Genomic DNA, 72,089 nt, shown 5'->3' with positions numbered 1-72,089 from the left:
AGTACATGCAACGTACATTGTATGTGTGCGTGCCTATTAATACGCATGGTCTGTTAAATCCAGAGCCAGTTGTTCCGCCAGCAGCTTGCACAGACTCCGCTGGAGTCTCGACTTGTGCTGTAAGTGGGCAACGTCGTGCCATTTCCGAGAATGTGCACTGTGAGATCTTATATTAACCGCTTTTTCAATATTTGTAATAACAGGGATCAAACGCGATAGAGAGTCTGCGTTTCTTTTCTCACGAATAACTTACACACGGATAGATACCCGCACAGGCCATGCCGCGATCAGTCTGATAGCTAAATATTTAATCCCGCCCCGGTAGCGGTGTATTTATATGCACACTAACTGATTCGGTCAGCCAGCAGCAAGTATTTTCGAAATGAAACCGATTTTGAACAACTCTGTCCTGCCATTTTGATGATCGTCCTAGATAGGTGATCGAACACAAACATACTACCGCTACACGGCAGGCCCGCCTTTCGAAAAATCGATTGTAGGACACAGATAACTTCTTACTCAGAAGAGAAGGGTCGCAGCATAGGAATAGGTTGATTCTGAACTCTATAAAACGGTTAGTTTAAATTAGGGATGAGAAGGTTGTGCGTAGATCATATCCATACAATCTTCCATGCTTCCAAGATTCGTCTAACTCGCAACTCATCATTCAGGTACGATTCAAAATCTATAATAGGAAGGGCATGCATGGGTTCGTTAATTGGCTATGCATGGAACGGCCACTGAGCAAACGTGCGGTTATCAAAGCAAAAACCGGCTCTAGAAGACAGGTCAGACAGTTAGGCGTCTTGAGTACGAGTGATCGGAGCATTGAAAATCTGATAATTTGTGGCTAAGTAAATTAGCTCATAACAGAATAAAATACGTGCCATAAAGTAATAGCTGCAGACGACAGAAAATATCCGCTTGACCCCTGTGTAGGCGAATTCGTTCGATCCCGCACCCTCAAGTAACAGTTTGTCGAACCCTTTTATCTATTGCGCTCTCTGGTCAATATTGATTCGAAAAAGGTACGGAAGGATACGCGTTCAGGGTAAGGCAACGCTGTGTAAGGTGAGCTAAGGAAACGCGTTCATCTCAGGCAGATATCAGCAACGGTAGAGACGAAGTAGGCCGAGTCGAATGCAGCCCTTAGTCGGTCGCTGCTTTCGACGAATCTAGCGGACAGGAACAGCTAAGCCTTAGCACGAGCTACTAGCTTGCAGGTTTGCCCGCTTGGCAAAACCTACACCCTTAGAACCAACCGACGGCTACAAGAAGGCCAACAGGGTTCTTTAGTAGTATGGGAAGTGTGACTGGGGGCCAGCAGAGGGGTAGGACAGAGAGAGCTGTAAGGGGTCCGTGAGGCCAAGCTTCAGGCTTGCTTGAGTTTGTGCCAACCGCTGGAGGTCTGGCTGTTCTTCTGAGGTGAGGCTTTTGGCCTGCCGTCGTCCTCAGGACGACGAGCTCTCAGGATGAGCGGGCTGCTTGAGTCTGGCTGAAGCTGCCGTCACTACGCCGCTGGCTGCGAAATCAGGAGAGACTGAGGAAAAGAGGGAGAGTGATCGAGCAAGCTAGCGCTTGGGGACGAGACGTGGGGGGAGCAATAAAGCACTTCTCGGAAATACATCCATTGATCCACCGACCACCCCCTCCGTACCAGTCTTCCCTAAAGAGAGCAGCGCGGTCTGGCACTGCAGCAGCCTACGCGTACTACCACTGCCATCACCAACGCTGAGACGCTGCTGCGAACATTCGCTCGACGACGCACTTCGCTGCTGCAAAACACAAGCCCCTCTTGCTCTCGCCCTTCCTCTCTGTTCCTTGGACTCTCTCACGAGCAACTAGCAGCAAGCTAGGCTTGCTGGTCGTCGTCGTCTTTCTAACGTTGCCTGGACTGGCTCAAAAGCCTGCAGCTATGCTGTATGCAGTGTATCCGGGTCTCGTTCCGCCTGAGACCGACGGCTGCTTCGCCGGCCCGCCGCTGTACCAGCATCGGGCTTGTTCACAACTCCATTCATTTCGGCAGGGAGCGTTCTGCCCCCATACGGACTGCTGGCGCAGGACGAAGCGAATTGCTGCACCGTTATCGTAGTCGACAATATCCCAATGAGCAGGGCAGGCAGTCGTGCCAGGGCGCAAACGTCGGCTTCGAAGCTTTCCGTCTCTCGGTTTCCCGATCCTGGGCGCTTCTGTGCTGCTATCTTCCGTCATCGGGCGTCCAGCGTCGCCGGGCTCGCAGATCAACATAGGCCGAACCAATCAACCGACAGACCGTCAGCCGCGCCACTAGTAGTAGTGATGGTGGTAGCAGACCCACATTGAAGGGAACCAGGGGAACTGGGACAGTGGACCCGAGTCACGGCGCCGACTTACTGCCTGGTGAGTCTCCCCTTCATTCGCACAATCCTACCACGTCATCTAGCCACAGTAGTGGTACTACCATCATAGACATGAGCCAAGCCGCCTCCGTTTACCCTCGCGAGTAAGCAGTAAGTACGCGCATGGACTTCTCGGGCTCTGAGACCTCGAAGAGGGAAACGGGCAGAGAAAAGGAGAACGCGAGAGAATCGAGGAGACGGGTAGCAACTCCGGGAATTCGAGGCGACGCAGCCACGCCATCTCAGCCACTGCTACGGCTGCTACAGCGGTCGCCGACGCTTGTTCTCTTCTTTCTCATTTTAGACCTCTTTTTCTTTTTTGCCCTTTTTCTTCAGTTCCACCTCGTGAAAGTAGTGCTTTGCAGCTCGCATGAAAACGGATTTTGGCTGGATATATAGAGCGGGATGTATGTATTGTAATTACGAAGTCGTCTGATTAATATCCAAGCTGAACCAAGTCTGAAAGAGATTTCCCTGCATCCTCTTGTCTGCTGGAAAGCGCTCTATTTTAGCACCATAAGTGCAGGATAACGTGCGACCGTTATTCCCTTCACTTAGGTTGACACGAGCGCAAGCGTTGCTAGGGAGTCAACGTATTTTGATTTCTTTCAAACATTTGTATTTGAAAAGACTAAACACATGGATGTGTGGCTATTTTACGTAAGAGCCGACCGGGGCCTCAATCTTAGACTAAGACTTTAACTAGAAGGTGAAGCGCTAGCTTCACATCTGGCATACATATAAAGACTGATTTAAGCTGGATTTGCCATTAGAAGAAACTATATGACTCTGCTCTAGACTATAAGCGTCGAAAGCTTAACTATCACAATAAAAATAAGCAAAAGAAAATTGTGATTACTCTATGTTTGAATGTGTGCAAAGTTATTTCAGTATTGTTTGTTCTGTTATTGGCAAATGATTGATATTTATATTCTACAATGTACTTGTCCACCCCGCGGTGCGCTATTCGAGAAAACTTTTAAGAGGATTAGGACATTGCCTAACACATTTAGCGACGGTTAGCGCCCCTTCTTTTTGATGAAAACCATAGTCAGAAGATGACAAACTTGGAAAGGTTTAGCAACGCCTCTATTCACAAGATCTGATCTTCGGTGAATAGTTTATATCAAAATATCTTCAGCCACTTAATACATGCTGTGGATTTCTATTTTTCTATTCTAAAATGCAAGCTTCTGTTAGCTTGCGATAAACATACGTGATACACTGTTCTCAAGATAATAAGATTATATTGGTACGAGGTTTAAGATCTTTTCATTCCAGAGAAGAATATAGCGGTATTTTTGAAAGACATTTATTTTTTTGCTCTCGGTCCCGGTACCTGCTCTTGTCACCACTATTTCCAAAAAAAAAAGGTACATTTTGAACCGTTCTAAATGGGATAGCCGTGCAATAATTATATGGCCTGATATACGTACGTAGTAAAAGATAAATGAGTGTGAGACGTGCGAAGAGGATATCGGAAAGTCAGACAGACAGTCACAAAGATATTATGCGATACGGAGATACGGCATTGTGTCTCCGTTCGCAGTCATATAGGTTGACAACACATCTAATAGATTTATGATCCAGTATATCGAATTGTGTACCAAATATAGTCGATCGTGTACATTTAAAGTAATAGCGTTTTTAGCGGAAAGATGATCTCTACCACTTTTAAAAACCAGCGCTCAGAAGGCCTTCCACACGGACGAAGATGGGCACCTTATTCGTTTAGCTTGATAGTTGATTTTGTTTCGGAGTAAATTAGCTTCAGAAATGTTTTTTATGTCGATTCCATGACTCTAGTTTTATTTACAACTGAATGTGTATCACAAATGTTTTTCCCATGTGATTGATGATAGCGTGCGTTGCACAATAATTCCGGCGTTTTTCTATACATTTTCGTAAAGGTATATCAACTAGACATGCCTCAATGGGACAGCATTATATAATAGTGTTGTATAATTTTTTTGAGGAACATAAGGCTACGATGTCCTTCTAAATGCCTTGCAGGTTAGATCAGCTAAACAAACGATAGGTCCTTATATTCTCTAGTTTTACTAGATACTAGAAGGTCGAGCTTTGTAGTGAAAATATGTCGACAACAGTTTATATTTACTGACTGAATGAAAGGGGATAGCATTTGCTCTGCACCTGGATTTCGTCTCTCAGTTTAATTCGGGAGATTATTAAGTAATACTGCTATATCATGTGCTAAATTGGCATTTTTGTACTTTTTGTTTTCTTCTAAGCACCGGTATATTAAAGGCAATAAAGAGGTGACTGGTCGAAAGCTTTCAACTTCACCCCATAACCCGGATGTCCGCATGCTGTGTCTACCCGCTTTGATAGTGTCATCAACTCCACAGCACCCTATATAGATATAGAGTGCTTTGGGTTACAAACGAAAATGAACGTAGCACCTCATTTTTGACTCTAATCTTGCTTTTTAAAATGCTCCTTGTCTGATTACAGCCTTAGTGTTGTATATCTGAAATAAGCAGTCCCGAGGGCAACAAGTGAAACAGGTTCTGCCCAGAATGGGTCTGCGAGGAAAATTGGCAATGAGAAAGATGTTATAGAACTGGAAAAGTTTGCGGCTCTGGCAATTCCTGCGAGGGTGGCTAGTAGAGGTTGCATTACTTTGAAGTCAAGTTGACCCATTTTTGCAGCTCTGGAAAATAACATTAGCGACAACTGACCCTGGATGTTCAGATAGGAAGCTTTTGACTTTATTGGGTCGAAGGTACTCTTATGTCCGTTTGTCCTAATTCCGTTTGTCAAAGTGACAGGATATTATGTCAGGGTGGAAATATTTTTACGAATAATAGTGCTGACAATAATAATGACAAAGCAATATCGGTTTAACCTTTTGTTAGGTAAAGAACAAAGATAACTGGGTTGATAAACTATAAAATGACAACAAGTCTGTACCAGTCAAGCACTACAACTAAACAATGCTCGAATGGTAAAATAATTAGAATTAATCTCATAGCTTTTCCATCCTCCGACAAGCTCTCTTCCGTCCATTAAGGCTTGTGACAGAGCCACGATCAGACCAAACGCGAGGTACACGGAAGCCGAAAATCTAGATACGTGCCTAACTTCGTGAACAAATAGCAGAATAAAGATCAGATAAATACGTAGCGATACAGGTACGTCAGTACATGACATGCGGGCCATTTTGATACTTAATCCTTTTTGTTTTTTACAAAATATAGACGACTATTGTCAGATACCGTTGCTTGAATTTTTTTGTGTTGCGGTGAATATTTACTTAAAAAAGTACTTCGTATGATGTAATTCGTAAGCCGTAATGCGAACAAGAATTTTTATCGTTATTGGAAGAAGTTGTAATTGAAATTGAAGAAATCTCCTAAGCTATACAAAATACTTTCTTTTGAGTAATCATTTATACGTGATAAAATCCAAACGTATGGAACAAGGTCGAATACGGGGTAGCTAATAAGCGAAAAAATCTTGTTTCTTTCTCGTACGTTGATCCAACTTGTGACAATACTTTAAACTCTTCTCTTTCATACAAATTAATAGTTGCTTTGAGCCATGTTATAATGTAAATATATGCTTTAATTTTATTTACGATGACCTCAAGTTTTCCCGTCTGATTATGTCTTTATGAGGGATAGTTTCCAGCACGAAACAAAGTCTACTTACGCCTGGCTTCGAATCTGGATCTCTAAGTTCATGAGGAAAATATGTCACCACTGCATTATATAGATTATCATTTAATTTATTGTGATTCTTTCTGCAGGAACTGAACGAGGTACCTTTGTAGCATTTCTACTAAAAGTGCAATACGGCCATATGGACACACTTTTATCCGAACTTGGATCGCGGTACCTCTTACCTTGGCGAAAGGGTAAGTTAAAATTGACCATAAAAGAACTGGATAGACAGAACATTGCGTTCACTTTTGAATAGAAAATTTTCTATTGATCAATTTTTCTTTTATTCCTCTTACCAACGATCGAATACGTTTAAGCAACAACGGTGTCTCATGTCCTAAATGTGCACCGATCGAGACAGGCCAACAGGAAACTTTGGAGAAAAACAAAACTCTTGTAACAACGCTTTTTCGATAATCATCATCATCATCATGGCATGACCCCTCTTTTGATCTTGACGCATCACAAAAACATAAGCCCCGTCAGATCATGCCCCGAGTTTATAAAATGTTGTTCCCAGTAGCGATCATACTAATAGGTGAAATGTCGAATTATTGTCCTTTGTAGGGGGTAATAAAAAAAAAAATTTCCAAAAGAATTAGCTAAAAAGTAATACTGAGTTTATGCACTGAAAACTTGTCGTCATCCGAGGGGCAAAAGAATAAAAAGTAAAGATTGCGCCGTAATAGGCATATGCGCATAAGGTCCAAAGTAATTAGACGGAACACGACGCGTAAACAATCTGCAACAAAAAGTCAAATTTAAGAAAAACAAAGTAGGCTATATCGGCTACAGTAGAAAACAGGGAAATCACAATGAAAAAACACCGAGCGGAATCTGATAATCGAGAGAGGCGAGTATGCACGATGTGCATATATACAATGCCATTATACACATTGTCTTGCACACAGAATGGAGACACCATCAGAATTAACAGGTGTTAATGAGCAAATCTTTTAACTGAATGAGGAAAATACCAGCTAACTTAGAATCAAAAAGGATCAGCAATCATTCAGAACCAACTTGTTACCCAATTCCGTAGCCGAAATCTGTGTGTAGAAAAGAGAACTTATCACCTTTGTTATAATATATATATATATAGTCTCAATTTTAGTTCCTACTTAAAATGTATGAAACGAACGGCGTGCATGGAAGTTGCATTTCGGAGGGTACTGTGTAAGGTCATACGGTTCAGGGTGCGTAGATTTTGTCGCTATAATATCACGATCGTCCTAAAAGGCCTAACAGGTTTTATGAAAGTAGATTGTTTGTGCACTAAATTAACCATGTCCACCTATCATCATCTCATGGAATTTGACGTTTACACCGCTTTCTGACTTATTTCTCCAAATCTCTAAAAATTCAACTTCTATTCCTAGCCATCGCAATTTATAAGTTATTTCAATGTTTGCCATTTTGTACAAGTCGTGCAAATTAACTGAAGGCAAGAACGATTAGTCAGTCGGTCATAGTCGAATGGATCCTAACGAGAGAGATCCTTTTTGGAAAGCTGGCCTCAAAGTGCGTCGTTGTTTTATTAAATAAGTCACTTTCATTTAAATACACATATCGTATTATATATATATATATCATCGACAAGGCTTGAACCAGCAACCCCTGGCTTCCGCAGCCAGATCTTTATCCACTTGAGCCACTTATCTCGTTTATAATAGTTTGTAGATTCTCCTGTAGAAGCCACGTGAGGAATCGCTGCTGAAAGGAGAGCCTCGCCCATAAACTATTTTCATTTGAAGGGGCAGCGTTAAAGAACGCCTTCAAGAAGCTATGACGGCTCTTCTAGAGAACCGTCCAATCAGGCGATTCGGAAGACAACGAGTAACAAGTCCTCCAAATATTAGGCATGCGGTGCTTCCCTATGTTACTAGCCCATTATTCTGAGCCCTTCTTAAAAATAACTGTCACAATAATTATTTTAAATAAGGTAGACGCCTGATCTCGACATGCGAGCGTTTTAGAGTACTTCGTGGCGATTCCGCTAGAAATTTTGACAGTCTCCTAGAACAGGAGGTCATTATCTCGCGGAACGAAGATATAAAAATTATATTGATCTAATCTTTTCGAATATCTGGCGTGGCAAAAAGATGTCCTGTATCGATACTGTTATATAAGATGTTAAATCACTCAGTAATCACTTGTTAGATAGCGTGAATAATTTTTATCAGAAGTATCTCGTATTGATCATCCCGTATATTTACCATCGTGCGAGTTCCGATACGCACTATCTAATCATTACCACGTTCTCTTTCCCTCTGAAATTTTGCGTTCCTTCCCCTCTTCTAAATACAAAAAGTAGTGACTCATCCTTTCATATATTTATATTTCTATTTTTTATAATTGCTTTGTTTTCATTGGATGGGCGGCAGATCAGTTTCCTATTATACGACTCACGTGAACGCTCTTCGTAGGCAAATAAGCGAACACTTAGAGACCCTAATTTCCACAATGAGCCACCGACAGAGCCAACCTCTGGGGGGTTATCACTTCTCACGACTTTTTCCCGTTTATCATGGCCAACAGCAGAAATCATGGTGAAGTGCGATGCCTTGTTTATGCTGCCAGTCGGCTGAAATGCCGAGCGAATTGTAAAGTGCCCGCGACGGTTGTGTGAAGAAGACACATTTATATGGGACGAGTAGTGATACAATGATAAAGCGTTAAAACCGAGCAAATATTGCGCCCACAGCCGCGATGGCCAGGCCGACGCAGAACACCAATGTGACGTTATTTGTTTACTGTTATATGATGAATATGACTATATTGTGATTAAAGGAATAATGATGATTAGGATGGTGATGAGGATGACGACTGTGGTGACGGCAACAATCAAAATGACGATACAGGTGATGCTTTTGAGCTGTCCTGTATGCGCACTCTGTTTTTCACGTAAGAAACTTAAGCTGTGTTGTTGGATTGAATGGGAGATGAGATAACAGAGAACGCTAAAAGCAACACGGCGTCAATGATGAAGAACAACAACACCACCAGTACTATATGCTGAAATGTGTGTATCGGTGGGCGTTAGTTGACCTGTTAGGTCGTCCTTAGCACGAAAGAAGGATGCCGACGCCGCATGTTGGTATCCTTCTTCTGCCATTAGCACTATTATTACCAAGAGCATTGGTCACAGCAGGCGATGCTTGCTTGCTTGCTTTGTGCAGAGCTTTCCTCTCTCCTTCCATGTTCCTGGCTTTCGTGCAATAGGACATTGACTGAAGATCATCGACGTAACATATAGACAGATCTACAGTATAAAAGGTTACGAATCTATATTCCGTTATTTCTATCCTTACCGCATCAACGGCCGACAGGTAAACATGCACACAGCGTAACATGGCGTTTGGCTGCGGAGTTGATTATGACTGTGTCATCGGTATTTGCGTTCGTAAGATCGTCATTAGCCCCCTAATGGCCCAGCAAAAAGAGGTTGAATTTATGCTACAACACATTGCGTCGTGGCACTGATGATATCACAGTTGCTGCGAATGGTAAACGCTGTAACGAACTTCATACGACAAACGAATGGGGCATTGCCTCTTTTTCGCTTTAAGTAAAAACAAAAAAAGGTGAAATTAAGTTGAAACAACTCAGAGTTACATACTGGCGTGGCTTTATAGTTGGCTACAGCAACAGCAGCAGCAACGGCAGATCGACGCCACGATACAACGTATTGGGTTTGGGCAGCTCGAGGCACTTGTGGATCTTGAAAGTTCCTCGACACGACAGCCCCACAATTTTGGCTCGTCGTGAGACATAATTCTATTAACTGCAGGCAGAAGGATGCTTACTATGAAAACGTCGTTAGAGTAATTATATTATGTGTGCGCTGGAAGTCGCGCAAATGGTGCCCATATAAATTCCGCGTGCTGCACGCTGAAAACAAAGCCGTCAACCTTTACGACTCTCCGAATAATGATAAGAAATATGAGATAGCCCTACCTGACTTACGGCGCATCTGAACGTGGACATATATTTATGCCCAGTCGCAAGCAAAACGATTTCGACAAAGGAATGTTTTCGACGATTATACGTATCTGCATTCTCTCATAGATTTGACCTAATCCAAGGACATTCGATGTTTTCCTCTATACACCACTGACCCTATGTTTAATATGTGAAATTTCCTACAGTCACAGTTCAATATCCATGAAATTTTTGAGGGGAGTTTTCGGAACGAACTAGGATTTAGTTTAGTGGGCTAATTCGTACCTTGAAGGGCCTTAAATTTATTTCCAATTTCAACTAAGCACGAGTGGTCGCAAAGCATTACAATAAATGCACAAAAAATATAAGGTCACACCTGTATGTATCGTGTCGTTTATCAGCACAAGTTTAGTAAAATGCCAAATGTGTTTCATTAGTAGGGGCACATTAAAGTTGAAGTTGTTTAGAACAACATTATTATACCTAATATGGGGCCAATACTTTTCCGTCTCAAGCTATCATTTTTAAATGCAAAAGATGGTCTAACAAAGCTGAAAATCAATGCTATTCTGTAATCATATCAGTGATTTCATATAAACACAAACGAACCTGATATCGAATCCTTGTCTGTTTTTCTAGTTTACAAGCTTATATATACATACATTAACAAGGTATATTACTTTATTATTAAAATATTATTATTTTATATATAATAAAATTATTAAAATAAAGACTTACCTAGTAATGAATGATTTCATGCATTCTAATTATAAGAATTGCTCTATCGTGAACGATTTTGAGATAAACAATCGTATTCATGTTACAAATCAGTATCTCAGGACACCTCTTATCGCCAGGAGCTAGCGTTTTTCCTAATGAAGATACCGCACTTCGATCCGGTGTTCTTTTTCCTCTGCGTCATATTACTTAATCGAGGATATGGTCTGTGTCGATTGTGATCGAGGTCCAGCTAAAGTTTTCACAAAACAAATAATAATACTCTATAAGCGGCAGGTTACTTGATGTCTATACGGGAACGCTTCGTCTAACACCGACCTCGCTCGCCATTAGATAACTCTGCTACTGCATGTGAGCTGAAAGTTACGGGCTACGTTTTTGTAAAACACGAGCGCCTAATATTATTAATACAAGCAAAAAATGTGCTCCAATTTCCCACAAATGTCACCCGGTTTACATTGCTACCATTGTTGGAAGCTATTAAACAAAAACCTGCGTTCCATGGCAGTGTAAAGTGTCGCGAGCGCGTTCTTCATAGACGGGCCTGAAATTTCAGCTAGGTATCTTTTTTCCGCCTCAACCTAAATGGAAGGTTGAGGCTCAGCGGCCTCGCTTCCCTCGATCTACAGCTTTAGCTCGGTGCATGCTGCGTTGTGGGAATTCGCTCTAAGCGCATTACAACGTAAAGCTTTATTTATTTTATCCTCTTTATTCCCGTCCACTTCGGTTACTGTGCCATCAGCATGCCATCGTCGGAGCAAATTGTACACACGGACGTCCGTCGTCTATCCGTCAGTTGTTTATTGTCATCACCGTAGACAGCGTTGCTGAAGCCGCCGACTTCGCCGTGTACTCTAAACCTCGATTGTCGGATAGCTCTTATCGCGCAATCTTACATGCTTCTGATAATAGAAGTATTGATAGTACTACTGCTGTCTCTGCATTTCTTATTGCTTTTGTTGCACTCCTGGCGTTCGTTCATTCGTTCCTTTGCGTCAATTGCGCCGTTTGTCGTCATACGCTACCACCTCGAATGAACCGCCAGCCAGCCAGCAAGCGGAGAGCGTCAGAACGGCAGTGAACGGCAGCAGGAGTCTGATGCGATGGAGCGGATGGTTACATCATTTCGTTTACAGCCAGTTATCTTACATATGAAAAATACGCTAGTCTGTATGCAGATATGTTCGACGGTTGGGGCCACGCTCATAATCAGGCTGGCGGTCTGCGAAACGGCGTAGAGTGCCCGATATCACTTCACCGCCTTCGTCGTCAGCGAAGTATGGCGCAACCGAAACTACACAGGTGGCGTAAGTGTCGTGCACAATTCAACGTGTTTTTGTCTACTTAGAAGCAGCTTGTAAACGGAACGTGAAGGAAGGTAGAAGGAAGACAAAACAAAAATGGGCCGCTGGTAGGACATTTTCAACTGCTTCCGTACCCATCAGATGCCACCAACGCCAGCCGTTGTCAAATAACACTCGTTGATTTCCCCTTGGAATTCGAATGTCCTGAGGTAGCTATTCCTGCCATGACGACTGTTCAGAGTGTGGCCGTCACTGCTTGCAGCGATGAACGGACTTGAAACCGGCGGTAATGAGCAGAGCCAGTACAAAACCCCATGACGCGGAACGAACGTCGTACGCCTTTGTTGTACGTTAAGCACACTCCAAACGATTCCACCGCAGAATACGTATTCTGTGCTGGGTCAGAACGTGCGACGTATTTCGTACAGCATAGCTATGGGCCTACCCGGCCGACGGGCGAGGAGGCTGGCTGGCTGGCTGGCTGGTTGGCCCACTCGAAACCAACCGCTGTTTTCTTCGTCTACTTCGACGTCAGCAACGTCAACAGCAGCAACGAATGCTACTACATGTGAACAAGCGGTTCTTATTGGCGCTTGTAATTTTTAAGTGAGGCTCTCCCTGTCTCTTTTGCTACTGCTCTTTCCACCAGCACCGACCATAGCGGGGTTACATCAGCCTCTCCCACCAGGTGAGGCACAAGGACCAGGCCGATATAGTATACGACCGCTTATCCAATACAGTGGATGCATATAATATCACATTCTTCTATCGAACACGATAAAAAATAATAAATACAGTTGATGTGATCAGCGCTTACGAACGTACATTGGCAAATGGAAAACTCGTCGTACGCCTAACGACGCTCACTAGGATAGTTATTTAAGATACCTGATTATGATGCTAATGCTTTAGTTAAACAAATGTTTAGATATAAGTCTTAAGTCCAACATAAAATAGCATCACAAAAGGTCCTGCTTCGTACTTCACACGTAGGAAGACGAGTTGAACAATGAGGTAGGACGATAGAATATCAAAATGAAAAATCAAATATAGTACTGTTTTTAACATTTACCTCAACGCATTGGTAAACTAAGGACTTCGTAGGGCATCGATTAGCGCGTCTGGAGGTTGATGGCTTAGGTATCGAAGCGAAAATTCGAAATGTTTCATTTGTAGGGTATCAGTTAAGGCGGTCAATTGTATCATGATTTAAAAATTGACCAAGATTTACTTGGTCCGATTCGAATAACGGCTGCTTTTAACGTTCACCTGCCTAGATGGGAAGTAATAGTTGGTCTCTGTCAGTATCCCATACGGCATTCTGCGCTCACGTCTTGGCACCGTGGCGGTCAACTTCTCATTGTGAAAACAAATAGCCGAAGGGGTTACGTGCTTTTGTGCTTTGCCGCAATATAGTTGTCTCTATAATGAAACCACAATTCACGCATGCGTCACGCAAACGGCATTCTAAGATGGATAACTTCACGGAATCCCTTCGGTCAAGTAGGACGTAGCTGCTTTGACCCGAGGCCAGATTCGCGTTTATCTGGAGTATTGTATGCGGGCTTGCCGTTAAACGCTCATGTCAGACAGTTCCTTCTCTTTTAGCTTTTGTCTCTTTTAGCTAGACAGTAACAGACAGGTCGCTGCGCGCCTGGTAGAGCCTGGTTAAATGCGGCCGGCCTCGAGCGGGCCCCAAATTGCCGCCAGAGCTCACTACCAACATGTACAGATACAGTTTTTAAGCGACGTTTAGCTAGCGCGAATATATCAAAAAAAAAAAGCTGAGCAAAACGCAACAGCTATGATATTGGCATTAAGCCAGGCAGTATCAGCGGCAACAGAAGAGTTACACGCGTGGCCAACGAACAAACAACGACGAGAACGATAGAGGGGTACGTCTTCATAAGAGCACTAGCGGCTGTTGTGGGTCGATTAATTAAACGGACCCTGCGACTCGTGCTATAACCTAATACAGTGATGAGTTCATTGTTTTGTCCGATTCATTGTCAGCGAAATCAGTCGTAGTGCCGTCACAGAATAAAATGCCGATGGCCACCGCGGGTCATCCATATCGGATCCACATCCTGCTTATCTGAAGAAACAGAGATGCCAACTGACTGAAGAGATATAGCTTTTGTCTAGGAGTATGTATACTGCAGACCTGTTGAAGGTGCGTCCATCATTTGAATGCGCACTAATAGCGCTACTGTTTCTAAGCAAAACATTGACAAATGCCCACGCATGGGCCATCAAACAATGCGACAAAATTCATCACTTAATTCTAATGCACATTAAACATACGCATGTTTCTATTTACATGTATAGGCAGACGCTAGAAAAAAGATCTGCTTCATTCGTCCCTGAAAGGCTAAGGCCAGATGAATGTCTTAGGACAAAACAGATGTCTCAAAGCCTAGTGTGGTGGAGTGCTCAGACGTCTGTGGCCAATGGCTAAAAAGCGCCATTTTTGATAGGTGTATTTTACGTGTACGTATAATTGAGCTACAGTTGTGGCCTTCTGGACGTCGATGAACGTGCGCGATCCCTCTAATTTTAATTAATCAATTTCGAAAATAATAACTGTCCGAAATCCAAAATTAACACAAACGTACTTAGAAATTGATTGTCTGGTTGTATAAACGTCCTTTTATCGAGTTGTGAGTCGCGTTACACACTCGCTTCAGCTGGATAGCAGCGAAACGGGATAGCTAGGGCGAGAAAAAACGTTTTCAGCTCGTTTACTCAGTCCTTTCATACATTTTATTCGAAGCTATCTAAGCAGCAGCATCGCATGTTCCTTTGAATTAGATAAAAGTCAACCAGCTTTTAGAAACTAACAACGTATATATGATGAGGACAATTGATACATCTGTAGGAAATTGCTATTGCTTGGCTTTCTCTATCAGTTCATTCTTCTATTATAAAATTAATTGTGCTCGTGTCTTGCGATAGCGGAGTGCAGCGGTGGAACTATGGAACCAGCGTCTGGCTAAAAATGTTCGTTACGTTTTCAATTTTACGTGGGACACTTCTGTTGTAGTCGACGTCGGAGAGCGTATCTATCTCTGATCTCAGTCAGTGGCAGCGATTGTTCCCGTGCCATTGCGCGACGTGCCGAGAACGTTTTTACTATCGCCTCACCAAAATCATAGGTATTTACTTATGTAATGGAGAAAAAAATTGATAACAGATGCTTTCTCTCGGTCGGTCCGTTCGCCGCAAGTTACGTTAAGGGCCGTCTGCTCGATCTGCGTCATAAAACTTGAACACATTCAATATAAATTCATAAATTCTGTTCGTCCGTACTAGTGTTGATCATATCCTATGTCTAAAATAATGCAACAAATAATTCATTTTAAGTAATCTACGCATTCTAACAATGCCACCGTGTCGGATCAATATATTTATACGCCATGTCGATCGTGTCGAGACGTCCGAGTAACATGCTGTTCATCTTTAGGACACGCTTTCGCCGACCATCTTTCGTCACCCAGTTATTGTTAACTGAAGTCGGCAGTAGTCATAATTTTTCGGTACAGAACCAGATGATTATCTAAATGCATTATTCATCTTCACCGACGTGCATGCTTTGGTCGCTATGCTGGGGTCAACAGAGAACCTCACCAAGCCTATATATATATATATGAAGACAGATATCCACGGTGTTGTATCTTGTTAGTTCTTACTCAATTGGTCCATTCCGCTAGTTTCCCATCGAGGGGATATATACATGCATATGTACACGCAGTGAACATGATTTTACCCAGTCGGTTCCCAGCGTCGTTGTCGCCAGCTACACGGTCAACTCGAGGTTTCTTTTGTGACTACAACTAGTGCTACGCAGAAGAAGCGGTCCTCGTAGAAGTATGGCGGGGGGGGGGGGCTTCCCAGGCTATGAGGACGGCAGATGCTCCCAGATGTTGCTGATGGTGATAGGCCCAGCGGGCCGAAGAGGCCAAAGGGGACGAGCTATTTACAACACCCCAGAAGTGGGGCGGCAGAGATGGTTGACCGTTCTCCGGTATTAACACACTCTTTCTCGTTGCCACCACCCAAGGGTTGTGGGTCTTACTTTCGACAAAGATGCCACTGTTCTTGCACATACAGTCATACACACAGAGTCAGGCTACACGCACTTGCCCTACCAATGGCGCGAACCAAATACAGAGAATATTCTAGCCCTTGTGTATGAAAGATAAAAACAGCTTGATTTTTGCTTGCTAGCCCGAAGAGATACGTCTTTCCTACTGATTTTATAGTACATTTACATCTTACAATGTGGTCGTATAGTACAATTGCAATCTTACAATATTCAGTCGCATATAACTGTATGGCAAAGGGTAAATATTCATTTCCACCATATTACCCATACGGTAGTTGCACTTTTATAAAGTGCCCTCACGGATAAGACTTTGAACGCTGCCTGTTAACAAGACTTAGAACTAAACGTGATATCGGTCCTGGAGTGTTGGTCTTACGTTATTGGGTTCGGATGTGACCGAAAAATGTATCGCATTAAGAATGCATGATTATAAACAATTTTTTTGAACAATTTCCAAGCTAGGCCTCTTCTAGCAGAAGGGGACTGAGCTCATTCATGTTTGCATATATGGAATATGCGCTAAAAATCGCAAGTAGACTACATATGCTATAAGAAATAGCTACGTTCATATGTGAACACGTTTAAATAGCTAGCTTGTAAAGTTTTCAAGTTACTTTACTGACCTCCTTATTCGGTTTACTTCTAGAATAGATAACTGTACATAATGTATAGACACGACTCGAGCTGGGCTTTTGCTAGACTTGTCTTGAGTAGATAGTGGAACTCTGCCCCGACCATGTTATGATACGGAAATTACCTTCGCACGCTTCTATTCCACCTGCTACAAATTGATAATGTTTTTTTGTTTTTACGCCCTCGGCTGACTTTCTAGCCATTGCGCTGCTAACCAAGCTGATTTATCGCGAGCAAAAATATGCTATAACTGCAATCTTAGGATTTTTCTACGGTATTTTAAGCATTTTTACGGAGCGTCCAAAGATTCGCTTTCAATTCCGCTGCGCTGCCTGGCATATGACGTTCGTTTTACTGGTTCGTTTAACAACAACTTGGTAAAGCATTGTAGGTGTCTATCTTTATTTTCGTGTTGTTTTTATTGATTTATCGGCTGCGTTGTCGAACTGTATATATTCTATATACTTGTCCATCGCATCATCCCTTTTTTCATTTGTGTATATTTTCTAGGTGCTACTTTGATCTCTCCAATAGTAGCGGTAAGCCTTCCCTCATCTCGTGACGGAGATACCAGTCATGTCATGACTGCTATCGCCGCCTCTGCGTGACGACGCTCTGGGTTCCTTGAGTCTTTTTTAACGTCGTCAGAGCTGTCGTTCCCTCTGTGCGTCCTCCCGTTCTCAGTTTGGGCGTTCAACAGAATCAACCAAACCCAGCTAGGGCCGTCGGCAGCTTGGTGCTTTCGGCCTGTCGGTCTGCTATTCGTTCGCTTTCTAACGCTCGCGCTGGACCAGAAGTCTGCACTCTTGCTGCATTTGCTACTGCTGTAGCCAGCCTTGCTCTACGTTGTTAGCAGCCGTGTGTCGGCCGATCAGGTTGTTGTCGTTGGCGTGTTTTGTTAGTCGGTTGTTTTTTTCGTTCGTTCATTCGTTCGTCCGTCGATCTGTCGGCATCGCCGCAGTGTCGTGTGCTCTCTGAGTGCTGGTATGTGTGTGTGTATGTAGTTTTTTCCAACGGTAGCGGTCGGCCTTTTAGTCAATGCTGACCACGACCACAACGAAAACGCCAACAACAACGACAGTCTCCACTGGCCGCTGCCAGCCGCCACCGCCGCCGCCGCCGTTACCGTACGTCAGGGTACCCTGTCGTCAGCTTCCGTTGCCGTGCTCGCCGTGTCCGCACTGAGTTCGCCTCCGCCGCGGCCATCGCTACAACTATCGCTGCGAGCATGCGCAATGGGCGGGACAAGCGGAGTCGAGGCGGGGCCACAGGCCACAGCCAGCCACGCACGGAACGAGAGCAGCAATCCAACAGTACCAGCAACAGCAGCATCAGCAGCAGCAGGCCGCCTAGGCAGGGGGCCGGGCGGCCGGCCACACGTGATGCTCTGCTTGTTGGCTGGCTGGCCGGCTGGCAGACAAACGAATACTTAGCTCGCTTTGCTTTCTTACTCTGACACTAGGCTGTATGTAGGCTGGCCACGATTGTGGTCCGTGTTGTGGCGGCGCCGCCGCCGCCGCTGCTGCTAAAGCTAGCCGGTCCGTAGTTCGGCCGATTGTTCCCTGTTTCTTCTATACGTACAAACACTGCTGGCTGGTCTGTATCTGCTTCTGCCGTAGCAGATCTGCGGGCAGTTATTGTGCTAGCTGTCAGTGGAGATATGCGCTGAACTGTGGGTTGTCGCTGCATCAGCAGACAGATGCACCGCATGGTGGTAACGCCGTCGACGGGACGAGGCTCCGTATACATACATGGATTAGAAGTGCTAACGTTGCCTAGGCAAGGTCGACCGTTGGACACACGCAACTGACAGAAGAAGTAAAAGCAGCTAGCATGTTGTCGATGTCAGCGATGAACAACACAATATTTTGTAGCGGAAACAACGACGCCGTTCCTAGGAATGGCAGATACACAAGGGGATATAGAGCAAGTCGAGCCATACGCATGTGCTCGTACTTGTAGATCAGCACGATAATGGAAGCTGACCGTCGACTCCCGCCGGCCGGACGACGCTCCGCTGCATGGCAGGAAAGGTACTTCGCATTAACTGCCTACAATGACTCTATTACTAATAGATCACAAGAAGGTAAGCCAAAGAACGCTCGACCTAAGAAAACCAGAGGCCAACAAGGGGGGAAAAATGGATAAATGACACAAGTATTGTTATATCGGCTGACGCTGTTATTAGCGTTTTCATTTGCCCGGCAGACAGGCTGTACTACTTCTACTACCACAGCTGACGCGTCTGCTGCTATTGACGTTGCCCCGCATCCCTATCAGCGCATCTACCTCCACTTAAACAAATTCTTTGCTGCACGATAATTGTACGATCTCTATTGTTTGCAATTTTACTATAATATAACGGACTAGATGGTATCGCAACACGCAACTGAATATGAACCACAATCTAAAGACACTTGGTTTATCAAGAATCTCGCGCACGAACTTCATGTACGTATCTGATGACGATGGCTAGGTTCGCAGTTGTTGTGTACCAAATAGACGACGTATCATTTAGGCTACTAACAGAGTTACATATGTTGAAGATCGCCCCCATGCTAAAGACGACTAGCCCAGTAAATGACTTAAGAGGAGGGCAAGTCATTTATTAAGCTGATCATCTAGTCTGTCGAGCGTGTGAATGTCTAAAGGCTACGTATGAATGAATGAGTGGATGAGCGGGCGGTAGGGTGGTTGGGTGGTAAATGTCTACCCGTTTTGTAGAATGACTCAGATTTCGGTGACGGTTAGTGCAAGTGGACATCGGTGGTACTGATTTGATGCTTGGTCGGTAGTACTGGTCAGTTTCCGTTGGTACTTTACTAGGAGGCAGACGTGTTTTACTTAGGGACCATCAGCGTTTCTTCTATTGTTCTAACTGCAAATCTTGTTAACATCTCTTAGCTAGGTGTTTAAACAACTTAGCAAAGTTGAGAATTCGCGTGGCATGTTGCATCTACCAGAAACGAGCACGATCTATTGTCACCCTCCATTGCTATGCTTATTGATATACTTATCTCTCGAAATTTATCTTGATCAGTTGTTAACCTATACTAAATTGGCCTTATATTTTAGTTCATTGTTTGTTGCCATACACTGGGATGACCTTAAAAAGTCTCACTGTTCGCACCCTGCAAAAAGATGAATGTGTCGTTTTACAATGCTTGCCAGATTAATTATCCTGTCTTTTTCCTTTTCTTAAGGGCTAGAACGGAAGAGGGGAAGATATCTGTATACATATATCGATCTAAACGTTTTTCGCTGTCACGAAACAAACTAGACATGAAAACTACCACATACAAGCTTATTACCGTAATGACAACTATAAACCTTTTTGTTGTAAGCTGTAGCAGGCTTGCGATTTATAATTGAAGATAGCCGAAAACATGAGAGATGACAAATCAGACTAAATTTTGCTGAAGAACGCGCGCTGTATGGTAACGAGTAGGTTGGTAGTCTGGGAGATTGGGTTACTTGAAGGCCCAGTTAGTACGGGCCTCGAAGGCTACAACGGTCTACAAGCCCGCAGACTCGAGAAGACGACACTCTCAGCTTGGAAATAGAGAAACGGCGAAGCAAACTTGGACGGAGGTAGAGCTAAGGCCCGTCAGCAAAGGAAGTAAATGCATTATTAAGACAGGTTGGCCCGTCTCATCTCCTATGCTTCTTGCTACGCCGCTTTACATCAGAAGCTCCAACGAGTGGGGTTTGGTCAGAAAGGCCCGCGCCACGTAGAAATACTATAAGCTCAGAGCTTACTATCGGAACCAAGCCAACATCGATGACGCCGCTGCCGGTGCCGCCTCTGTCAAGAAGTTAAGAAAGGGACAAACCCGGAAATCGGGACAGGAAATGAAGAAATATCAGGGAAAAGTTGTTGAGAAAAACTGCTAGTGAAGAGCAAAGGGCTGGGAGGGCGGAGATGATAAACTGGTACGGGACACGTCAGTGTTATCAATTGGACCAACCTGGCTGCTTCGGCGGCGACGGTACTTGACCTGGAGACGGTTTTGCCACATCCGCTCGCGCAAGGTACCGTACAACGCTTGCCTTACCTTTCATTCTGCTAAGGCGCGACATTGACGCCGGTTACCGACGTTGGCGCCGTCAATATTACAATGTTGATCTGAATTCTGTTCATATCTTAAGATGTGTGTGTGAACGGGTCGGTATGTAGCTATACCCGCGAATACCCCTACGGACTGGTATGTATGAAAGTGTTCGTGGGTGTCCGTGGTAAAAACTCAAAATACACCATAGTTAGGTCGTCGTGGGACGCTGTAGATACTGGTGGAAGAAACGGTCACCGCTTCTGCCATTTAAGCTGAACGTCAAATGAGTAGCCGACACGCTGTTGACTGGCGATGGTCTAACCGTGGTTAGACTAGGTAAGACTATCAGGCCAGCCAGACAGGATCTGGCCTAGCACTGGTCATGTCAATGGTGGATCAAGCTAAGAGGCAAGAAAAAGGGGCTACAAAGGCTCTCGGAAAGGGGGAAAAAGGTACGTAGGCAATATTTTATAGCACTAGATTTATGATTAGTCAGCTTTCTAGGTTCACATAAATAACAAAGATAGTGGCGCACACTATGGTGCGTGCTGATCGAACGCAAGCGTGCACTTTCCCTCCTCCTGTGTGGCTATCTGCGCACCGCTTGTACGTACCCCAACCAGTCTATCTACGTCCTACCTATTTGCCTACCTGCAACCTCACGAACGCGAAGCAAACGTTGCCTTGTCTACTGTCTGGGGCTGGGCTTATTCTAAAACTGTCGATTTTAGTTGGTACGAGATTACTCTTCCCGCGCAAACTATCAAAAAAAGCTGATGCACCAGCGTAAATGTAATTTACGTGTGTCTGCAGGTGCACGCAGTCTATGAACGGACTATTCACGACTAGCGATTAATACTAGACGTGTTCTTTAGTACGTCAGGAACAACCATCTCGAATTATATCATATGGTATCAAAATGAAAATTTGTATATATATATATATATATATATATATATATATAATGAACTTTCCATGAAATGAATGAGAAAAAAGTAAATCTCCTGTTAAGACACATGTTATTTTTTCCAGATCTACTTTTGTTTGCCCCTCCCACAACAACTATTAGCATAACCAACGTAACAACTGAATTGTTAGCAACCATAAATATATCTCTTTATAAACTGTTGCTTATATTTTTAATTATAAAGCGTGAAAAAATAACGGAATAGCAGCACCTGTAAATTACTCTTACCAGTGTTCGATGATTATTTTTTGGCAAGGATATTGAATTCAGTATCTGTCATTTGCGCCACTACCATGAACTGTCAGGGTACGAGACGTTCTCACCTATATCAAATCATGCTATGCTATGATAATTGAAATAACAGAAAACTCTTTGTTATTTGCTTTGACTTTGGCTTGATTTTGCTCGTATTAACTGATACGATCTGATAGTTAATTCAACCTATAAAAAAAAATAAAAATATCTGATACACAAAATTTAAAGGGTACTCTATTGTTACAAATTGTGCTAAACATACTAAACAAGAGGAAAACATCAGCGTCGATTGGTAAATTACGTCCGCGTAAATGGATGATTCATTGACAATATAGCCTTTTGTAAAGTATAAAGCGGAACCACAGCACTGCAGACTATGAAAAAATCATAGCAGCCGATATGATATTGCACCAAATGGAAGAAACTTGCTGGAGACATCCTATCATCCTGACTATCACGGTAAACTGTGCCGCCAAAACCTAACCACGGTCTAGCGAACCTAATTATTATTTTCTACACAGCTGGTAACGAATGCATAGCAAGGTGTTTTAGGACTAGGAGATGCAGACTCATTACTGTATTAAGCCTGCAATGTTTCATAGATAGGGGTGCATCTATCAGCACAATCCGTCCAGTTGCCACTCTTATGTCGCTAAGCCCCTATCTCCTTCGACGAAATTTGTGCCAAAGTCCATAGTCATAATCTATCTACTACAGACCATTTCATCTCATCCTCGGTATTCATACACCCGATTATTACTAGCGGACGACTGAAACAGGAATTTAAGCAAAGATAAATAATAAATTCAGATTATAAACCAGGTAAATCTACGTTTCGTTTTACTTTTCGAAGCTACTGTCATTACTTGAAAAAACCTAGGTTAAAAAAACAACTCTGAGGACCGAAGTATTAAGAATAAGACGTTGTAGCATAAGACGGCATGTGCTAGATTTGTTAGGAATTCTATTTCAGGGTACGACGGTGGCAAACAGAATCTTTTGGCTTGGATGCGGCTGGTCCGAGTACGTCGCACGTCATATACACGGTTTGCATCTAGAAAACACAATTTTATAATTTAAAGACCAATTTTAGGATCTTTTTTTGATTTTTTTTCCGTCCGCAAAGAATTATTTGTAAACTTACGACTTACGTCTGCAAGACGACAATAGCTGTTACCACTGTACGCGAACGCCGAAGATATCAGGCTCAATTATAAATCATTACTACGAGCTGTTACTTCAAGCCAAATAACTCGATTTCAATATGGGAGAATACATAGGTCAAATTTATCATTAATGACTTAGATCGTATCCATTTCGTAAACATTTAAGACGTCCAAGAAGCTGAGATATTGACTTAATGAATTGATTTTTTTTTACAATAGGTCATCTTTAAGCGTTTGCTTTAGAAAATCAATCAAGTGCCGCCATATAGAGTCCCAATTTATACCATTTATAGCGCGATAAAGATTCAAATATTAAACTGGATCCAAACGTATACTTTGATTTGCAGTTCTATTCGTACCCCTTTAAAAAATAACCTTTATTCGTGGATCAACAAACTGATTATTGAATGCTCACTAGAGGCGCACGTGCTACGAAGTCGAGCATTTTCCTGATTCTACAGATCGTCATGAGACTGATGGTTGGCGTACGGGCTCGTGGTCTGAAATTACAGCGTTGCTTGTCAAGTAGTAGCTCAGTTCTATGTATGCCTCGTTTGGGTGGAGCTCACCTCGAAATCCAGTGGGAGGGAACCGTACTTGTTTTAGGATCTACGTGGCCTGATACGGAGAAGAACTTCGGATGGATAGACGGTCCGTTAAGAAAACGGTTAACCATTTACGAGGTTGCTTTGTGTTTGTTTGACTTCTGATTGTTGAGCTTTGCGGATGGCACGTTCGAGCTTCAAGAACTTAAGCTAGGACTTACATGAACAGCTACGGAAAATTGTATCAGCTATCTATCCCTTTAGTCCTGCCTCGTAAGAAGCCTATCAATAGCATCTATCTTAAAAACAGCGGAAGACAACGCCAAAATAATGCAAGCTATTAACACGCCAAACTCTGAACTATTTCTCTCTCTCTCTGTTTATTCTGATAGGGGTGCGATCTACGATGTTAAATTAAGAAGCACTTTCATGAAATATTAGGCTTAGAATTGTTTGTCTTTACATTGATCGTTCTTTGTAATTATATTTTGTCATTACACGTGGAGACGGCATGTGCGATGAGGCGACACAAACGTATCAACAATCTTGCCAATCAGATACTATGCCTTGTGGCAACCTTTGGGACGCTAAAAGACACCAGCACTAAGATAACGAGGCTTTCTTCTGTTGGTCGAGCCTTTACTAGCAATAGATTTCAGCACAAGGTCCTTGACATTAGTACCAGGTGGGTCAGGATCCCTGTTACTGTTAGCTGAATTGGCCAGCCATGGGGTCGGTTGTTGACCGAGCGCTATTCAAAGGTCCCCAGTGTTACTACTTGAATAACTGATCAAGGTCGTAAAATATCTCGGTTATGCTCTAGGCCGTTTCGTCCAGTTAAACGATTGCAATCCAGTTCAAAATAGGCAAACCCTTCCACGATATATTTTAGCGAGACAATCAAACCGAGAAATCGTCCAAGCCTCCATAATTAATAGGATACTAACGAGGCTTGGAGAATACTAGAAGAATACCCGGTCATTTTTCACTATGGTGTTATAGTGTGCCATAGATTTACAAAGAAGTTAGAATAAACACTGACATACAATAAAATAGGTAATTGATATTGTAAAATATATACTTTGAATAATCTATCATGTACTTTGCTTATACAATATATTCTAACTAGATGTATTGAACTGTAATACACTTGAAAAACTTACCTGTATATTTGGAGATTTCAATAAAGAATGAACAATTATTTGATTGACTTTTCAGGATGGTTTAGGGGACCCTCAAGGCTTTACGGGGGCAAAAACAAAATATAAACAAAGATTTATATTCGTAAATCGGGTCCCTTTTTGCCATCCGACTGAAAACAAGTTGGGTAGGAACTTTCTTTTTTACCTTGGATCGTATAGATTTTTTAGCATAGCAAACCAGTGTTAAAAATCGAGCTTTCTCGAACGCTAATTGGCCAAATCGAAGGGTTGTCACAATGACAACGAACGGAATAACGCGAAGAATATCCCAAGCTAGCCAAGATGTGGCAGAAATGCCTTTGACCTGAACCTAAATTCCTATCCAGAATTGAATCCAATTGTGACGTATGATCATGGCGAACATTTTGCTCATCAGACAAACAGAAGGTTCGCGGTATGAGGTTGCAAGATAAGACACTTAGCCTCATAACGATCATAAAAGCTACAACTTCAATGAGCAAATAACTGTTTGCAATGTTGCATTTTTCGACGTGATCTGCCTAGGTGGTAATCGGAGGTCATCGATTAGGCTAGAACCACCTTAGTAAACTTGAACGCCAACAGAAAGCACACGCTAGGGTTATGTCAGATTATAACTTAGCTAATTAAGTCAATTGCAGTTAAGTCTACCTACCTCTTTATGCTTCGAATTTTATGTCCGGTGTCGCTACTAGGCATTCCGTCGGACGGTTGGCTTCCAGCACGAGACGCACTCTGTCTGTCAATGTATGCCTATGAATTCGAACTTAAGGAACTTAACGATGTGTCTCTAGACTAGCAGGCAAATACGCCACCCACTAAACTATCACAGGAACAGTCCAGCTACAAAGTAGATCGGTAATATATGCTTCGAAGCCGTGTTAAACAAGCTAAAATTTGCTTGCCTGCTGCAAATTTCATTTCACAGTACTGAGGTGCAATTCACGGTTCCCTAATGGCACTAATCCCTACCGTATATCGTAATACTATTCTATTTACAATGTTGTGTACTGTCATCTTGGCGCAATTCGTTCACGTTTTCGTTACTCTGTGTTCTCTCGGTGCCACGCCTGCCAGCAGGGACCCCCTTTGACTGTTGAACGAAAGCTTTCGAAATGCCGTCCCCAGGACATATATACATATCTCCTGTCTGTATTCGTATGTATTAGTAATGGGAAAACTTAACCGACGGGATCGTCGCGCTAGACATCCGAGTATTATCATAGAAGACAGTGAAGCGACTAAATTTCGGTCGAGTTACTGTTTTTTTTCGCACAACTTATTCTACAACAAATTCTGTTAAAAAGTTAAACCAACGGCTGCTTTGCTCTGACATAAACATGTGGGGAAGAGCTCAATCCCAAAGTGTGGCATAAGACATAAGTAGGCAGAAAGGCCATACGTAAGACCGACCTAAGAAGAAAAGCTTATTGCTGGCGACTGACGAACCAAAAAGCCGTTCTGACGAAAGCAGCCGGTGAAAACAGAGCTCACAAATAACTAAACTTCAGTATGACTTAAATAGGAAGCCGCAGTATTAAATCAAGAAAAAAGGCAAGAAAGAGACAGCTACGAACTGAGAAGATTTATAGGCAGCACCAGTGAAGACTTCTTCAAACCATACGGAATAGTGAACCCCATGACGTCGTCTTTAAAACATGGTACAACCGTAGCAAGATTAAAATAGCTGGACGACCAACAGCACATCGCGCTTCTGGAGTCCGGCTGAAAGATAAAAAAACTGTTTTGTCAAATATTCTATGGATGAGTCGATAATATCTGCACATCCTTACAGTTGACCGCCGAATAGGCTAGATCAAGGGCCCGCTTCATCTCAAGCCGATATGTTGCACACAAAACTGGATACACTGAATCTGGTCACCATCTTAGCCAGTAAAATTTCAAAAACCCAGAACCTATTTCATCGACCTATTATTATATTGCTACAACAAACAGATACCATATTGAGATTTGATGCGTTTTGCTCATAATAGGTAGGAACACTTGCTTCATTTGTGAAAAAAATGGCTTGCTAAAAAAAAATTATGTATTATCCACATTTGACGAGCAATCAGAGAGAAAGAAAAAATCTAACCTGGAATTACCCCACATATTCATTAGCTTCTTCGTTCGTACTACCCCTAGAGAATAGTAGTGGTATAGCTTACCTGAAGGTAAAATTCAGTTGTGGGCGAGCACAAGTTAGAGCTTTATTTCAGCGGTCATACAAAAGAGAACCAGTTGAGTATATAAACTTTACCGCGAGTAGATTATTATATACATCTGTTTCGCAATCAGCTCAATTATTAGAGGCAGAATGGGACTCACTAAAAGTTAACTTTCACATAACAAAAATATATAGTCTGTGTAACAGTCAAGCGATAATAAGTAAGTTATTTTACAGTATTAAAAACAAATAAATAGTTTCGTTAAATAAACAGATAAAAGATATTCGTATATGTTCAGTGAAAAAATTATTCTAACTATAAAATGTCTAAGACTGTAGTACTTTTTTCATTTACTTATATACAGCATATGATCATCGTAGCATTTATTATAGTCACACTATTGGCTTTTATTATGTTTAACCATTTGGTTTGCTCGGTTTTTTTAAAACACATTTCTAAAATTCGACTACGTCTAGGACAGAGAGTATATTGGAAACTAACAATATAAGTTTTCTACCTAGTGACCATGAAGCAGATAATTAAATATTATTTGAGGATCACGCAATTAATAAAAAGTTCTGTCAAAACAGACCTGTATTTATTTTAAGCACTTTGGGCCCTGAACGGACAATGCCATACCACTTATACTCCAAAGTTGTTTTGTTATTTTCTCATATGTAGATATGATAATAGAGCCTTAAGTCTGTTTTCTTACTGCCGACCTTTAGAGTCACCCCCAGCAAAATCAAAATATACGGGGCTGAAGTTTTTCATGTAATACCAATGTTAGACATTTATGAAGCAAACTAAATGCATTCCATGGGGTTGTTTAGGACCAAATGAAGGCGACGACGGGGAACTGAGACTCGGTACAATATTCACAAGGAGCATAGGAATAAATTCAGGGGATGGCAAACGCCACGGAGCTGCAGACGAGCGGACAGTACACTGAGCTTTCGTTCGTTTCTTCGTTCGCGGCAATGTCTCCTTCATAACGAGGGGCTGCATATCGCCAGACGATTCGGCCTAGTAGTTCCCTGGATCCCCTACTCAGACCAAGCCCTCCCGGCTACGTTTCAAATCTATGTTCTCAACTAACACTGGCCTATTTATATGGTATGCTGGTAAGATTTGGTCCTAAGTTCTATACACTTCAACAAGATGTACGTTAGGTGCCGACGTGCAAACGACAATGAAAAATATTATCTCTTCACACCTGATCCAAGTACACATGTACGTATCTTTACCTATTGTCGGTCAGGGTATAGTGTGTCATAAAGCAAACTTTACTTTTCCTATGACCATATGTAGACATTATACGCCTACGGCATGCTCTTACAAGGTCTTCCTCAAATTCGAAATCCAAACATTGTCTCGCATCTGACTGAATCACCGCCCTATACGAGATGTTCTAGTTACGCTATTTCTTGCAAAAATGACCACCACATTAAAAGCCTTTATAGGCACTTAATTATTGAACCTTTTACATGTATCGTTTCGCCTGAGCTAGTGGGAACGCATAAGATTCTCTAACATTTTATCTCGTTAAAAGGCGAATAAATATGTCGGCATTTCCCGTGAATATGCTCAGACCACACTGGCGTCTGCTCTTTGAAGTACTATTGTACAGCTTTTAAATTTGTCGTTTCCCCGTCACCATTGGGAAACTTCATCTGTTCCTCAGCCTTGTGACACAAATACATATGAAGGTTGCTGGTGTGCTATTGCAATCGGGCAATCTTCAGTAAACAAAGATTTGACGTCAAGTCCTCTTGGATTGCAGAGCTGATATAAACTTACTAGGTTTATTCTCACGAACATTATTTACTGCGGCAATGACGTGATCGTGCAGTAAAACATAAAGGGGACAAATACCATTTTTCAAACTATTTGGAGCAACCTCGATTGTTATTTTTACTTCTATCTTAGTATAAACAGTATACAATGGCTCCTAAGCACCTAATCAGCATACCAAATCCTTAGCATTTGTTGGTAACAATCGTTTGAGTGACCGTCTACAAATACACGTTCATACAAACATTGCTTACCGCAGAACTTTCTCCGAAAACCCTATATAATAAGAAGCAATTCTTATGTTTGTTTCCTTAAAATGTTCGCAATATATATATATATATATATATATAGCCATGAAACGAAGTGCTGAGATGATATTCATTATGAAGATATCTAAAATACGTATGTACATATTGTGCCGTCTTGATACAGTAGCTAAGTAATGTATGAGGCGTACACGTGTCACCAACAAGAAAAAGAAGCTCTAAAGCTTATACCATGGTTATAGATGCCATAACAATCTGTTTCCATTAAGCTAAATATGACTGTACTAATGTTTATATTGGTGTTTTTGAAAAGACACTTTACCCGGATTATGACAATGGATTGAAGGTGCGCGCTCTTTGCCTACTTCTCAACTTTTATAGCTTTTTTTCGCTCAGCCCTGTTTGTACAATTTTGGAGTGTTAACCTGTTCGTTAGTAGGGGTTTGCACAGAATATCTCGACACTAGGCTTTGTGTTCTCAGATCGATTTGTCTTCAGAAGCGAAAAAAAAAAGATTATGTGGATGTCTGTTTAAATATGTTTAGTATATGGAAATGGCGTAGAGAAAGATTTCCCGAAACGGCAATAACGCTCTGTTTTGTAGTGGAAGGAACAGAAGCCTTATAATGGAGCAGGCCATATGTGTCTTGTTGGCGAATGTAGGGTTTCAGTGGAAAGAAATCGGCTTTCTTTGTTGAAGCAGACACGGATGGACTGTAAGCCAACATTTTTCTCATCCGTAGACGCTCTTTTTCCTTTTCGTAGGTTTATGCTAAACCCAACTGTAAGCCTACTCTTTTCCTCCTACCTAGTGTATATTATCAAAACGCAACATATACTTTTATAAAGTAGCTATTAAAAACTCAATCAGTGTTTCTAAAGTTGGCCTAAACAGGCCAACGCTGCGATGCTGAAAGGTGGTTAAAATGCGAAATTCCCCCGATTTTCGAACATCTGAGAAGTAATTTTAAATTGCTAACTTTTTTTAGGGTTCGCATTGTGTCAAAGTTGTCTCGTTCATTACGTTTAATGAAGGTCCTAATTACCGCGAAAAAAATAACTTTTATTATCATAACTCTTGTTCTTTTCAGCCAAAATAGTGACACGAAAATAAATTAATAAAGTAATTATTGTCCTTTGAAGTTAAGTTCTTCTTCCAATACACAGGCATTTTTTGGTGAATTCGGCAATATGTGTTAACGATAGAAAAAAATTCTCTAAAACAAGCACCACGACTTATATTTGCGACATAAAAACACAAGCATGAAATTCATATATATATATATATATATATTCTTATTCCTGCGTTACCAAAAGCCCTATGTTATGTTTTTTCCTACGAAACGGATACTGCTTGTACTCTTGCTTGTTGATCTGGTTTTCTGCCCGTAGCCAAGTACATGGCAATATTAAACGTTCAGATGTCCTACTCTTCAGAACTGAATAGAAATAATAGTGGAATGTGACCCCACAAAATATTATGATCATCGTAGAAAGCGTTTCAGCTACAAGCCAAACTCGCTTGATTAAACCCGAATCCTCGATCAAAAAAGGACATAAAAACAAGTTCGTGCCGTTCACAAAAAAAGCATGTGTGTCTATAGTTACCATATAACGATAATATATTCAGGGTGTATGCAGAGAAGTACAGCCGCCAAAATTACTTGATAGTCAATGTCGAGGTGTGAAAAACAATCAGGCGTCCTTAGAAAAATATCTCCAGAATAAGGGGGACAGCGTGAGGAAATTTTTTTTATGTCTGATTTAGCTTTTAGAGGTATTTTTGATTGTTTCTATTCGCTATAGTCTACAATAGCCGTCCACAACAATCACACTCATCCCTCATAGGTATTCTTGATTCGGTTAACACTATGTTACATCCAGCACAACGGTAGTGACGGTAGAAGTTAAAGCGCAAAAAGATAACTGCGGGCCGGGGCTTTAGCTATTTATTTCCGCCCAAAGGATGCATTTAGCTTTACCTGCCGATTCGGTTCCTCCCCTTATCAAGGCGAAGATGAAGTTACCTGTTCTCTTTATACATTCATGAATGGAAGCAGCCAAGCAGCCTCTTTATGAGGTTGATAAGAGTTCTTCACAGAGTCTTCACGATCGTCACTGTTTGAGTCCTGTATGTCCACTAAGCTAACTCTAGGGTTGGAAGATAGGCGGATCGTCGTTACCATTTTGAAGAAAGCTCGATGGGCCAGGTCTTCTGCAGTTGAATACAATCCAAAGCCTGTATCGATCAACTAAACAGCGTGACGTTAGCGTCCTCTTATGTGTCTCCTTGACGACGCTGATCAATGATGAAGATGTCTACGAAAAATATAGCTGGCAGTTCGATTTGATCGTGTCAAAGGTAGGCACGCTAAAGTTAACGTGTCGCAGTTCGTGATTTCATTTTAACCTAATCAATACCCAGCGTCACCTTTTAAAAAAGGCATATATATATATATATATATATGCCTTCTTAAAAGGTGACGCTATTATATATATGTATGTAATTCTAGGTCGTCCGGCCAGGTCGTAGCTAGAAGAGACCACAGCTAAATCGAGTCACTTTACCGGCGCGATAACCTTTGTCTTTAGCGATCGACCGTCTTCGACACAGACATCACTGCTCCTGCAAGGATTTTTCGTTGCAACTTATTTAAGCGACTACAGTCAATCTGCATGGTACCCACGTTGGATGAAAATAACGAACCCCGGCTTTGATTCTGCCTCGCATTGAGAAAAACGAAACAATATGGGTCGCGATGTTTTATGGCCTTGAGCAATCTGTAATCTGTTGGTGCTATTCCACGAATTTCGACTCCACGGTAAATGAGAAGCAGTAGATGTTTGCTTGTCAAAATTGATCTCTTCCGTATTGCGGCGTATGCGATCGACCGCTCAGTGAGAAGTACCTGCAATCCGCTGACTTCTGCACGATCCAACAGAGGTGCAGTATCAATCAAGTGTCGAAAATATAGACACGAGGAGCCAACTGTGGTTGATTCTGAAATGTCTGACGCAACTGACGCGTTTGAAGTACCAGGAAGTGTTCATTGTGTAGGTCATTGCTAGGCAGAACGGATACATTCACACGATTAAGCACTCGCTAGACATGTGACTCGCAAATATTATCCTACTAAATTTTATGTAATCTATAAAAAATTTGAAAACACATGTTGGAACACGGATTGTTCTAACATATCACATTGTTGTAAAATTTGTCAAACTTTAATACGGACAGACGTCAAAAAATTACGTAGAAAAATTACAAGTCTATTTTAAAAATAATTTTAATTCGTTAGCAGCTAGATAAAACTCTGTATTTTCCCAATAAACGTTTTGGCCTATAATGCTATGTACTTCTCCCGTGTACAGCGTAGCTAGATACACAGGCTGAGCTATTATTACTAAGCACATTGTGAATCAAATGTCCGTATCTAGACGAATAAAATAAAGACAAATGTAGTTGATAGCAATGGTCTCTCCAAGTCTATATAACACTGGTGTCCATTAGATTGACTGCATCACGCCATATATGGCCTAATGCTTCCTTCTCTATCATAAAATACTTAGATATGCCGTTCCTGCTAGGTACTACCCACCTACTGGCCGACATCATTTTATCGTGAATCAAAATAACATCCTTCATTACTTAATATCGTGCCTGGTTGTGATCTATCAATCGAATAACTGATTATATGCTATTTAGCTGTCCTGGGAAATTGTAATACCGAGGCCCACTGTACATATTTATGGTGCAGTCCCATTTGTATTGAAAAGGTGCCGACGCTTCAAGCAAATGCCATATAAATACCCCGAACTTGGTGTAGACTATAGCGCAAAGACAGCAGCTGACACATACTTATAGATTATATCAGCGTATCTGCTTGTCAAGTTTTTCCAGCATTCATTTCACGCTATCGATCTTTCTCGACCTGCATGCATAGAACATCTGTAGAAAACTTTTTCAAGAGCATAAATCATAGATAAGATAATAAATCTATTCATGAAAGATAACTCGTTATGATTGGCTGAGTGAGTTGACTGGGTGGGTTCTGCAAGCGAATACTCAAACGGGTTGATCTCTTTAGAAAGGAGCGGCCAGTTATGATGAATGAGACAACCTACTTAGGGCTGGGAGGTGCCTCTTCTATCCAGTCGTCCTTTCGTGCCGCAATCATATTTTGAGTAGGCCTCACAAGCAGGCTTGCAGCTCTATGAGGACTGAGAACGAATGCTTAGCCTCATAAATAGAACCAATCATATTTTGAATATGGCCGCATTGGCCTCGGCAGAGGCGGGTCCTTTTTGGACCAACCATACGAAGGCACGCTACGAAAATTCGGCGTTAAAACTTCGCTGCGGCTATAACGAAATATAAAAATATGCAAACAGTACCAAATATATTTTATTACGCCTCTCAAGCGACTCACCTATTATGAATATAAATTAATAAATAGACATGAACAATAACACGGCGGCAAAAAATGAGCCTATAAGACAATATGTAAAACGAAATTCGCTGGGTAAAGAAAAGTAAACCCACAGTGCGGTCGACGATAGCTTTACGGTTTGGTTTATAATTTGAGCAGTATTCATTGCAACTCTTAATCTACTCTTTTTCTCTCTTTATTGAAGCCTATTTCGTTCTAAATGTATACTTATATCCTATACAACTATGACCGCATTTTTTTGTCCGCTTGTTGTGCATTAATTTTTTTTTTGTGTTAAAATGTACTCGACAAAGAACACGTATTCGTTATATCTCTGGAATAAACAACGTAGAGCTACACCATTAGATTTATGCTGGTTGGTGGCTCTACTGTTTTGTGCTTATGTGTCTCCACATATATTACTCTATGCTCCTGCCATCAATGACAGCACTTACCCGGTATAATAACCCCTTCGTGCAGATTCTATCGTTCATTCGAAGTATCATGGAACATTATCCCAGTACACTGGCCATCTGGTACACTAAACGGTATGCCCCTAGCGCTAGCCTGGCCAACGCACATTTTATGCCACACGCGCGATATATATTTAGGGCCCTCACAGAATGCTTCTGTTGCAGCTGCTGGTATAGGACTCTGTGACGACCATCGCCACTACGACTGTAACCGTACCTAGGATTGCTGCGACTTCTGATATAGCTTCCAGCTAAAAATATAGTACAGGTAAATATGGTATAGGCGGTATCCCTCTTATTTTTGAGCCCGGTTTTTTTCCGCTCCCCTAGCTGTCATCGTCGGCGTGTTCGGCCACCATATGATTAGATAGAGACAAGGAAAATAGAAAGAGAATGAGGCAGAGAACAGCGGCGGCTAGAAGCTCGGGAGAGCCAGGGCATCGGTGTTTAGGACGATCCATAGCCGTTAGATATATTGGCGGTCAGCCACGTATAGCACGAAAACCTCCCATCCGAAGCGGAATTGTCCACTCTACTACACACGGTACAGAAACAAGGCCGGTCAAAGTTGTTAACCTAACCGACCTACCATTGTAGGGAGCAAAAAGCATTTCGACAATAGGACGCTGTTAGTACATTTACCTCATACATAATAAAAGCATAATGTGCCAGTTCGAAGATATCCAAACGGACGTATAAGCTTCTCCTATTTCACCGAATGGAAAAGCATTGTCTTATTCAGGGAGCGAGCCTTAATTCGATGGGATGAAAAGCTTTGGTTACGTACTATTAGCGTACTTGGACATACATACTCGAAAAACTGAATTCGCTTTTGTAGTATTTGGCTTAAATAAAACATAAAAAAAAGGCTTTATATTCTATATATATATATAAAGGATCTATATATTCTTAGCTCTTATCATCATGCCTTGCCAGAGAATTTAGTTAAGATATTAAGCGTCATCATTAGATACTATGCTTAATATGCACACAATATTTCTGGATCTCTATTTAGCATATTTGGACAGTGACTGGACCTTCTCAGTCCACCTTGGGTATGCCTATAAGCACCGGTGCGCTACTTTGGTGGTAGATAGACTTTAGACCAGATGTAAGCATCCCGTCACCCTCGACTCCGTTCCAGCTCCAGAGCCGCTCCTTTGAAACTAAGTCTTGGCATCAACAATGTTTTATATTATTGTTGCGCGTTTCCAGTTCAGAAGAAATACTTAAATTTTGTTATGCGGATAAAATTACTTACTTTCGTAAGATTCAAATGTATCTTTTCGTGCACGTCATTGACCATTTTTATCAAGTCTGCCTTGAAAGTCTGATATACATCGGGAGGGCAACTGTAGGTTGAAAGAGCAACGATAAATATTCACACACAGACAGGCACATCAAGGTTGATGTGAACAACACCACAGGACCGCCTCTAGCGGCTTCTCGAGCCGTACCCGCGGAGCTGTACGTCAACTCATGGTCGACCAGGCCCTAGCCTAGAATATTTGCAATAGTCGTATACTATGCCACAAATATTCTATCTTTATGCATTGTCCCACCATTCCTACCTAGGTTGTTCAGGCGGAGAGCCAGGCACGCACGAATACCGAATGATGAAACGATTTTGAAACGATGAAGCCACCAACCCGTTTTGGGCTTCATAGAAACTAACGAAGGCCTCGCTCATACGTGGCTGCAGGCCCAGGCGCCACTTAATATCATACTCGAGCCACTGAATATGTTCACAAATTAAGTTAGGTTCATTGTGTAATTAGTTTAGAATGTGCGTTGTGCACACATTAACCAGATGCTTTAAATCGCAATCTTTGTGATCGCTTAATTGTGTATGTATACATATTTAAAATGTGATTTAAAAAAATATTTGCTAGACTCTGCCTTTTCAAAAGAATGGCCAATTATGAATTGAGCTCCTTCTTCTTGAAGTGTCTGTCGCTGGACGTAACCTGCGAGTAACTCATGTAAGATTGGGCAACGCTAGACTTTTGTTGAAATATTAATGACGCGTTTTTCGAAAATATGCCGAGTTCATTTGCTTCGTTTCCTGCTTTGTGGATTTACCCAGTGCGAAAAAAATCGTGCTATACGAAGCAGTTTTTCAATACGCTTCCTATTTTGGTATTTCCGTGATCCTGCTATAAAATTAAACTACGATACTTTCTTGATCATAATGAGGTTTTAACATGATTAGACATCATTGAACAATTAATGTAGGTAGCCAGCAATGAATGTCCACTAGCCCCAGTCCAGGCTGACCTCTAAAACAACACAACATGATATTTTCTTTTCCCTACAATACTGCTATCGAAAAAACAGAGTGACAAGACCGTAATCACCTTAGCTAGCTGCCCATGCAAACTTTTTCGTGCAACCGGTTATTTTTGTCCAAAAAATGTTGCAGGCCCCCAACATAAGAGCTCGCCACCCGATCGAAAAGACAACCGCGCACAAGTAGGTGTTCTTTGCGTACAGCGTGTACCCTTCATAAGTCGAAAGAAACACAACGGCTACATCTGTACTAAAACTAATTAGGAATTATCGAGATAACCCAAATATAGGTGCTGCATAAATTGCTTTATTGATGCAAAATTCTGTGAGGTGATAAATAAGTTCAACTATGTTTTGTAGGTACGACTCTAATTATATGTCAAAGATCTCGGAACGCATTTATAATAGAAATACTTTAATATAATCCCTACAACACTATGTTATATAATATGTTAGTGTTAGTACGTCCAAGACTAAATACTGTTGTCATTTTAATGGCTTTGTGGACTGAAACCAGGGTTTGTTTCACGTCATAAATGCTTGAATTGACAGCCTTCATTGCTTATAAATACATATGCAGTGTATCATATATGAGGTGTAAATATGCCCGGGAGACATCTAGTTTAACAGAAGCTCAGCGTATGGATGTACCGAATTTCTAAGTAGATTATCCAATTCCTAACATTTTCTTTCGTAAGCCGTCGTTATTGGTCTACTACTTCTCGGGGCATCGCAGATGGATCCGGTGGTTTAAAACCTGTTGTGTATAGCGTCCAATATTTGCCTATACGATAGCATGGTTCAAAAGTCTTCAATTCGCGTTTATGGGACCCATTGGGCATTTTTTTCGTATTGCTTGATGATTCACGAACAACTGTGTTCGTGTCCAAAATAAACACCAGCACAAAGTAATAAAGGTAGATCATCAGCATAAGCTGTCTAGCTTGCGGTACAGTACAATCGAATTCTACGCTATTATCCGACGCTATAACCCGTTATTACGCTATTACTATGTAAGTTTTTGAAAGAGAGATGCCACAGTGGTAGGTGTTGGTTTCAAATGCAAAGGCTCTTCATTAAAGGTTGTCGCTCTCCACCTCTTTTGTTTCCTTTTTCTCTGAGCTTAAGAAACCTGTCTCCATTTGGTGTCTTATCTGACAGGGAAAAGCATGGGAACAGCAAAAGGCGTTAGGTCCAATTAAGCGGTCGCAGAACGATACCTAACATGCTTTTTGTGAGATATTGCTGGGCCTTCTGAGCTCTAAAATCATGGAAAAGCTTGCAGGTACGAACTAAGTGCGCACAGTCATGGTCAGTAATTTTCAGGTCCTTTCACTCCTGTGACAAATTCTAGAAATACAGTATGAATCTAGAGTGAGTTCGATAAATTAATTAAATTCTGGTATATTGCACTTCCAACATACACTTGTAAAATTATACATTGTAATATGCTTGCAGCGTAGTCCTTTTATAGAAGTACAAAGGAAGCATTGGATTGTGACACGAGCCCCTTTACTTTTTACATCTGCATTACCTATTTATCTCAAAATAATTGTTTGGAAGTGCTTCTTTTTCTTTGTAGTTTCATAGTATCGCATAAAGTTAGTTGTACTTTCATTACGCAGTTACCGAAAGTTGATGTCAAATTCAAGCTCCGAACGGCAGAACTTGCATTTCTGCCCGCTTATTTTGCTGAATACGGCGCTTGCCGAAGGATTGCCGAATTCAAAACCAGATTCCTCTCTAAGCATAAAACTAGGCTTTCAAGTCGAAAGTAGCCTGAGAAGCATCCTGTTTACGAATCTGAATTTATTCGTGCTGCTATTATAAAGTGACCGACTTTTCGGGCTTCAACGAGACTGGAGGCTTCATGGGAGGACCTGAACGCTTTCTCCTGAAAGTGATCCGCAAGTTGAACCTCTACCACGTATCGGTCTGTAGCGCCTCGCGATCTCACCACAGCAATGGGGCACATGTTAGGTATTTTCTGAGCCTACGCACTACCCGGTTCTTAGGTCATTATTACTGGGTTATACGATGGTCTATCTTCTCGATACGCTTTTTCGGTTTGCTATCGTTAAATCCGAAACTTCCTTCTCCATTCGTCGCGTTTTGGATGGCTTCCGTCAGGTCATGATAAGCGATAATTTATATAAGAAAGGAACAATTAACGAACGTATGAACGATCATACGCCATATAGTTCTTATAACCAGAGATACTTAAACTGAACATAATCGCGTAAAACACATGATTTTACCAGTAATCAGTTAATAGCTACATGCTTAACAAATTTGGACGAAATACTCAAAAGAAATATCTCTGATTCTAAAGAAAAAAAAAGCCTGTATAGTTAGAATTGCCTTCATATACTAGTCAGGCATTGCCCGAATTAAGAGCAAGTGCGAAAAAAGAGTGACCAAGAACTGAAACGAGACCACGATCAATTAATCCGGTAGCTCATTTTCTCCCACCAACCCGTACTACTATTCAATGAGATAGATATCAGAGAGGAATTGAAAATGCAGTAATATTGGCAGAAGCAAGCCCAACGGTCGTTGCTTAGCTCCGCACCAAGCCATATAAAATAGACTTTGTCCTGGTGATGCTTGCTTGTATCACCCAATCCCTCTTGGAAACATAAATGTTTATGCTGTGCCAATACACAGCACCTTTTGTTTCGTCTTATTACAATATTTGACGTTTCTGGAAAGTTTCTTGCATGACCAAGAATTACAGGCACTAGCAGGGTGCAGAACGAACTAAGTTTTATCATAATAACCCTGATTCGTGGCCCGTAAGGCTATATGACATTTCGAGACCTCTGTGTTCGACATCTATGTAACACATATAGATTTAAATCAATTTCTAAATAGAATTAGATATTTTGAACATTGTTACATGTATTATTGTTATTGACAGGGATCAGATTTGAATAATTCAGCTTGCGTAATATAAAAGGGCACAATGAAATCAAGATCATTCAATCACTGGCACCTTATCGACTGTAAAGTTCATTGAGCTAACGTTAGTATTACCTACCAAACCTGGAATGGCTTTTTGCAATGACTAACGTAGGATACACGAGAAACAAACGGTCTTGTCATTTTCGTGCAGAAAGTCAAAAGGTTTTAAGTGAAAAAACAGTAGAAGGAATTATAATCTATTATGCTAGATTATAATTCCTTCTATTGTTCGCAGTAAGTCACATAGTTGCTAAAAGCAATATCAGCTCTCAAAAACCAAAACAAAACATACACCGTAGGCTGGAGTTTCAGGTAGAAAAAAGCATGTAGAAACCGGGTCGATTTCGCGAGAGATTTTTAAATGTTGAAGAATCACCCACTTTTTCACAGTCGCCTTGTAATTTATTTACAAAATTTACACATCAAGTTAGATACGATTCGAGATGCAGACTATAGAGTTAGAAAACGTTTTATGGGGATTACATAGCTATGTTGCTTTCACAACATGAGGTTTATTCTGCTCTTAAGGCTTCTCATTCCTGAAACAACATCCTTAATCATTTCAATATGCCTCCAAATATAGGTTGATTGTATGGCAGCAGATTTAATTTAAAAAAGTTCCCTTTTTTAGGTGAAAAATGGAGTACTTAAACTTGAATGAGTACTTATGATGATGGCGCGTTATTTTCCAGTAACACATTAGGTTTCTCATATACATGCTGAAGAAATATAACTAGCTTGCGCATAAGGGCTCAGATATTGATCCATTTTTAGCACAGCAGTCTTGGTCCAATCCACTAGTTAGCACTGACCGAAATCCTATTTTTAAGCCAAATGGCACCTTCATGCCAAAGCCCTCAGGTAAATTGTCAAGCGTCTGACGTGAAGAACATTTTCCACATTGAAATGTCTTTCTCAAACAGTGAGTCTTTAGGAGGGCGGTATATGCCATGGATAACGACTGTACCTTAATGTTCAATAATATATCGTGTTGGGTAGCACGCATTCAACGAATGCTAGGTATCTAGTAGATTGACGTTACTTTACCGTTGTGATAAAAGTAAATTTCTAATTTAATGTACCTCATAACAAATTAACAAATGAGCAATTTCGTCATATTTTATCAGTTTTATCATAATGTTACCTTAGAGGTCGGGTTGTCTGACGTCAGTTTAGATTAAAGGAATAGAAGGTGAGAGTCAGCCGCAAGTTAAGAACCTGGATGTAACATCGTGTGAGTTCTTCTAGGAAGTTAGAGTTGTGACAAAGCCTGATCGTGGTCGAAAACAGCCATCTGTGTCATTTAAATACTATTTTAGAATTCGAATAATTAAATCTATACAAAACTTTCAAATAAGAAAAAAGTAGAAATAGCTTGAAGTTGATTGTTTTACTTAGAAGTATTAATCATTAGTCTTTTTAGTCATCTTCCTTAGAGTAGTCTCAAATGTGTGACGCGATTAAGAAGGAGCTGTTCAGTTCATAGTTAGGGTCAGGTTTGATGACACAGATGTTTCATGTATGAGAGCTGCTATTGGACAGTCGACCTTACGTTTAAACACTTATTTCTTAGTTCTATCCGCGGTTCACGACAGTCGAGAGATCAAATATAATTATATTTAGCACGCGATGAACCGTTTTAATATGGGCATTTCATTTGTGGGACCGTATCATTCTGTGTCCTACGATTATTGGCACACGTGCTCATCAGCTGAAAGCAATGCTCCTCTATTGCTTTTCAAATGTAAAAAGTCTTTTTTCATGAAATCTTCCCTGCGTGTTTAGAACGTGATGCTGGAGCGAAACTTTTAACTACTGTCTGACTCATTTCTAAGTGTAAGAGGAAGGCAATCTTAATAAGCCAAACATGAAACGTGGGGAACTATGACATGCAGAATTCCGAAAAGTGCCCTGAATCGCGGGAATCATTTTGCGAGAATTGCAAAGGAGCTTTTAGAGCTACAAAAAGAAATGTAGTGCACATTGGTAGAACTAAAATCAAAACGTACTACGGGTACTGATATAACTCTTATTTCTTCATAGGATTAATAATAGTACGAACATTTTAAAAGTCCTCTATGAATTTTCCTTAGTGCTCGAGTAAATTACAACACCCAGAAGACCTTACATTTTTACGTAATTTATTTCATCGCGTATATTTATTTAACATATTATTCAGTGTCTGCCAGTAACCTTCCTGTTTTATCGTGTAATTGACATTTGCCGTAGGTGGTCAAGCAAAGGCTCGGTGTTTACATTATACGAACGTACTCTTCGCTTTATCAGAAGGCGCTGCCCTGCGTCAGGGCAAGCATTCTTCGCAATACGTTGTTTTTCATAGCTGCTGCTGCTGCTGCTGCTATTGAAAAATCAAGCAAAGGAACCAAAGCCTTCATTTAGTGTTCTCTTAGCGACTAAGCGACCAAATCTTGATCCTGCGGCGTTTAACGAAGTTCCACAGTCCAATCAATATCGGTACCGATGATTGTAGAAGTAAACTCCTTACATGTTGTAACAACAGAAAGCGTTTCCTAGCGGATGATTTAGCGGGAAGTTTAGTCGATGATAAACATAACATAAAAACCAATCCATTTACTCGATAGATATTTATAGAGGAACAAGGGAATAGCTACAGCTGCTAAAGTTCAGAGCGACGCAATTCCTGATAGATATGGATAATATCGATAACAAATGTAGTTGAAGCGATGTTTGTCGAATACAGGTTTTGCTGTTCAATTTCGGTCGTTTGGCGCTCCAAGAAATTGTATAAAAACAATTCGAGGTGACTAAAAGACACCACTCACCTTAGAGCCATTCATGTTCATCTGCGTATGATAAATTTATTCCCATATATCACGAGCTTCGAATGGCACACGATAAGATTTTTATCTTCAGGCATCTTTACAAACCTTTCTGTTTTGTCCTTAAGCTCAATCCTAGTAGTGATTAGCATTTCTCTTGTCCTGCACCGTTGCCGTCTCATAACTACTGAATTTTTAACACATCCCTTTCTCATGTTATGCAATTATGACACAATACAGCGAGGAGCTCGTCCGAACCAGAACAAGTACCCACCTACACAGTGTTAGATTGGAGGAACTGAAGTATGAAACTAATGCGAATTGGCAATAAACAAATCCATAAACATAACTCAGCCTATGGCCTCGTAATATATACAAAACAACTGCTGCGATTGTTTCGCGCAGTTATTTAGCAACGTAATCAGCGGTTGTACGGGAAACTTTCTGGTAAGTTGAACTGCAAATTATGAACAAGCACAGTACAATTAGCATCAAGATATACTCCCGCTACAGGTTAAAAATCTAGTTAGTATAAATAGCTAAAAGTTTGCGAGACAAAAAAAATTCCGCAACATTGACTTGTTTTTGTTCTCGGAGAATAGATTGTCATCTCTGCAGAAGTGCGCCCCGGGCGCGCTGTTCCACTGATGCAACAGTGAGCCGTTTGTTATCCACTTTATATATACCGTTATATTTAGTTGCATGCGACGTACTAGGCTACAGGTTTTCGCAGTACATTCACACATCGATACTTTTTCTGATGCTCTGTTATATTTACGAACATCTATAACCGGGTTATACGATTTCGTCAAGTTCTATAGTATCTGCCAAAGCGTCAGAGCGCGGTTATGTATTTTCTTTTACCTTTCATTTTGTATTACACCCATATTTTTCTCTGCATAGGTGTGCGACAAACAACTAACCTCCGAACAATCAAACTAATCTAAACAACTGAGCTCTGCATTTATGTATGCATGTTTCGATTTGCTTTATAGCTTTACGCATACATTTGAACTAAAGATTTTCATTTCCATGTAGGAATATACATAAATCTATGTAGAAAACTACCGCGGGATTCGATTATAGCCTAACGTCCCCATATTACGAGAACCGAGATTTCTTTTCGGCATCAGAATCGCTACATGTAGGTAAGACTACAATTCAGTCGAGACTCAGTACTAGGCTTGCTAGAAATAGTACTTTAAGATCAACGAAAGCTGGCTGTACCGTATGAGCGGGCGCACTGGAAAATAATCGGGCAGATTCCAAAATCAGCAAATGTTACACTTTATAGTTTTGGGCAATGGTAAATTGTCATGAGCATTCGAAAATCAGAAGAAGAAAAAGAATCCTTTAGGCAATCCATAGGAAACCTAGAGCACAAAAAAAAGGCAAAATTTTACAATATCTAAGGCACCACCTTTCAAATTATGAAAAATTATTTGAAAAAACATCTACCTACAAATCGAACACCTATCTCTACGTAAAATCCACGGGCTACAGGCTTGTTTGAATTATAATGTTTCAAATCTTATAATTCATTATAATTATAATTATAATTCAAACAAGCCTGACCTGTGATCTAGTACGAATGAGCATCTTCGTTTCTAATGAATGTAAACCGGGGCGAAGTTTTCTACACGATCTACTTTTAAGGACGACTACCTTTCAGAAACTGACCCGACTATACGCGCTCGGTTGACTTCAAGGTTTAGATCCAAAAAACGCCTGGTTAAAATATTTTCAGTATATAGATTTTGATGAGAACAGGCACTTGGCGTGATGTATAACGGCTTCTTACTAGGTATGTTTAATTATTGCATGGTAAGATATCAAATCAGGTTGCAGAGGTCACTGGGCCCCCTCCTGCCTCCTAGCTACTACCGTACGGTAGTGACGCAGGAGTAAATTATGCTTGCTACTATAATTTTGGATCTTCACCTAAGCTAACTCGTTTTTTTAAACAAAACACTTCACGAATGACAATTCAGACCCTTCCATTAGAAAATATCTGGCTTGAGCTCGCGTAGTGTCATTCAGGGCATGCGAAAATCAACTTAGGCAGCGTCCAGAAGATGTAGCGTAAACGCACGTCTGAGGTCCGGCCATGGCACTAAATTATGAACCGCAGGAATGAAAACGTAATACTAACCGTAACAATTCGTATGATGAAGGTTTTTTGTATTGGTTTGTTGGTCGGGCGTTCTCAAGTAGATCATTAGTGATTCGCTTTTTCTCGCTGACGCTTATTTTGGAACCAGATGTACACCTGCAATGAATTACCCAGATCAAATCAAAGATTACATATATTTCACGGAAGAACGGTAGTTAGTTTATTCAAGCGAACACGCACGGAGGGACACTCTTTTAAACGAAAGAAGCCGGAATCTCCATCTGTAGCCACATACTGTTGGTATTCCAGCCAGTTTCATAGCAAACTGGCCATACGCACATAAAGCAAACCACACAAATGAGCCGTTTTACACTTTAGCCACACCAGTATCAATAAACAATTATGAATCCAGGATTAACATTACTTAATAATAACAACACTCTTCTGATACCCAACGTTTAAAATGTGGCACATCTCAACGGGAGGCCAACAATAACGTTCCTCGTTTTTCAAATATGTAGATAACGTAATACTTCTTTAAAGTAATGTCAGCTTCAAAATGAATAAGAAAATCCAGACGTCTCTATCTATATCTATCTATCCATCTGTATATATATATATATAAGGGGAAAAGGAAGAAGCTAGTACGAGGAAGAGATAAATGTATATAGATGCATTTTTAAAAGGAAAAAAAATTAAACAATTAGAAAAAATAAATAGATCGCAACATGTAGACGAACGTCATGGTATCAAATAGGATATTTACTATGTGTATCTCCAATGTCGTGCAGTTGTTGACCATTTTACTGGCGATCAACCTTTTGCGGTGAATCTTGAAAAGTGGCTGAAAATGAAAAACGCTTCGTCTGTCTGCCGAGCTATCTTTTAGCGACTTACCTGCTTGCCTGTTTTCTCTTTAAGCTCTTTAGCAATGTTAATGCACATCTCCCGGGTGGCATATCTATCCATTCTGGAAGAAAACGAGCAAATACGTTAAAGATAAGTAATAGCAAGTAAAAGATATAAGGAAACTATGACCAGGTACATCTACCTTCAACTTTAAAATGATACCATGTTTGCCTCAAAAACACATTGTCGAACCTGCGCTTCGTCCATTAGGCTGATTTAGTACCGCTGTAACCTGCGCACTAACAGCACATATTTCTATAGCTGGAACTTAATGCAGCGGTACATAGATGATGGATTAATTCCTTTTTACTTAACTATAGGCGATTAGTTTATTCAATGTACCCTAATAGCATGAAGTGTACTATATACGTATTCCTACGCCAGTACAAACAGGTAACTTAGGTGTGGTAAAAAGACAAGTGGGAGTTTCGCAGCGTGGTTTTATAATAGATTGCGAATTTCCGGCATTGTATACTCTTGAGATTCACTGGTTCGAGGTGCGTTACCCATCAGCATGCACGTTTATGAAAAAATATCCAAAACCCTTACCTAAAGTATGATTCGAGGATGGCCTTTTCTTCGGGCGAAAAAAATGTCTTCTCTCCGCTCCATCGCGGTGTCGGAGGGATTTGGGACTGTAAAATTAGTATATGAATATAATAGACAATGATTAAGTTGCGTTACCTGTGATTTATGTGAGTAGACTGAGAACGCATGAGCAAAAAAGACGATATATTTGGGTTTAGATATTTATTTGTGTACATATTTATACAATTGAATGTGACCCTGACCTGAGCCGAAACCCTAATTTTTCAATGTCAGTTGGCCTTCCTAATACCAAATTTTGTTGTACTGTCCAACACCAATGCACCCGATAAAAGGTTTCTCGACTGTAGTGCGGTAACACTTACCTGAGGATTGCAGAGTGAAGAAAAACCACTGAAGAAATCTAGACTCGCGACCGCACTCTTCAACATCTGAAGATCTACAAATAATAGTCGCACAATGTAATATAGAATAGACACCCACACATTAATCGTATAACGTATCATCGACGTAGCCGTCTACGTGGAAAGAATGTTTTAATAAGTTGAATCGGCGGGATATTTGTCAGCCGTTTGCTGTTTACTAGACAATTACTTGAAGGGGTTATACGGTACCATTCCCGATCTTGGTATTATAATAGTTATTATTGCAATTGTTGCATTTTTCGGAGATTGTCTCCTTTATAATTCACTGAGCAAAATTTTAGCTAAAATTAAGAAATCATTGTAAGTGATCATTCTGTTGCGTAGTTATATTATAATGCCATATTTGATAGCCCGTATGACTAAAAGGAAAACTTCAACTTAGGCCATTGTCAAGCCGAATTTATTAGCTTTAGATGTTTTCATGAGAAATCTATGAAGTTGCTTCTACAGGTAATTCCTTGGCGTCTCGATGAAAAGTCGTTTGTTTTTGAAAAAGGCGCTAATCGATCTGGAAAAAAATAAGACAATATATTATATGGCCTCGCATGTATATATCAAAAATTGTATTGAAGCGACTGATTATCTTTTCTTCTGTTATTTTGGCAAAGAAAAAAACTGCTGCCGACGCTAAAAAATGGCAAACTTATTCCGAAAGGCATTAGGCGCTGTAAAGAAAAATATATTTTGGGCTATACCTAACAAAGGATATAAAATTAGCCTTTCAACTCAAATAAACTATACTAAATATAGTGAATATCCATGAGCAGTTTTTTTGTTTACGCCCAGCGACAAATTGTTTTCTGACCATCCGCTGCCGAATTAATTCGCTATGATACGTTCAAAATTCTCTTAATGCACTTGCCACCCATCGCTTAGAATTCCTTATTCTCTAGCACCTTTCGCGCTCCATAAAAAATGTACCCTCATGTTGACATAAATGGAAAGATAAGAAATAACACACAAAACAAGCAGAGAAAAGTGCATGGCCTACGTATCGCGTTCACCATGCGCTAAATTATATCAGACTTAATAATCGATACGGTATAATGCGATTTTGTATTACTATTATTTTCGTGCATTAAACGCATTTACGGCATCATGGTCGGTACCAGTTGGCTTTTGTCACCCCTGATAGATAATTCATACAAATATATATTTTTATATATCGTTATTTGCATAATAATCAAAGTAGGTATCCGCGAACTACTATTTTTCAACGCAACGAATAGTTGACAACAGTAATTTTCCTAATACCTGGCTGAATCTTTCTAAAAGGAACTACCGAACGATGTGGAAATAAGTAGACTTCCTTCATATATCATGCGCATCTTGAAAAGAGCCAGTAGATCTCGTTCAGCTCTTGCGCAACCAAAGTAGTAAGTGGTTCGAAAAACCACGTATGGCCCACAGTAAAAAAAAATAAGGGCACAATACAACCAAATAAAAAGGTTCAACGCGTACATAGTGATTTCGTAATTATCGGCTGTAACGACAGAAAATACAACTGTCATACTTACACACTTATTACTTCTCTAGAAGGGTACACGCGAACCGTGCTAAGCGAGCCATTCCATATCTTACTATGCAAATTACGTACACACGGCGCCTATACACAGATATAACAGGTTGTTTACCTTCGATAAGTTTTTTGAGTTCCTGCTTTTGCTTACCTACACAGATGGATTGCAGATATTGCAAAATCTATATAGACTGCCTTAGTTCTAGATAAGTTGTGCTCTTTTTTCGTTAATTGACTTAAAATTTGAATAACTTCAATGCGCAGGCAGAAATCAACGTGATTACTTACGCAGCGCTGGTAAAAACGATATATACTGAAGTATATATAACAGGGCTTCAGTCCACCCAACTATCCAAGGAATTTCTATTTATTCTGTAAGGGCTGAATTATGTCGGTACTAGCATCAATATACCCTTGTACGCTTCTCAAAACAATTATGAATCTAATACTTTTTTAGGAAGACAACTTAATAGCATTTCCATAGGTCAAAGATAGGCGGTGAATTAACACTAAAATTTTTACTATTTAGACATATCAGCATCGAATTTCATGAGGTTTTATGGGACCTTAAACTGCTATATAGTAGTTAACGTTCGACCTGATAGCAAATGGCCCTCACAATAGCATTGCTGCAGTCCTCTTAACAAAATCGCTGTTCAATATAAAACATGAAATCTTGTAATAAGTTTTCCTTTTGCAAGGTACGTTAAAACGTCTTTTTCAAACTAAGATCGAACGGAGTTTGCAATTACGCGTGTTAACTCGAGCTAAAAAAAACCCAGTCTACACAACGTTATACTGCCGGTCGACACATGGATTCATTTAATGATTAACCTAGTCTTGCTATAAAACCTTATGGAATATAGTAAAGTAAGCCTAATGCCGGTTAAATATGTGTTCCGTTATCTGCACCTCTTGAGTTCCCGTTTTTGTCACCTGGTGGCGCCATTGACAGACGCCCAACCACCAGCAATCACAACAACAATGATAATAACACATACCAATCAACAAATAATAATGATGTTATTCTTGTAGTTATTATCATTATTAGTAGCAGTATTGTTGTTACAACTGGCGCTTTAGTGAGCCTGCCGTGGCCAGCGGTGCTGTTATTCTAGAAGGCAGCGTTCCTATATTGCCCTAATGATATTGCCTCGAGGTGAGTCTGTAAAGTTATTCTTTTGCTTGGACTAACAGGGGTCAGATGACGACAGATGGCCGTGGATGGTCAAGGGACCGAGAAAAGAGGCTGCAAGCTTGTCCGTGCAGTCGTCTGGGTCAAGTGTGAATGTATGCGGACAACACTGTATTGTGTCGTTGAGGCGTCGCCGTAACATATCTGCTGTCGAGCTCAACGCCTTTTCGAGAACGAGACAAAAGCGAACGGGCTGTATAGCTCGAAGAATGATCCGATCATCTTTCTTACAGCAGGGTATGATAACAATGTTAATGATAATACTAATAATACTCTACCCGGCAAAGAAGAGTCAAGAATGTTGATTTTATCTCTGTATATGGCCGACACTATATGATAATTTTATATCGCAGTAATAATGTACCTGCAAACGATACTACTGTGTTCGGCACGGGCTAGTAATAACTAATCACGAAGAATATTTTTGCTAAGCAATTTTTGACCCCGATTCAAGTAAACAAACGGGCTGATTAAGGGAGAATCATATTTTGTTATTGTTAGAAAACGAAAAAATATTTTTATCTTGTCAAGAGCAATAATTGCAATCTACAGTAACACGTTTTCTAGCGCCTATCTACCTGTGGCCCCGCTCTTGCTGTAGACTCGATTTCTTCGAACCTAAAGCTAATAAAAAGAATATCTGAAGATTTATTTTAGTGCTGAATACTTCCAACACAAGTCGCCGCCTCATGCTTTTTGCATTTATTTTTAAAACAATCGTTGCATGTACTCAGGTCAAATTTTTATGGCTTTGAAAGATTTTTCACACCAATAAATTACCTAAATCATCGTTTACTTGATAATATTTACTTATGCCTGGCGCTAATATTTCGAAGAAGGAATTATCTCCTTATCTTGTCCTCAGTTTAACTACGGGTTTTTTATATGACAGAAACGAGTGTTTCAGCAGCATCCTCCCTATATTTTGTAGGACCTACACTGCATGTGCACTAGGCAAAAAGTGACAGGGCGCAGAAAATTCGTAAAATTGCAAATCCTTCTTTTTTTGCACAGAAGCACGAAAAGGACGTGAAATTAAGTGGTTAATCAATTTTAGGACTCATTATAGTTAAGAACAAATACGTTTATTTTTCTTCCATCTCTACTTTAAGCCACTCTTTCTGCGCACAGTAAACTGGGATTTTAAAAACAATGCCAAGGACTCACGAGATGAAATTAGCCCAATTAGCGTTCTCACAATAATCGTAGTCAAACAAATCGCTTGTTCTTATTTACAGGACCAATGCGGCTGAAAGGGGAAACGTGTGGTAGGACAACTCTGATGGTCCCGTAATGGTGCAATGGTAACGTACCTGCTTAATGAACTTAAAAACACGGATGAAATGATGGCCTATTTTTAAATGACTACTCCACTATTGCTTTATGGTAGCCTATTAATGATGTCATAGGGGAATAATTTTGACCATATCTGAAATGTAACCCCTAAGAATTATGAGCATGTTTGACATAGTAAACATATAGCCTTCTCAATCCGAAAATTAGCTAGCATAAATAACTTATACCATAACGCAATAATTATTTTCAACTAAAGCATTAGAAGGCCTAAAGAATTAGACCCCAAAATCTATCTAATGAAACCAGTTGATTAATCGTCATATGGCGAACTGACGATGACAATAATAACACACTGATAGTGCTTAAGCAGTAATCGTTCTATGCTTTAATATAGCTATGTAGACATTATTGCATTTAATATTAAATGATCCCTTAATAGACTGCAGGAGAGCTATTGAACGACATGGGGTGGTATTGCTCAGAAATTTGAAAGCTTCTAGATAATAACACATTTATGTATTGTTTAGACATAAGTAGTCGTATTTGCTCAATGATAAAGGGTCCAGGCAAAGAGAAACCCTCAGGATCACATAATATTGAAAGCTACCTCAATGTCAACCTAAAATTATATTTATTTTGGAAAAAACGGTTAAAACGGACCTTGGTTTAACATGAAATCTCTTTTTTACTGCCTCTTTTAACCTTCATCGAATCTTGTTGTTAATAACCTTATGAATTCTTCAGCATTTCTCGATATGAGTTATATCAGTGCGAGCTATAGCAGCCGTCGACACTGGCTGGCAGACGCGAGGTACTCTCTTCTGTATTTGATTTTTTGTTTGGACGAGATATCATTCAGGTTAACACAACCTTTCCTTTAGCACTTCTATGTGTTTCTGCGTAAAACCCCAGTCCTTTTTCTCTAGAACGAGTTGTCGATATCATACGTAGGCCACATCTACAAAGGAACTTGTATTTCTTGTACTTGCGGACCATGCAGCGTACAGCAGAATGTTACAAAACGACGTACATTTTAAGTTGAGTTGCATTGCCAAACAAAATCATGACAAAAACGCACATGCCAAAACAGACATATAATAACTATTAGTTGAGCGAATGCTGAGGATGCTCGCAGACAGAAAATGCTGCCTGCCAGACTACGCAACTTATCGCAGTAATTAGAATTTTTATTATCGTTAATAATATTAATTAATCACATCATGGAATGCACATACAATTTAATAACCTATAGGAATATGATACACGTAGCCCCATCTTTTTGCCTCTCGTTCGTTCCCCGCTTTCCCTCATTTGTGACTGTGTGTGTGTGTGTCCATCGTATCCGCTTCATTTAGGTTATATCATTAGCATTGTGATGATTTAAGTTCAAAATAACAGAACCGTCTATATGACTTCTTCTTCACTCTCGGCCAAATCATAAAATCAAGGAATCTATTATGGTACATTGATGGAAAGTTAACAGAAATTCAAAATGTACACCATCTACATATACATTGGAGAGAATACACGGTTAAATAGGGACTATGAAGCTATTGTTAATACGACTGAATTCTAGATTCGCGATATGGATGCGAAACATGTGTTTTACCCTAGACAGCTGCTTTTGCCGGTGAGAGTAACCTGTCTATATATGCTTATCCTATACAGTTAACGTTAATTTTTTTCTCGATTTATACCATATGTACACTCTACTGCATTTAGACATAAATTGTTATTCCTCAGTGGATACATAATGTATGCGCAATGCTAAGTGACGATATCGCTCACATTAATATATATATACCTCAGTATTACTAGATATTGTTCCATAAATTAATTAGAGCTGCCTGTGCGGCCATTCTCGAGGATAAGGCGAATGCAAGCTACTCTCTAGATGGGCCAAGTTTGCATGAAAGTTCGGCAACAGGGCTGCTGGCAAGTTTGCTGCAAGGTTCATTGGTAAACTGGCAGCGGGCGATAGCCCTGACAAGGGGTTTGCTCCGGAGAAGCCGCTCGAGTTGGCCAAACTCTGCATCAGCGAGGCCGCTGTCGAGGCCTGCGACACGTTTAAATGAGCGCCGGACATTCCTCCGCCAACTTGAGCTCCTCCGGCACGCTGCTGTTGTGATGCTGGGGCGATTTGTTGCTGTTGCTGCGGTTGGTGCTGTTGCTGCGGTTGGTGCTGTTGCTGCTGGTGCTGCTGAAGCGGATGTGTTTGTTGCTGAGACGCTTGATGCTGTCCCTGCGACTGGCTGCCTTGATGCTGAGATTGCTGTTGCTGCTGTGTTTGTGTTTGGTTTTGGCTACTTTGGCCCTGTCCAGCTTGCGGGTGCGACTGATGGAGCGCCCTTGACTGTGAATGTTGCAGCTGTTGCGTCTGTGATTCTTGTTGTGATTGCTGCTGTTGCTGTGGTTGTTGTTGCTGCTGTTGCTGCAGCTGTTGTTGCTGTGAACTCGTTTGTTGTTTCGTGGTACTCTCGTCGTCTGATCGGGACGAGGACGTCGATTGTTGATGCGACGACGCAACAGCTGCTACTGCAGCTGCAGCTGCGGCAGCAGCTGCAGCCGTCGCTTGAGCTGTCAAAGCGCTGTGTGGTACGGGGGTTGGAGGGGGTGCAGGCGTTGAGGCTCCATTTTCTCTCCAGCGAAGCATTTGCTTCTCCTTAGCACGCCGATTCTGAAACCAGTTCTTGACCTGGAAATAGAATGAAAGAGACAGTCACATATTGCGCACCATAACCTTTACGTTACCAATACGTATGATTTTCCGAATATTACTATAATAACGCATATACAGAGTTCAGTCAAATGTATATTACCTCCTGAGGGTCTCAAAGCCTGCTTTCAAAAACACTTATATATACCAGAATACAGTATGACACAGTTTCTCATTGTTTACAAGTCTTGTGTATGCATAGAATTATATGTAGAGGTTCGCAAATATGTAGAAAAACATCAAGAAGTCAAGTAGTTCAAACATCAAAACAAGAAGTAGTGTACATCTATCTTGCGAAATTTCCTTTGTGTTAATAAAAGCTTTCTGTATTTTATTGTGATAGAATAAGCATAGACTATGAAATGTGGTCGAAGTAAGAGTTCGACCAAATTACAGAGCGCTCTCACACTTTACTACCTAGTTTACTACCTAGATAGTTCTTTTCGTCCGTAACAATGCCGTAGCAGCTTGTTGTCTTGAGCAACCAGATGCAAATTGCCAAAATATCTGCTGGTCGACATGTCTTAGAGAATTAAATGATCTAAAATAAGTTCGGCAAACTCTAACGAATGTTTCCCCTTTATAGCTTGCATCGAATATGCTTGTTAATGGTTAATGGCTAATGGTGATTATAATCTAACAGTTCAATAAAAATAAACTAAACTGAAGTCCGGAGGAAGCGACATTTTGATTATCGGATAAGCGTTTGATTTTATGAAACCACTACTTGAATTTTTCCGTAGAACTTAAGTAACGACCTCAAAAGTCCTACATTTTTTCAGTGTAAAAGCCATAACGCAGATAAAATATTTATAAATATATAATATTTAGATTTAATTATTTATCATCAAAATCTTTTTTTAACAAAATAATTAGATTCCTGGGCAACTATGTGGAAAATATTTCTGTCATCTCCTATAAGCAACTGCCTCACGAAGGAAAAACGGATTGCAATTACAGCTTTATGCCGTTACCATACGAGTGCAACGGCAATCAAGTGCCATCGGCTGTAATGGTCTTTTACGGATATCCGTACGGTTATTCGTTATAAAACTCACTTGAGTGGTACCATATTATCTATGTTTTTCCCAATGACAACGGTTGTTGTATAGAAAACTATGACATCATAATATAGCGTTAGCGAATTTTTTTTTAGCGAAAGGTGACGATAGAAACGAATGATCAGGTTTAATCAACAAAGAAGAGTAGAAACAACAAATTAGCCTAATAGGCAGATATAACTAATATACAAGTAAATGAATACGAAATCAATGGGTAACAGAAGCACTGGCAATGGGTGTGGCTAGCAATGGTCTCAGTACGGTGGTGACCATAAAAGCATCAAAGCTCGTTTCGGCTTGCGAGCACTCGAAACTTTAAGTTTGATAACTTACTTGAGAAAACAAATACATGACTATTAAACAATTCAGCGTCTGTTACTCGAGGATGAATTGACTGTGTATATACACATCTTAACGAATTTAGCAACGTTTATATTGGACCGGTCGAGGCAAACTAGGAACAAGTATCTTTACAATGTCTCACATAGCCTGTTATTAGTATAATACAAAATCGAAATTAAGTACCTGTTCCTCAGCGATGCCAATCCTAGAGGCGATCTCCTGACGCGCCTGATTGTCGATATATGGACTTCTTCTGTATACTTCTTCCATAAGAGCCCGCTGAGTATCGCTGAAAGTCGGCTTTTCACGCATTCGTAGAGCGGCAGCTACATATAGCGGTCATAACAATAGGGGTAACGTTCAGTAATTGAATATGATAGTAGTAAAGTGGAAATAATGCTCTAGTTCAGTTATTATTAGGGCCAAGATCACGACATGATACATTTTCAAGGCTGTTTCTCGTAAAGTGATATTCACATTTTTTAAGTTTAAGCATTAACAAGAATCACGTATATGTCGTTTGACTAATTGGCATCGATGATTTTTATTTTCTCAAGCAACAAAGAAAAAGTTTATAAAACGACATGAAAGTTAGAAGCTAAAAGTGCGTACAAAAATGCGTTTGTGCAGGGATACCGATAGTACTTAAATAAGTTATATTTATTGGAAGGACGAATTTGTCGGTGCGAAAAGTTATATCATTTTACAGGCGTTCTATAGAGGGGTTACAGGCGATAGAACAGGTTAGGAATATTAAATAAAAGAATACAACGGCACCAAAGACCAAAAACAAGCTGTTTTTATTGATTAATTGCTCAATATATCATACAGGAGGGATGTCTTCCGATAGCGCATAATTAATACATAATACATATGGCGTATACATCTATACATATGATTTATTTCAACCAGAAATTTTTTTTTAAATCAAGACATGGCTGATGTATTGTCGATATAAAGCAATATTTATATTTAGATACTTAACAGCTTTGTATCAATATCTTATTAAATATATGGGTTTCAATTACATATGATACTATGGGTTTTTGGTATTTGGGATCACACTTTTCTTAGCGGCATGTTAGTACAGGACACAAATGCCAGTTTTTATTTATTACTTTAATGATGCTTACGGAATAAGAAAAGAGAGACGCCTTAAGTTTAGAGACACCTTGTAGTTTTAGCGTATTGTCCAGTTACTCAACACAAAGCTCATCATCGTAACCTTGGTTCATTCTTATTTTCATTGTACAATACACATCATTTTATATACATTCCTTGAATCTTTGAATACATGCTCTGTAAAAACACCGACGTTTCCTCGGCCACACAAATAGCGTTTCGTTAAAACGTCATTCTAATAATTTTTGAGGTTAACAAAAGTCAGTCGTATGTAGTTCCAAAAACACATCAATTTTATTTGAAAAGCCTCGTTTGAAGTAAGTATCCTCTGTAAATATTGTAACGTACGCTAATATTTAGAAAATGTGTATATTAAATTACGCAAACGCATTCGATCATCGGAACAAATGATTTCTATAATCCACTTAATAGCGAAGGATTCTGCGTGTATTACGACATTGGAAAGACTCAGACTGATCATCTCTCTCAGCCAAGTGGGCGATCAGCTGTTTCACTCGCTCCAGGACGACGACAGAGAAGGGCACAGCTGATCACCAAGCTACATGGTACTTTAAGCGAATTTTTTTCCAATCGGCCATCACTCGTGCAGGTTCTATTCATTTTACATTTTATTCTTTTTTAGGTCGGAAAATTTTAGACCGCACAAACAATGTCAGAAAAATTTCAATGTAGTTATTTGACTGCCTGAAACAATCGATCTACGACCTTAAATAACGGTAGCTTTGCGATATTTTATTTTTACTAGGTTCCACATGTTAGCTAACCGTGTAAAATACGTACCTCAGTACAAGCGTTTGATTCGCACTATTACTAATAACCTGACACTGTCACCTAATTCAGATTATCGAGCAGCACTACGTTTAACGTCATGGTAATTCAGCCAAGACGTTTAATTTGCCAGTGCATAAATCGATAGTGATGTTCGTTTTTCTGATTAGATTGGTGATCGTGCGACTTACGTTCCGTCGATGTTTGCTTATTTGCATTCATATAAATGCACCAGCCACTGCGTCTTCCTCCCTGATTATCGCCTTTCGTTCTTCAAGTTTTAAAAATTTAACAAACTCATTGGTCAAACATATAACAATTTCCGCTTAGAGCTTAAACACCACACTTGTTCACCTGACCTACTGATGATGGTTGTGAGTGCAGAATTCACGTACGCCCGCTATGATATGAGGCGTTCGTGAACGCACAAAAGCAGTGGGAAATCAACAAGGAAAAGAGGTCGATGAATTGTCGATTGACAATTAATAATGTTTAAGCTACAGCACCTATAGTACCGAACATTCTTATACACCGGTTTCTCACAGCAGACGGCTCACATATATGGACCGTGTAGGACATAAGTTCCTTTATTGATAAATATCGGGATGAATTACAAGTGTGCACAAACTGCATCTCGTGCAATATCCTTCTGCAAGGTTTGCATTTCCCTTATTTCTGCACTTAGACTAGAAAATACATTACTAGTTACTCACACTACAGAAAAGATGAAAGCAACGATGGCGAGATAGTTTCTCACGAAATGAACAGAACATCCACGCACACGACACGAGCTTCTTTGGACTCTTCTATTCTTCACCTCACACTTCTCACTTTTTCTGATCGAGAACTTTTGCGATAATCCCAGCGTGCACATCTACTCGAAACACTGATAGGCACCTGCATGTGACTGATACTGTATTGACTTTTGTATTCGAGATAGAAAATGAACGCGATACAGAGATGGCACTCGACACGATTTCTGCCTGCTAATTACACACGAACATAACGATGCATTTGATGTCATCGCTGTCGTTTTCCTTGACAAACACATACGCACCGGCCACTTCAACGTACCAACGTACGCGTACAAAACGCGCGCACCAAAAAGACGCGCCCAAGCAACTATCTACATGGGTAGAAAAATTTGAGATAGTTGCGGACTCACAGAATGATCGGAGCGCTACGCGCGCTTCTGAACACACACTTCTTACTGTTGCTCTGCACAAGCAGAACACAATACACACATGGGCTGAACACTGTTGTCTGGCTAAAAAAAAACTACTTATTTGAGTGAAAAAATTCTGATTACCGTAGGGGGAAAAAAATTCGATTAGGGTACGAGCGCCTTTGGTCAAAGGCCTGCTCTCTTGCTGCTACTGCTATTATACAGCCGTTGGTGGCAGCCAAGCCATAGCGACAGTGGCGTCCATCTTACAATCAATGATTGATTGGGTTTCCATCTCCATCCAGGGGGCGCTGCGAGCGCGTCCGAAGGCCCCGCCGAGCACCACACCAGGCGAACAAGAGCAGAACAGTCGCAGCATCAATACGAAGCTCTCCTCCTGTCGAACCCGCTCCGACCGCCTAATACTGCGGTAGCAGCGCTCTATGGAGAAGAATAACTATACTACTCGTCTGTGTGGTGGTACGCTAACATCCAACGACCAAGACAGGACAACTCGACCGTTCTTCGGACATATAGGACGTCGCCAGCCCGCAACAGCCGTAGTACATCCAGTGGGTTGACGTTCTTGTTTCGTTGATGTACATACACCTGAAAGAACAAGCGAAGTTAGCACACAGCCATCTGATTCGCTTCTGAGCGTTGGAGTGCTGCTACCCGCAGTCGCTGTGGTAATAAAGGCCGGTCGTTCAGAGCAAATAGTTATTGCCAACCATTTCGCCCTAGGGAAGACCGGTGCTCACCTTAAGCACCCTAGGGACAATCTAGGGATATGCTAGAGACATCTATTCGCACCATCTGACATCTTTACCGTACAGTGTGCTATGTGAGAGATATTCACGACACCACACACATACAGAAATAGAACAGCACTCAGAGCAGGCATTTTGTGCCATATTTTACTGTATGCCCATGAAGCGTGAACATGTAATCCGGCAGGCACTATCGAACAAATGCGATATGTCACTATCAGTGCACGATGCGCGTACTCACAGATGCCACTGATCAGATGTGTCGCACACGTTCTGTGCACGGTTCGCGATGTTGCGCGCAAACCGTTCCCTACTCCGCTCTGTGTATCATGCGTGTGCTTCTAGGGAGTCTAGCTGTTAGACGTTACCAATATCCCTAGCTTTGTCCCTAGGGCGACTCCGCGATGATAACCCCGCCAAAGGGTCGGTTTGAATTGTGGCAACTGCTTTGACTCGACTGCTTACTACTAGCGCCATACGACCATGACGACCACTATTTGCCTGGTCGCTTACGTTACGGCATCAACGGAGTAGTCGATGGCAGTGAACAGGCAAGCGCTCTGAGCGCCGACAGCTCGTTCGGATAGAGTCGAGCAAGAGTAGAGGCGAGTGGTGGCAAGAAGACGGAAGCAGAAAGAGAGAAAAACTGGCCAAGAGACTAAGAGAACAAACCAAGCAACGAGATGGCACATGCTGCTGCTGATATCCATCGAAAAGCCCTGCCCATTACACCTCCATCACCACTACTAGCAATATCGCCGCTACTATTACTAGGGCTGCTCCTGCTGCACATTCATCCCTCGGTTTTTCTTGCGTTCTTCGCCGTTGCCACCACCATTCTTACTACGGGCCATAACGCCACGGCAAACGGCAGCGGAATCCGGCAAAGCAGCAAGGGACCGCTACGACTCTAAGAAGCAAAGAAACTCTGGGCTATGAACGAACGAACATGAAACGGCGCCAATAGCACTGCTAGTCTTGCTGCTGGTGCAATCGACTCGAGCTGTGGGGCCGTCGTTGTTCTGCCTGTCTGATGTTCGTTGGCCATTGCTGGCATCGCATAAGGCCGCGCTCTGCCTCCGGCAGGCAGGCTGGCAGCTAGGCAGACGGCAATAATGTTGTTTATTATTATGATTATTACGATCATTATCATTACGGTCGGCAGCTTGGTCCAGCGGTTGGTCTGTCCGTCCGTCCGTCCGTCTGTCCGTCCGTCCGTCTGTCCGTCCGTCCAACCGACCGACCGACCGACTGACTAGTAGTCGACCAGCAACGGCCAACCCTTCCTCTCGTTACTTTTACTATAGAACAACGACTAGCAACATTGCTGCTTTTGCCGCTGCTAGAGCTTCTAGTACTATCTCCAGCTCGGATGCGGCTACCATCACTTCTACCAGTATTATTATTATGGTTATTATTATTGCTATGAAAATGATGACGATTATAGAACAGCACCGACGTCGCCGTTCGACGCGGTGGCCACTGATGGTTCGTTCGTTGGTTCGTTGTCGATCGACTGCTGCCACCACGGACGATGACGACGTCTATGCCCCATCATCGAGTTGTAATTTGTCTGTTGAGGGATGTAGTCGAGCAGGAGGGTCTGCCTGCTTGCCCGTGTGATGCAGTTGAGTTGCTAGCTGCTGTTACAATTGTTGGTATGGCTATCTGCGCAATTCTGTATCAGCGTACTGTTTGCTGGGTCGGTCTGTCTACGTGATGGCTTCCTCCTCGTCTCGTTTTCCTTTGACTCTTTTTTGTATCATATAGATATAGACGCAAACAAACTCGCACGCACACACACATGTATATTTTTTTTTCGCAATAACGATAATCATAACAATAACTCTAACAAAATGATAGCGATATTCCGTCTTCAAATCAACCCAGCGAGACAACGCGCATAAGGAGGGAGGAATGGACCGACAGACAGACAGGCACGTCAAAAAGCTCGATGCTCAGCTGCCGTTAGCCAGCTCACTTCGTTCGCTGGGTGATTCTTATAATGGTTACAGTTTATGTCTTTCTGTTGATTATGGTTATTGCAGCAGTACGGTCGTTTTGGTTTTTTTTAACAACACCGATGTTGACGATGGCGATAGTTACTGCTGATGCTGAAAATGTGCTTCGTGTTTTACGTCTAAACTGTTAGCTGTTACATTAGGCTACGTAGCTAGCTCCCAACACGAAGCAATGTGAGTCTGTGCCCGGATTCGAACCCAGGCCACGGGATCTCTGGGTTCAACAGATAAACGCACTACAAACTGCGCTGCCCATGCTGCATTAACTGCAGGAACAATAACAGCTACAGTAGAGTAGGGAAGAACATAAGACGACAAAGTGTGCGGACACCGCCGGACCAAGGGCTGACTGCAGAAAAGCCGCATCCTGCAGGCACTAGCTTCATGGCAGAACCGTACTCCCATAAGACTTGTTACTGCTAGCGACAGGCAGCGAGAGGTATAGTAGGAAGCTAGAGGAGACACCCATACACAGACACACGCACATACAAACACAGAGAGAGAGAGAGAGAGAAGCTACAATTTAATAATCTGCTTTAAACGCTCTCGTCGTTTGATTCGATCAAGTATTGAATCCCTGTGATCTTCTAGTTGCTTATATCGTGGGCACGCGGAATACACCGAACACACACAGTTTCGCCTACCACCCCATCCCGCCCCCTCCTCCCCCGGTTCTCTTTGCCTTTTCCCTTTTCTTCTGTTCCTTTACATCAAGAGCTAATAAAATAGAATAACACGATGCGGTGATCATTACTAGCAACGATAACGGCCGCGACGCTGATGACGACTAGTGGCAGTACGAGGACTTTTGGGAGGTTGTTACGATTATTGTTATGTTGGATGATTATCATTATCGTTACGATTCTCCGACTGCTGTTGCGTCTGCGCAGCGCTCTTGTCACTAACGCAATACCGACGAACCAGCGAACAGCCTCTGAAACAAGCATACGCTCGACCCATCTGCTGTTGTCAGTGGCTGTACTGCGTCGCTATTGAGGACGGCCGGCCAACATTTCCCTCGTGTACATATGTACATACTTAAAGACGTAGAGAGTTTTATTTTTAATCCTGGCTACATTTGCTTGCGCTGATGAACCCTGAAAATACTCGCTCCTAGGTAGTGCCACAATGCAAGTATTCAGTTCCGCTGTGAAAATTAATATTACCTGTAAGGATTCGGTATGTTAGTAACAAATAGAAGCTGTCACTTTTCAGTCTTTTTTTTTTTTAAATAAATTTATAATGCTAAATGGCAAGAAGTGAAATCTGGATCGCATGAAACTTAAATGAATATATCGGTATTTCTTTTATTAACATTATTTTAAAAAATTCCAATTAGAAAAAAATTATTCATAACCGCTTCAAACTGCTACTGAAATTTCATTATCGTCTGTATTGTATATAAAAACAGCACGACTTTTTCCACGACTTATGATTCAATACTGGTACAGAACGTTAATCAATATATTCTTATTTTTTATAATGCGTTTTAGCACTAGAATTAGTCATCAGATTATTAGTGTGTTTAACCATATACATTCTCATACAAACGTCAGCTCAATATGTATAAATTAGGAAATAAAATACTTCGCCGACCCATCGTTAACATGAATAATGCTGGTATTATTATTTTATTGCATAGAAAGGAATGATAACAGTGTACTTTCTCTTCTTGTCTGCCTATAATTATTCGAATGAAGGTTCTGCAGATTGTGCACAAACTTAGAATCAAACTCAGTACACCGCCGCTGCAAGCGAGGAATGGTTACGTAGGAACGGTTACATAAAACTGAAATTTCAGAAAATCGACTGCGAACTTCAGTAAATGAACTTGGTTTCTAATTTAGCGAATCGTAAGAATTACGTATGTCTTTGCATTGCAGTTATGGTACGTGTTAATAGGCATGCTTCTAAGGAATTGTAAAAAAGGTTGGTTCATATGATGCGCGAAAGTGCCTTTTTGAAGACCCATTTAGCCCCCAAAGACTTTTGGTCCACTATTTTATTGATAAACAGAAATGTGTACCGAAGTAAGTTGCAGATCTGCGCTCTCGAAATCGAACAAAAAGGATTGTGTTGAGCCGTGAATTTTACATAAAGAGAGGCAAACCATTCATTGAACACATAGTGTACCTTCCTTATATTTCCACATATTTTGTTTGTCAAGCCTTATTTACCCTGCGAAATATATCTAATATTTCAGGTCAAATATTTTCATGGAGTTTTATCTAACTTACTAGCCAACTTGCGTTCCTAAAAACATTGCACTGATAGAAACTGTTGTTTTGTTGAAGGTCTTCTTGCCTGGGTTTCCATCAATTATCAACAGATTTAACCAGTGCTCTCATTTTCAAGAAACAAAAGCACATCACTGAGAACTCAAGCAAAACCATGAAAATGCAGGTTCGTTTGGTGAGGAACCGCTACAACTTAGCTGTTTTTATGGTTTCAACAGAATAAGGTAAAACATCTTTTTCGTTTTAACAGGGATTACATGCACGTCTGCGGCGGTCCATATTACGAAGGATTCTGTTACAAGTTTTTCTTGATATTACATTATCATAGTCTAGCTATAGATATAGCAAGATGCTTCCGGTCTGTATTGCTCGACTTAAATACTACCAATGATGACAGTGGCTTTAGTCCCGTAATTTTCAATAGGTAGGGATGTTGGAAAGCACCTATAAGGCTTGCAAAACACTTGCACATAAGAAGTGAGAAGCTGTATAATCCAAAGTGAACGGATTGAAGCAGTAAACCTCACTGTCTTTGTACTGTTACAATTCACATCATTCCTCGGGCATTTCAAAAGACTGTGTAATGTACACTGACATTCTCGCGTATTTTCAAGTGAAATTGGGTCTTCAGCCCAATAAGAGTGGTAAAAGTTCGTTATAAAAAGATAAAAACGCGTTTCGTCGACGTATACCTTTAGATATTTCAGGTGGCAACAAAGATACCAGAGAACAAGAACGTGAAAGGCGTTTTTATGAATGTCCATCACCATCTAACTTTTGACTTTACTAAACTTTTTACCTATTAACACGCCGGCCACCAGATATAATTATATTGAGGTTCTTCTATTTGCGTCTGGTAGTGAATTTTGGCAGTTCAGAAGACACTGTCGCAAATATTAACTATTTTTATTTATTATTTATTTAATTTGTATCAGAAAAAACGGATTTTAAACTCGGCGCGTGAGTGGCCCTGAGCGGGTATTATATTAATTTTGAAGGCCTAACACTTAGGAGCGGCTGAACGTGTGCTGATGGGGTCTGCGACTGTATTTTAGGTAAAATAGGCTTTAATGCAAAAGGCAGAACCTTTTATATATCCATCAATTAAAAATACAACAAAACCATGAAGCGTTATATCTAAGAACGGCATTTTGTAAACATGGAAAGGTCTCGGAAGATGGTTCAAGTATATCTAGGCTTATAAATTGTTTAGTTTAAAAATCAAATTTGATTCCCATCTAGATATTATTATACTGCATTGCATTAAGTGACTCCGTTATCTCAAAAATGATATTTTTAATGAACATTAAATCGGAAGTATATCTGACAATTTGCAATGCCTTATAAAATTTTTGTTGAACACAATTTCACAAAATTAAATATTAGATTGGTGCACAAGCAGTGACGATTCCTCTTCTAATATACCAGTTTTCGTTTATCTCTCGACTGTTTAGGTACGTCTACCATTCAAATATGCTCTATGTTGTCCACAATTTTAATATCAAGCGGACACAATGTTACGTCGAGTTCAGGCCATAAAGATGGATCCCCTTGAAAAATTTATTTCCGATATAAAAAAGGTTCTGGTCAAAAAGCTGCCAAAATATTTGTGCCGGATGCGGTACGAACTCTGAAGATGACAGAACATAAAAACAAAAAAAAACTCTAAACATAAAAGATGATTTGCCAAGCTCACTGACATCTTAGAAATGGAAAATGTCAGTTCGAGGTCGATGAGGAATAGACGTCGGGCAGAGTAATGGTGAATATATGAACTGCGTTGCTAAAATTTCTACGCTACGTTCGTTTTTAGGTGAAAAAGCCGTTATCACTAACGTAGTAAACTAATAACTCATGATTCGAGCATACCAATCAGTAAAAATAACGTTTAACCATATATACGGTTCGGTTATGTTTGCTTTATTCTCTTAGTTTTTAAATCAGTACATTTCCTTAATGTAACATAATTGTGTATTTTTTTAATCTAGAAAAGGAGCCCTCACGAAATAGTAAACAACGACTGACAGAGTTCAAGTTTAAACTGGTGTCTCGATGTACCCGTTAGCACCAGCTTTTGAGGTACTTATACACCTAATCTTGGAACCGCTTAGTAGAACTCAATTGTATACTTCCATTAAAAGTAAGTTTTATTTACTAGAGGAACACAGGATTTTCATTTTTCTATGGCTCACACTAGAAAGTTGAATGTTAATAATTTTCGAAATTCTTTTTGGCTTTAGCACAATTTTTTTTCGAAACTAGTAAGAGCTTGGCTAGACTTTTGGTCTACCAAATGCTACAAAAATAATTTGTGAAAGCACACCTTAGAAGTGAAACTCTTTGAAAGATTTACCACGAGTTCTTTTTTTGGACTTGATGTTTTTTGATGTTTTCTGGACTCCTAAGTATACCGTCATTCACGATCATCCCCAATATTGTCAAGATGGAATTTACGCAAATAATTTCTTACGATTCCGAGTCTATCGTTGAAAATCACGTTCATCTTCAAAATGCGGTCAGTAACAAGATTGGCATTCGTACCATGCGATACAGCCATTTCGATTTTGCAATATATCAAGCTTAGAACTACTTGTCGCTCCGAGAAACACGTTTAATAGTAAAACACCTTCATATGATATTATGGCGCTGCAATTAAAGCAATTTAAGTATAAAATTAGATATCAAATTTCCATATCTACTTTCGGTTCAGTTTTAAGACATTCTGCGGTAATTTAATAGAAATTTATGCGTGACGCTAAAGTCTTCTGATTCTTATGCTCACATACCAAATGAGATGTCGAAGCTTTGTTTAAATTAACATGTTAAAGTGTTGCGTTATATCAAATATGGACTAATGAGAGGCGATCGCTAGAAGTAACGCTAGTCAGGGCACTATTGGAGCTTATATCGTTCTCGAAACACATGGACTAGGAGATTTTTAAGCTAAAGCACAAAGTTGAATTCACTAGTCAGAAGGACGGAAATTGTGCCACATACTCGTTTTTCTTACTAAAAAAATGGAAAAAAATGGTAATTAGGTTACCAAAGAGGAGAGAAATTGTTTTAGCAGAACGAATATTAGGAAACTTAAGAGTTTTCACATTCACAATGTGTCGTGTTTTATTACTGTATTACACAGCTTTTACGGATATTTAAAAAAATATCTTGTTTTAATTCACTCTAAAACGTATTTGCAGGTATTCAGTGAGACGGAAATTTTAATAGAGAATTTTGAAAGACAAGCATGTGAGTGAACCCTATCTAGCTGTTGTATAAGATCTACACAACACTCCTGAATGCCAAAATTAGAAGTAATGTTGTATTCTCTAAGTTTTAATTTAACCTTAAACTGATGTTTCTGTGAAATTAGCATATTGAAATAGAACACATTTGTTTGTGACAAGTATTATTTTATCAATTATTGTTATTGATTTTGTCTTACTATCAGACTATTTCTATAGCACTTCATGATGAAGTTTCCCAAATACGATACGGTTGCGTACTCAGATCAAAAAAAGTTCACCTCTTAACCTCATCCCCGATATAAGCTAGATGTAAAGCAGAGCCGAAATTTAACACCATCAGTTCATATTTTCCTATAAATCTAACAAGGGTTTCACATCCTAGTGACGAAAAACACGCTTTTTTTTCGATAACCCGTTTGCCGTCAGTAAACACAATAGGCATACGGCTGTTATTTATTATTTTTACCATCGCACCGTACCATACGGCCGGCACATTTGATAATTATCGAGCTAACTTTACCTGCTATCGACGGCCCTTTACTTGCCCTTTCTGGCCTTGATCTGCAACGAGAATCACGATTACTCTCTTAGTGATTACTTGCAAAATAAACCTTCGAGTTTAATGATACTGACTCTAAATTCCATGTCTAAGGATTGACTGCCAGCAAGCGAGCATACAAATTAAACTCTTCTCGGCGAAATACAGCTTAAATATTAGCGTTAATCAAAGAATATGGTTTATTTTGGAATGGCTTATTTGATAAAACGAGTGTTTACGCGATCTGATTACCTTGCGGGAGTAGAACTCAAGCTCCTTGCCCTCAAGGATATAACCGTCGCAACGACCGCACTGGCCTGGCCGGGACGAAATGCAGGCTTTCAGACGGCCAGTGGAGAATTGTTCCTCCATGAGAGAATCGATAGGAGCTTTTTCCTGAAGAGCCTTTTGAGCATCACTCTCCAAACGCTTCTTGCCGATGGTAAGACCTTCGATGTCAGTGATTTTTGTGCCGTGTTTTCTGCCCAAGGGTACGGCGTAGTGGTTCTCGTACCACAACCGGAAAGGATTAGCATCAACCAACACGATGGCATTCTTCACAAGGGTCTTGGTACGAACCAACTCGTTGTTAGATGCATTGTAAATAACGTCAATTATACGGGCCTTACGTGTGCACCGTTCCGATCCCCACGCAAAGTTGCCTAAACAAGTTTAAGGGAGGAACGTCTATGTCAGTAGAGTTTTCGTAGTTTTCGGCAGAAATAATACCTTCGAAAAGGGGAAAGTAATGCTGAACATTCTTATTCTTTGAAACGGCTCCGGACTTGACTAAGCGGTGATCATATTTTACGTATACGAGTTTCACAGCACAACTGTTGTTAAAGAAAAGATAATAATCACAAAACCTAGGAAAAACGGCCAAGGCCGTTTACGACATCGAATTAACACAAGCTTCATGTACCAGTTCGTAAATCGACAGTCTACACCGTTGGTAAGAAAGAGCGCTCGATATTTCATTGTGCTGTGAATTATGTCACACTAAGAGTAATTCACGAGATTACCTAAGAGAATGCGCAAATCATTGAGCATCAATTCGATAAGGCTGGAAGTAAAAAGGAAAGCGAACCATGATCGAGACGAAGGGCGCGGAACTTAATGTTACCGCCGCGAGTCCGAACAGTACGAATTCTGGCAGGAGTGCCCTGGGAAAGCTTTGTATTGGCAGCGGGACGTCCAAGCTCAAGTTTCCTCTTCTTACGGATCTGAACACGCTTTCCTCCGGTTGCTCGGTGTTTGTGAGCGCGATCACGACTGATACCCATATTGGCAACTGTAACTGGACACTAAAGCCTATAATCGGTGACACAACACAACCATGATGCAATATAACAGGTTAAGAGCTTTTGAAGGACACGGACGACACGTGCGATGCACTGCACGATAATGGTATAATCAATTTCTCTTAATTGAAATGATTTTCAGTCTTTTCCATGAAAACGCATGTCATGCAAGGTGCTGCAAATAATCAAATGCTGAAAGCAATAGCAGTAGCACAAACCAAATACCAGCTCAGCAACTATGGAAGCAAAATGCTAAGTAAACAGCGCCTATAACTAATTCCTTAATTTTTTAAAAGACACAGTAAATTTTTAGTTATGTTTTAATTAATCCAAGAAACTTTGAGCTTTTGGGACTAGTTCACTCTGACTAAAGACAACATATCGTGACACCCGGGTGTGCATTACAACACGCCGACAGGTCAGTCAGCGGCAGTAAAGCATTCAACCGAATTTAACAAAGTAGAATTTTATAGCACATAGGACTCTTGACACACTTTCAGACAATCATCGACAGTCTTTTATCCCTAATAAAACCTCGGTGAAGCTCGCTGATTTGGTTAGCTGCGTTCTATTGACAATATCGCATCACGTTGGTCGGTGAGGGGGGCTTTCAATGTGCTGCACGTGTCAATGAAATCATCTGAATTTGCTAGCCCAAAGGATAATTTCATAAATTTTTCAAGAAGGCGCGCTACCACGCCTCAACAACGCTATAGGTGGTCGCTGTGAAGTACACACTTGGCGAAAACTGACAAATTATAGCTAAAAAACTCAAATCTCGTAGCTTGCCTCACACACACACCTGGCCTTTAGCGAGAAAAAGGAAGCGGCCATGCTGAAACCAAGCAGTTTGAAATGCCACTTCCGTGCAAAGCCGTCTGCTTAAATCGAACGCGGGCGTAGTTACGACTTATAATGGAAAATTAGAATTAGGCAACCGAGTTATTTTGCTAAAATCATATATTCTTTAAGGACAGTTTTCGAAAACTAAGTATAATCAATTTTTAACGTACGTAATTAAAATTTTGCTTCAAAAAGAAGGAATATCTGTGTGTATAGCGCAACGGGAGGCGCGAGATTCAAAATTGTAAAACCGCGCTAGAGATGCATGTAATGACAACATTAGACCCATTGTGGTTGCTATTGAATACTTGTGATAATATTTTAAATTTGCCACGCTTTTACAGGAAAATTAGTTTTTGACACGTTTTTTTTTTTAATTCTACTCATGCAGTTTGTTGCGTATCGCAAGCCTCGAAAAAACTACTTTTAATATAAGGAAACATTGAATAGCATGAGCTTGTGGGTAAAAGTGCCTAGATTCTTTGTAGTGATTCCCATTAATATCCATAAGAATGACATGTTGTAAAATAACGAAAAAAAAAAAATCTAAACGGATTCTGATACGACCATCTAAATTACGCATATGTTCTTTGTGCGTGCTCATTGCGCCAGTTATATTGTCTGCTTGATAAAGTGCGGTACTAAATAAGTATGAGTAAATAAAGGTTACTGAATGGCATGGCAGCGAACAATTCTTGTTGTAAACGTTTTATCACTTCTCTCTCACAAATCCCCTGTAGCCTAAATCGCAGTGTCCAATTCTCTAGAAAATGAAGGCCAACGTCGCTTCTTTTACGAGTGTTATTAAGCTGCAAATACTGCTAACCTTATACAATCTCCTCATCTATATGCTTATGTCATAATAGCGTAAGGAAGTACATAACAATAAAACATCATGTCTTTTATTTTTAATTGAAAATATCTACGAGTATACATCTATTCCCTCGCACAATAAATATGGGTCCTAGGTGTCACTTAAGTTTTTCATTTCCACTAAAACAGTAGTGAAATCATTGAGTTTTGAAAAAAATTAAATTCTACAAAGTTTTGTCGCCTAATAGATGTTCTAATTAGTATTCTCAAATTATAGGTCGCATATCTCCTACAGGCTAATATAGGCTGCTGAACATCTAAGTAATAATTTTGAACCGAGAAATTGTTCACGTTTTTCTTGTTATAAACCGTGAATAGGGTTTATCAGGCCTAGTTCGGACAACATATTGTTTAGGATCTAAGGTGGCCAGTTCTTGAATGGGCAAAAACTACGATACCAAGCAAAAAATAGACAGATGTGATTATATTCAGTGCTTTATTTCTTTTTATTATCGCTTTCCGTAGTTGAGGGATCCAAGTTTATATGTTTGTTGTTGTTATTGTTTTTTCCGTGTTGTTGCATCCCAGCCTTTATGTATAGAAGAATGTTTCTGCATTTCTTTTTGCAGCCATTATTTGTTTTTATTAGCTCCTCTGCTATTTTTGTTTTGTTGAAGTTTTTATAATTATTGTTGCTGTTTGTGTATATATTATTATTATTATTATATTAGATCAAAATCGTACAAAAGTATTAACTATATACAGTCGCTCCTACATTCGCTACCAATTATATATATATATATATATATATATATATATATATATATATTATAAATATTCATTAGCATTGTTATTTTCGTTCATCATGTGATAAGAGCGCAATAGCTATATTTATATATGTATAGAAATCATTCCGGTCATTATTTATTAGCATTATTTTTCCGTTTGTCATTATTATTGATCCATCATGGAGATTCTTGCGAGAGTTCTACTCCTGCATGCAGATGTTGACCTACTCTTATTTGCCACTCGCTAATGTCGGGCCTTTTTTCACCTCGATAATATATTTTACTATAACACCATTTTAGCAGGCCAAAAGTTTACTGCACCTATCCCGCGTGTTGATGATAGTGCGGTCAGTATCAATACTATTTAACACTGGGGAAGGCAGCTTGCATAGCCAGCCAGACTAAATTCAGGCCAAACTGTTAAATGTCGCCAATTGTTGAGAGGAAATGTTTATAATTTCCTAGTCGTTACTTCCGAACTCTGACTGTTGATCACCTGTCAAGTGTGGACTGACATTTGGCTGGTTGAACAAAACCGCGACCATTGCACACAAATCGGCGCACGCTGTTCTTTTGTAAAGACCAGCGTGTGTCTTCTGCATGTTTGCTCTCTTCTGTCTAGTACTCTTCATTGTTTGTTGTTTCCTCGTCTGCTTCGTTACGTGGCTGTCTGCTTGCACCTTTCGTCTTAACCAACTGCCTTTCAGATGACGTTACCACAGGAGCCCTTTAGCAACTTCTTGGAGCGGTTCTGCCTGTTGTATTGCCACCCGCCGTGTACAGTATGTAGGCGTGATATGTGCAGATGCACGCTCTGTATATATATATATATTTATGTATGCTTGCAGAAGTACTCCCACACAGATGCACACACACACGATCATTATTCGTTTACTAAATTGAAACACGCATGCACACATCAATACTATCAAATGTCGCTCTGTTGATACCGTTTTTTTATATGTACGCACTCCTATTTTGTCAGCATTCCGTACGTACCTCGTACAACTCGATTGACGCTATTAATCATCACCGTCATCGCCCAGCTGATGAACACGGCACCATTATCAACGAGCATGCACTTCGTTTCATTATGATTTTCTGCTACGTAAAACGGGCATAATTGTATGTTCCGATGCTTTGCACATGAAAAGGCTTTGCCTTTTGGGGGGTCTTACTTATATAAGTCACCTGTCGCCATTTAAAATTCTGTTAAGCGTTACAAATCCGTAATTCACTCGCGTATCAATTTTCGCTCCCCGTTGCTTGTATGGTAGAACGACTGCATACGAGTAACGATTGGGCAGCTGCCCTATGTGGATATTGAATGTGAAGCGATACGTTTTGCGTCATTTTGACTCAAGTCTTGAACAGGAAATACGTTTTAGTCGCAGTGATAATATATAATAATTATACTAGTTATTGTGTTTCAGATAGCACAGTCGTCATTCACACAAAATAACTTATCATTGAAACGCACAGTCAGTCATACGCAATAAATAGGACATCGAAGTTACACATACCCAAGAGAAAAACAATATTACGAAAAGAACATGTGGGGTTATAGAAAAAAAAAAAAAATATATATATATATATATATATATATATATGTACGGTATTGCTCGATTACCATACCGTTCTATTGCTGCGATTGTATTATGATCAATCATAAAAGTTTGTTCACTTAAATTCATAATAGCGTATCACGACCGTCAGCCATTCATACTTGCCTTCTGTTCTTCTTATTGATCGAGCAATACGAACTCGATGATCATCACTCCTAACTAAATGTAGATTAAATCACGAGCTTGGAATTTACATTCACGTCGAAAGAAACATAGACAAAGGATGTATTATTAAGCACAATGAGCAGGAACCGTTTTCGCTCATCGAATTTGTTTACCGGCAAACCGCAGGTGGCTGCATTTTATACAATAGTCCCGAGCTTGTTTTATTACTATATCGAGCATACTTATGCCACACATTGTCTCAGAGTAATTTCCGATCTTTTGTTAACCCCCTGTTTCTGTTTTTCTCCGCTTCTCACTTCATTAAAAATGCTTATATAGTGCTATAGTATTATTTCCTTGGAATCTTCTCATAGAGTCATTGCTGCTTCCCCTATTGATGGTTGCCGCTGCCTTAGCTCTTCACAGAAATCGGCTGATTATGATGCACTCCTATTTCGCGTTTTGTTG

General features: G+C 40.5%; 3 protein-coding genes across 4 annotated transcripts; all 3 read right to left on the bottom strand.

Moving 5' to 3' along the window:
• Positions 1–41,460: 41,460 nt before the first annotated feature.
• Positions 41,461–57,561, bottom strand: LOC111265647 (uncharacterized). The gene is made up of 6 exons (XM_086970566.1): positions 57,480–57,561; positions 46,071–46,144; positions 45,709–45,794; positions 45,148–45,220; positions 44,290–44,406; positions 41,461–43,380 (listed from the first exon to the last, which is right to left on the bottom strand). The coding sequence occupies exons 2-5, from the start codon at positions 46,134–46,136 to the stop codon at positions 44,356–44,358; spliced, it is 276 nt and encodes a 91-aa protein (XP_086826692.1). The 5' UTR covers positions 46,137–46,144; positions 57,480–57,561; the 3' UTR covers positions 41,461–43,380; positions 44,290–44,355.
• On the bottom strand, positions 50,497–57,486 carry LOC147752779 (uncharacterized). Of its 2 annotated transcripts, none has more exons than XM_086970565.1 (3): positions 56,362–57,486; positions 54,443–54,585; positions 50,497–52,835 (listed from the first exon to the last, which is right to left on the bottom strand). In XM_086970565.1, exons 1-3 carry the CDS (start codon positions 56,390–56,392, stop codon positions 51,978–51,980), a joined length of 1,032 nt encoding a protein of 343 aa, XP_086826691.1. In that variant the 5' UTR covers positions 56,393–57,486; the 3' UTR covers positions 50,497–51,977. The 2 variants fall into 2 exon arrangements, with proteins under 2 accessions (XP_086826691.1, XP_022698237.1); XM_022842502.2 differs by having other exon boundaries at positions 56,884–57,486.
• An 8,488-nt stretch (positions 57,562–66,049) lies between the features above and the next one.
• Positions 66,050–68,346, bottom strand: RpS8 (ribosomal protein S8). Its single transcript, XM_022842504.2, has 4 exons — positions 68,250–68,346; positions 67,234–67,457; positions 66,399–66,808; positions 66,050–66,169 (listed from the first exon to the last, which is right to left on the bottom strand). The coding sequence occupies exons 2-4, from the start codon at positions 67,427–67,429 to the stop codon at positions 66,146–66,148; spliced, it is 630 nt and encodes a 209-aa protein (XP_022698239.1). The 5' UTR covers positions 67,430–67,457; positions 68,250–68,346; the 3' UTR covers positions 66,050–66,145.
• Between the last annotated feature and the right edge of the window lie 3,743 nt (positions 68,347–72,089).

This window comes from Varroa jacobsoni, unplaced genomic scaffold (assembly GCF_002532875.2).
Source record: "Varroa jacobsoni isolate VJ856 unplaced genomic scaffold, vjacob_1.0 scaffold_996, whole genome shotgun sequence".
In the NCBI taxonomy this organism is placed as follows: domain Eukaryota; kingdom Metazoa; phylum Arthropoda; class Arachnida; order Mesostigmata; family Varroidae; genus Varroa; species Varroa jacobsoni.
This window is presented reverse-complemented; position numbering and strand designations above follow the sequence as displayed.

What these genes read in the sequence shown, in the direction of transcription:
- LOC111265647 (XM_086970566.1), bottom strand. Translation starts at nt 46,136, where the DNA reads ATGTTGAAGAGTGCGGTCGCGAGTCTAGATTTCTTCAGTGGTTTTTCT. An exon ending in CTTCACTCTGCAATCCTCAG is followed by an intron (nt 45,795 to 46,070) that starts GTAAGTGTTACC and finishes CTAATTTTACAG; the next exon opens with TCCCAAATCCCTCCGACACC. An exon ending in AAGAGAAAACAGGCAAGCAG is followed by an intron (nt 44,407 to 45,147) that starts GTAAGTCGCTAA and finishes AATTCATTGCAG; the next exon opens with GTGTACATCTGGTTCCAAAA.
- LOC147752779 (XM_086970565.1), bottom strand. Translation starts at nt 56,392, where the DNA reads ATGAATGCAAATAAGCAAACATCGACGGAAC. An exon ending in TAAGCAAACATCGACGGAAC is followed by an intron (nt 54,586 to 56,361) that starts GTAAGTCGCACG and finishes CGCTATATGTAG; the next exon opens with CTGCCGCTCTACGAATGCGT. An exon ending in TTGGCATCGCTGAGGAACAG is followed by an intron (nt 52,836 to 54,442) that starts GTACTTAATTTC and finishes TTCTATTTCCAG; the next exon opens with GTCAAGAACTGGTTTCAGAA.
- RpS8 (XM_022842504.2), bottom strand. Translation starts at nt 67,429, where the DNA reads ATGGGTATCAGTCGTGATCGCGCTCACAAACACCGAGCAACCGGAGGA. An exon ending in CGCCCTTCGTCTCGATCATG is followed by an intron (nt 66,809 to 67,233) that starts GTTCGCTTTCCT and finishes AAACTTGTTTAG; the next exon opens with GCAACTTTGCGTGGGGATCG. An exon ending in TTGAGTTCTACTCCCGCAAG is followed by an intron (nt 66,170 to 66,398) that starts GTAATCAGATCG and finishes TTCTCGTTGCAG; the next exon opens with ATCAAGGCCAGAAAGGGCAA.